The sequence below is a fragment of the Halictus rubicundus genome, unplaced genomic scaffold (genome assembly GCF_050948215.1).
Source record: "Halictus rubicundus isolate RS-2024b unplaced genomic scaffold, iyHalRubi1_principal scaffold0047, whole genome shotgun sequence".
Classification (NCBI taxonomy): domain Eukaryota; kingdom Metazoa; phylum Arthropoda; class Insecta; order Hymenoptera; family Halictidae; genus Halictus; species Halictus rubicundus.
Genome location: NW_027488588.1, coordinates 402,536 through 474,624, shown reverse-complemented (window position 1 = coordinate 474,624; position 72,089 = coordinate 402,536). Strand labels below are relative to the sequence as shown.

The window sequence follows — 72,089 nt, the reverse complement described above, 5'->3', positions numbered from 1 at the left end:
CGCTAATATATTTCGCCATCGTTGTTTCTACTTGCTGTGGACACTGCCGATGCTGTCACTAATTTATTCCTCGTTGGACTCGCCATTTCTCAATTCATCTTAACCATACCGTAAGAGAAAACGATCGACGATGAAGAGACTCGCTCATTTTCCTATTAAAAACTAACGAAATATTCGGTATAATCTGAACTACTCATTTATACTCCATGGGAACGATTGCGTGGGGCCGCGGGCCGCGGTTTTGTAAGAAACACCGTGGCGACCTTGCTCCTATTTCCGATTTCCTTTACAGCAGGAAGGAGCCGTTCTGATGGAGTCGAGCTCCATCAAGGACGACGTGATCTCTTGTGCTTTTTGGAGAGAGAAAACGACGGTCGTTCAGGCTCGGGAATACGATCTCGTCAACACACCGTACAATCTTCTGGTCGCTGCTGGCAAGACTCTCAAAAGTATGCAATTATCCCCTTTCAATATCCATCATCATTCACATTATCATTATTGTTCATCTCAATTGAAATTCTCAGGATTTATTAGCTCATTGGACACCTGAAGACTTTATTCAATTTTTATGCCATACATTCTCAGTATCCACTGAGTGGAGGCTCTATAAAATTGGGACCCTACAAAATTAGGATTTAATGCAATTGGGACCCTATGAAATCGGGACTATATGACTTGCAATGGGAGGATTTGCAATGAGGGTCGGTGCGGTAGGGGGGCCTTGTAATGGGGGCTATGCAATAGCGTGTTTTTGGTAGTCGAATCTTTCTTCGGGGAACAAAAATGTCTGATGCACGTGTGAATGTTTAGGTAACGGGGTTGGTTTCCATGACACGGCGTTCGACGCGACCGGCGGTGCAAAATGGTTATCGGACGTGGGTGGTTACGCAACGGCGAGCAACGTGTTGATTCGTGTGCACGGCGCGCTGATGCTGGCTTCTTGGATCGGCACGGCGTCGATCGGGATCCTGCTGGCCAGATACTACAGGCAGGCGTGGGTTGGCTCGCAGTTGTGCGGAAAGGACCATTGGTTCGCCGTAAGTATCCAATTTTTCCTCTGACCGGGATCAGACGGGTTCAGGGAACGGGTCCAGACGGTTCCGGCGACCGTGGATCTGGATAAGGGTCTATTCATATTTTCCGGAGACGAACGCTAGTACCGATACTACCATGTTTTCTATATTCATACGCACCCGAACCGTAGCAAGGCCACTTGAGAGAAACATGAGATGCACGCGTCAAACGCTAAGAGCCGCACACGGCGGGTGTTTGTTACCTAACACCCGAACAGTTTACACCCCCCTCTACACCACCGGGAATGCCAATGCATCCGCTGAGAGGTGGGCACCCGGTGACAATACTTTGGGTATTCGATCTCCGTCGATGCTGTCCGGCCGTCGAGTGCCACGATAGCATCCGAACAGTATCGATTTTCGAAGTCGAGAAGAGAATATTGTTTGCAATGTTGCAACGTTAACCCTTTCGCTTCGGCAGTCCAGTCCGCCGAAGAACCGTCACCGAACGGAAGCATGCGCCAGAAATGTGCACAGTGCGCGTGATTTTTGTATATACGTTCTTCTAAGTCTTAAATAATTACTATACTTAATAAAACAATTATTGACTCGGAACGTAATTTTATTATTTTATTTCACGTTTGTAATGAGAAAATAAACAATGAACGCGAAGGTTATAATATTGTTACGAGTATCGATATGTTTCGATATCGAGACATTGCGCCGAATGGTCTTCGTTGCCGCGTCGTCTTAGTGACGACGATACAACGGAGACATGACAGAGTCGGTTGACGAACGTCACTGAGGGAAGTCGCAAAGCTAAGTACTCCTCCTCTATCTAATAAAGGTCTCTTTGGTATTTCACTCGTTTTATTCTTTAAAGATGCCCCGAACCCGTAACACTGGTGTCAAAAGTGGGATTTCTCTGGCGGCGAGTTGTGAGGGAACCGGCAACGTCCGGAGCCGACAGATTTTGAATTCGGAGGCTTGCATGGAGGAGCGGTTTGCTGCCTTGGAACGGCAGGTCGAACGACTGGCGGGGCGCTCTGAGGAGAGATTGGCGGAATATCAGGCCAGATTTGATCAATTTATAAATTCTTTCGAGACTTTTACTTCTCACTTTTCTGGTCAGCGTGTTTCAAATAATGGAAATAGTGATGTTCGCGTGGATGACAGTGTAGCGGATTGTGGGACCGGTAATGTTTATAGTATGTCCTCTGTCCCCTATCGCGCTAAACCCGCGAAATTCAATGGGTCGTGTTCGTGGACACAGTACTTCACACAATTTGAGAGTTTGGCTAAGGTCAATAATTGGAACGAACGAACAAAAGAAATAGCTTTGTTGGATTCGCTCGAAGGGGAAGCTCTCTCGGTACTGACATGCGTGGAAGAATCGAAACGGACCGATTTCCACGCGTTGGTTGCTGGTCTGAATGCTCGTTACGGCACTGAACACTTGGCCCAGTTAAATCGTTACAAATTTCATAATTATAAACAAGGGGCAGGAGAGTCTCTTCAAGCTATGGCAGAACAGATCTGCCTCCTTTCTCGCTCGGTCTTCGCAGATTTGTCTCTCGATTGTCAGGATAAACAGGCGCGAGAAAAATTTGTCGAAGCAATAAGAGATAATAATTTGAGGAAGGACGTCACCCTCGCTTCGATTAATGCCACTTCGTTGGGGGCGGTGCTGGATGTAGCGTTGAGAACAGAAGCTCTGTATCATTCCATTTATGATAGAAATCGATTTGAAACTGTTAGTTCGAGTAATCGTCGTGTTGAGCCTTTTACTAAGACACAGTCTGGCTTTCAGTCTCGGCGCCAGGAATTTCGGAATGGCCACAATAATGGTCCTCAGAACTACATTGTGGATCGCAAAAATAACGGGATCGTTTGTTGGAACTGCGGAAAGCCAGGACATCTATCTTATAATTGTTCCGATGCTAACTTAGTTTCAAATTCTGGAAGTCAACGGTTTCAAAATTTGCAGAGCAAAAAATTTAAAGAGGATAGAATTCCTTTTTCGGGAAACGAAAGGGGGCCTGCGTAAAGGGGATTGCGGAGACCCCGATTATCGCACATAAAGGAAATCCCCCGTTCTTGGTCAATTCTAACGGTATCTGCTTAGAAGGTTTTTTTAACGAGGTTGCACAGAAGTTTTTGATAGATACCGGGTCGGCGGTTTCGCTTGTGAGAGGTACGTCACAGAGTGACACGAAAGGATCTGACATGAACTTGATGTCAGTTACGGGGGAATCTGTCCGAGTTTTCGGCGTCAAAGAAGCTCAAATCAGGATCGGAAAATTTAATACTAAACATGTATTCTATGTTGTTGATGTTTCGGACGATTGTATTTTAGGCCTGGATTTCTTGACGAAACATAATTGTTCGTTAGATTTGAAGCAGAATTGTTTTTCTGTTGATGGAGGAGAGAACGTTGATTTTGTGGGCTGTAGTTTTAGAAGTCCGAAAGAAACAAGTATAGCCGTAGTCGATTCTGCGATTGCTAATGAATCCGTAGTTCCTTCATTGAGTACGTTGAGCAACGAATGTAGCGCTGTCAGAGAGGACAGAGGGATGAATGAGAAGGCTGAAGTGGCCAAGGTCGATGTCGTGGAAGTAAGGGACGATTATGTTGAGTTTTCGCAACCTGACGGATCAACTTCGGCCGGTAGAGGAGAACAGTCCGATTTGCCTGGATATTTAAAATCGATATTTGAGGACAATTCAGTGAATTTGAATGAGAAAAATAGGCAGAAGTTTAGAGAATTTTTGATTTGTTTCCAACATGTGTTCGCCAAAGATGTGGGATTTTCCAAATCTTTTGTTGCTCCCATTATTCTGGCTATCAACTCGACTTTTGATCCGTTAGTGCGCAGATTTAGTTTTCTAAGTTGTTCCTTCAATTGTATCACTTTTAAATTACTCAGGTCCACTTCACTCATCGGCACGCACAAAGTTTGTAATGTCTCGCTAATTGTCAGTCGCTAAATCACTAATACAGTCGCTAAATCACTAATACAGTCACTAAGTCACTAATACAGTCGCTATGTGTTAACGCTAATATCACTGACTCTTTCAATCCCGGCTGAGCCCCCAATTGTAGGAATCTTGGGAAATGGGGAGATTAATCTCTTTGAAACACGTTGCTGAATATTAATATATTTAGAATAAATAACACTGACACGACTAACGCTGTTTCTCGCAAGGCAGTCGCAACTCTACTCTCCCCGCTCTTCCCGAACATCCACGCTTTATAGTCTTTCACCCCCTTGCATTCATCTCGCTTGCACTCTGTTTCTTGCATCCATCGCTTTCATTCTTAGAAATACACAAACTCTCCTATCACTTAGACCTAAACACTTTTCGTTCACGCCTCTTCAGTCACTCGAGTTTTCCAAACATACCGGCGCCGGACCGTCGCAACATGATCCGGTCGCCCGCACGCACGCACGCACAATGAACCATTCATCCCACAAAGATAGAACTCAGATAGGCAGCTGTAAGGTCGTTAAACACAGAATTGACACTGGAGAACATCCTCCGATTAAGCAGGCTCCTCGCAGGGTTCCTGTTAACCGGAAGGATGAAGTTCGTCAATTGATTGCGGAAATGGAGAGCCAAGGAGTTATTGAAAGGTCTTATAGTGCTTGGACTTCTCCAGTAGTGCTTGTTAAAAAAAAAAAGATGGGTCGACGAGATTTTGTGTGGATTATCGTCAACTCAATAATATCACAAAGAAGGATTCTTATCCATTACCTCGTATCGACGACACCTTGGATGCTGTCGCGGGGTCGTCTTGGTTTACAACTTTAGATTTGCAAAGCGGTTATTGGCAGATAGAGGTTGAAGAGAGGGACCGTGAGAAAACGGCTTTCTCAGTCGGCGAGGGTTTATGGCAATTTAAGGTCATGCCGTTTGGTTTATGCAATGCTCCGGCTACATTTGAGAGACTGATGGATAGTATTTTGGTAGGGTTAACTTGGAAGAAATGCCTCGTTTATTTGGATGACATCATTATATTTGGCAGAACTTTTGAAGAAGAATTAGAAAATTTGCGGTTAGTATTTACCAGGTTACAGAAAGCGAAGAAGAAGTAAAATATTTGGGGCATATTATCTCGAGAGACGGTATTAAGACGAATCCAGATAAGACTGCTTCTATCGAAGGTTGGCCTAGGCCAGAGAATAAGTCTGGTGTTAAGAGCTTTTTAGGCTTGTGTACTTATTTTTCACGGTTCGTGGAAAATTTTACTACAATTGCGAGGCCTCTCTTTGATCTGACCGAGAATAAGGATTTTTTTTTGGTCATCTGATTGCGAGGAAGCGTTCGTGAAACTGAAATGTTGTTTAGTTTCGGCCCCAATTCTGGCATTTCCATTACCACAAGAGCCGTTTATTTTAGATACCGACGCTTCTAATGTAGGTATAGGGGCAGTTTTGTCTCAGATCCAGGATGGTGGTGAAAGGGTGATTGCTTATTTTAATAAATCTCTGAGCAAGGAGGAAAGGAATTACTGCATTACTAGAAGGGAATTATTGGCAATGACTAAGGGCATGGAACACTTCCATCATTATTTGTATGGGAGAAAATTTAGGGTACGAACGGATCACGCAGCGTTGATTTGGTTGTTATCGTTTAAGAAGGGGTCCAGAGGGTCAAATGGCCAGATGGATCGAGCGTCTTCAGCAATATGATTTTGAGATTGTACATCGGAGTGGAAGGGTACATTCTAATGCTGATGCATTGTCTAGGAGGCCTTGTTCGGAAGAGGATTGCAAGCGTTGTTCTGGTTTGGAAAAGAAAGAGGCGAGTCTACGGAACGAAAAGATTCCTGTTTTTCGTACAGAATGTGATTTGTTTGATGAACAAGATTGGTTCGGTTCCCAGCAGAACGACCCCAATTTAGAATTGATTTTAAGAAGTAAGAGTAGTGGACAGAGGCCTTCTAAGGAAACCTTATCATCTTTTACGCCAGAAGCTAAATTTTATTTTCTTATTTGGGATTGTATTCACATTAAAGACGGCCTGTTATTCAAAAGGTGTGAATCTGCGGGTGGTCGTAAGATCATTTGGCAGTTAATCGTTCCAGAAAGTAAACGGGAGATGATTCTTCGAGAGGCCCATGATTCAGTCTCCGGTGGTCATTTTGGAGTGAATAAGACATTGAGTAGAATCAGGAAAAGGTTTGACTGGTATAACTGTATTAGGGATGTTGAGAAATGGTGTCGCTGTTGCGATGTTTGTGTATCGAGGAAAGGTCCACGTGATCTTGGTAAAGGGTTACTACAGATTTATAATGTGGGCTTTCCTTTCGAACGAGTGGCCATGGATATATTAGGCCCCCTTCCTAAATCTACTGCCGGGAACCGCTTTATGTTAGTTGTTTCTGATTACTTTACACGTTGGCCAGAAGTGGTATGTTTGCCCAACTTTCAGTCAAAGACGGTTGCTGAGGCCTTTATTACACATGTTGTGAGTCGTCATGGTGTCCCTCGAGAAGTCCATTCTGACCAGGGACGTTCTTTCGAGTCGAATGTTTTTAAAGAAATATTAGCATTACTAGGTATCAAAAAAAAAAAAAAACGAGGACGACCCCACTACATCCTCAGTCGGATGGCTTAGTAGAAAGGTTGAATAGAACAATTCTTCAATATCTTTCAATGTTCGTTTCCGATCATCAGAGAGACTGGGATGAGTTAGTTCCTTTGTTCCTTTTAGCATATAGATCAGCAGAACACGAGACATTGAAACTGTTTCCTTCTATGGTGTTGTATGATCGAGAAATTTTATTACCCTTGGATTTGATTAGAGGAAGTCCTTTAGAAGGGACTTACGGTCTAGATGAGTTCTCAACTGTGGCGGACCCCTTGGAGAAGGGTTGATCGGACCCAGGTAGGAGCGTCGTCCGCGGGCTGGGACCTTGGACGCACTTGGTCGCCAGGCCCAAGCTTTTCCCGAGCGCACACTTAGTCGCCGGAAGTCTGTTCCTACCTGGGGTGCACATTTGGCGACCAGGTTCGGGGTTTTTCCTTGGCGTGCACATTTGGCCGCCAACCCTTGACTTTCGCCAGGACACGGATGTTCGGTGCAAGGACACGAACTTTCTCCAAGGGGCACGTACAGGAAGCGACATCCCCACTCCAGAAGTTTCCTTGTTCGAAGGAAATTCCTGGAGGCACGGGGAATAGATATAAGCGCGGATTCTGACGGATGACAGAGGTCAGTGAGTCGTTGTCAGTTGTCGTCCGTTGTTTGTAGTCATCCGTCCGAGTATTAACACGTTCCGTAGCGTTGACATTTTGTCGCGTCGTTAGTTCGTTGTTTTATTTGTTCCTTGTTACGTTGTTGAGTTTTTGTTGTTTTATTAATAAATGGTTATTGTTGTATTGGGTGAATCTTTACTTAATACCCAAACTACCACACATACCAAACAACTAATCTTAAAGATAAGATGGATTCTGTTCATAAATTTGTCCGCGCACAGTTAGAGATCTCTTCACAAAAATGAAACGTCATCGTGACTCCAGAATTGTAGAAAGATCTTTCCGAGAAGGGGAATCGGTCTGGCTTTATCAGCCTCATAGGGTTAAAGGTAGATGTCCTAAATTACAGCCCAGTTGGGAAGGTCCTTACGTTGTTGTTAAAAAATTGAGTGAGGTAGTATATAGAATTCGCAAGAATCCTAAGAGTGGGGTACAAAGTGGTGCATGTCGACCGCTTGGCTAAGTACCACGAGAGGTGATATTACTGGTTTACGTAAGATTCTGGGTTGACTGTGTTGCTTAAATCACTTTTTTTTTTTGAAAAAATTGTATTGTTTGCTCTGGACTTTTGGGAAGATTGTGATATGATTGTGGTCGAGAGAAAGAACAGTTAACTAGAAAGGATTACAGGTAGTCAGGATTCCCCGCTTCATTCGTACGCCAAGGTTTAGGGGTACCGTGGAGTTAGGTGAAAATTACTCCCCGCATCCTATCTGGGGTCATTGATGCTCCAGAGACGGAACGGCAGATGGGAGGAAGATCAGGGCAGTTTTTGTCTACGGTTCTTGCATGTCGAGACCGATATTAGCAGACGCCTTGATCGAAGTGTACCGTGAGTGGTACGATGCATGACTCGAACGAGAGAGCGAGTGTACGTTCGGTTATGGACATTGTTTATAATTTCGAATAATTTCGAATAGTTTCAACTTCGATTTGGGTTATTCGACTCCGCGTATGCACACAATGGCCACCTTGACGGAAGTAGGGGACAGACGAATTTTGATAGTTAAGGGGAGATAGTCTCGAGTGATGATGCGGAGCTAAGTCTGGAATTGCCATATCGTGTCTTTTCAATATAACCTACGTTACAGTGGTACTCGTGACATTCGACCCCGAAATTTTGTTGGAATCGACAACTTCAAAGGAAGGGGAAGGAGGACACCTGATACCCAGGATAAGAAGATACCTACTGTTAAACTGTTCTTTTAATGTTCTGTTAATGTTATTCTGCTTGGTGGGCCGCTAATTTCCCCAGGTTTTTAAACCGTGGTTTTCCCTGGGGCAAGAAGGGCTTGCTTGTGACGTCCTTTTTGGGCAAATGCCAAATTAGTCGTGGTGCTGACGGGTCCACGGTTTTCGTTTCTTTGTGTTTATTCCCGCGGTACCATTGGCCTTGTTGATTGAGAGAGTTGAAGATGCCCCGAACCCGTAACAATGTTTCGCTTGCGATTCGTACGCTCGATCCAAATTTTCCCCCACCCAGTGGCGCAAGGTCGATAAACGCGCAATTCTACTTTTCCAGTCTTCCGTACCGGAAATTCCTACCTCGAGCGCCGGTTCCCCGTCTGCTCGTCGGCATGCCCGCGGTCTCGGTTCTCGTCCGAAGTTTAAAAATGCGGGCGAGGATTGGAGTGCAGTATGGTACGCGGTATTATAGGCGAATCGGAAACTCGGTAGATTTACGTCCCAATCGCGATGGTCGCGGCCGATATACAAACACGATCATTGTTTTTAGTACGCGATTTACCCGTTCGACGGGATTAGCCTGAGGGTGGTACGGGAGCATGGTCGTGATCGCGATTCCGTACGTTCTCGCGAGCTCGTGTATCGCTTTGTTAACGAATTCGGTCCCGTTATTGGTGAGAATTACTTCGGGAGTACCCCAACGCGAGAATATTTGGTTCCCGAGGGCCTCCGAAATTTTGACCCCGGTGGCTCGCTGGAGGGGACAACATTCGACCCATTTAGTAAATAAATCCTGAACGACCAGGAGGTATGAAAATCCGGCGCGACTCGGAGCAAGCGGGCCCATGAGATCGGCGGCATTGACCACCCACGGGGGGGCTTCGTCACGACGTCGTCCCATCAGCCCGGAGGGGAGTTTTTCTTCCACCTTCGTCAGCTGACACGTGTGACAACGTCGCACGTATTCCACCACGGTTCGGAACATGCCCGGCCAGAAATATCGGGTCGCGACTCGGTGGTAAGCTTTCTCCACCCCTAAGTGGCTCGCTTGCTCCTCGTCGTAAGCCTCTCGCAAAATTTCGGTAACGCAATCTCCGGGTATTACGAGTTTCCACTCGTCCAGATCGCTTCCAAGCATCTCAGTTATTAATGGATCGGTTCTGCGATAGTAGAGTTGCCCCTCGCGGATCGACCAACCCAAGTGCCCTTTCGGGTTTCCCTCGACCGTACGGAATTTTTCCTCGCACCACCCCAATTTAGTCGCGCTGACGATCGTCAACTCCCCTTCCCCCTCAACGGTAGTCTCGTACATTCGCGAGAGCGCATCCGGTACGTGGTTCAACGCGCTTTGTTGGTACGCGATCGCGAAAGCATACTCCAATAACTGTAATGCTCATCTCGCTGGTCTCCCGGAGGGATTTTTCAGTGTACGCAGCCAACGTAAACTATGGTGATCGGTAATTACCATGAAGCGGTAACCCTCCAAATACGGCCGGAACTTTTGCACGGCCCAGACTATCGTGAGGCATTCCAGTTCTGTCGCGGAATATTTTCGCTCGGCCTTGGTTAACGCGCGACTCGCAAATGCGATTACCACATACCGTTCCACCCCCTGGATTTCTTGCGCCAGGACGGCTCCCAGTCCTACAACGCTCGCATCGGTCTGGAGGACAAACGGTATATCGAAGTGGGGGCACGCGAGGGTAGGGGCGGTCACGATAAGTTCTCGAATTTGCTCGAAGGCGGATTGCTGGCCGTCTCCCCATTTCCACGCCTGTCCTTTCCGTAGGAAGATGTTCAGCGGTTCCGCGACTGTAGCGAAATCCGGGATGAATCTCCGATACCACGAAGCCATACCAAGAAATCGCCGCAGTTGTCTCGCCGCAAATCGTCTTATATTCCGCTGAACAGGAAAGGACAGAACAGGCGCGACTTTTTCGACATCGACTTTCAACCCCTCCCTGCTCTCCACGAACCCCAGATACCGCACCTCCTCCCGACAGAATTCGCATTTCCCTTTAAGTCGCTTAAAAATCTTCACGAGCCACGCGACATGGTCGTCGAAAGTCGTGGTGTCGTCGAAATACGCAAAAGCATAATACGATAATGTCATCTAAATACGCAAAAGCATTCGGCACCATTTCCGGACCGATGAGCCGATGTAATAATCTTTGAAAGGTCGCAGGGTCTCCGGTGAGCCCGTACGGCATACGCTTAAATTTGTAAGCTAAGATTTAATCCGCCACTGTATATATTGTTTATGTAAATACTCATATGTTCATGTTATTGATAAAACGAACGTCGAAAAACGAAAAACGAACGAGACGATAAAAGGACGAGCAGTCTCGTCAGGTCCGATACCGGAGAAAGACGTGTTGTTAATAAATGATTTTATGCTTCCCGTCTGTTTAAATTCCTTACAAATTTAAAGGATTAGTGCTCGATGCTCAATGCGATAAATCCGTTGTGTACGCAGCCCTTAGGATTCGAAAGGAAGCGACAGGCGGTACGCCGGCGTCTTGTACGTGCGTTCACAACTGAATTAGCTGGATCATTGTCTGAATGGGGAAAAAAGAGACAGGGAAATATCAAGTGAATGCAAATACGGTAAAAATCGGCGCGTCATCCGGTTGACAATCGTTGATGTCTCCAAGGATATCTGCCTCTGTTACCTCCGCCGAGAGAAAGTTTATCTGTCAGGTAGATTTTCAACAGAAAGAAAATACGTATAATATAGAAAAAATTGAATGAGGCACATTCTGAATCTAGTAAGAACAAAATAATGGAATGAAAAAGATTTAATGTCAGTTCTTCGGTATTATATGCCACGTTCTATGGAGAAGCTGGTATCGCTGGTTGCATCCAACGCCGAAATCAAGTTTCTGGGTCCGCGAGCGGGGAGCCACTTGCCGTTGGATCAGCACGGAACCTTTATAACGCGGAAGGCCAAGCGTCCTGACCGACAACTTTCTCCCATTGAGAAGTCTGCCATACACGGCTAAAGAATCTATCGATAGTCGTGCCTCGGTTCTCGTTACGTCGAATTCCCCGTTCTGCTCTTCTTAATTAGTGTTCCTCCAATTAAGGGCATTGTCTCGGGCTCGCTCGGAAGCAACGCGTCCTCGAAATTAGCGGATGCGGCCTAGGTTTATCTACGAATCAAGCTCGATCGACTTTCGCATAGACCGAGGATTCCGTTTGCCCCTCGCGCCGCTCCCCAGTGCTTGATTCGCAATTAATTCATACGTTACAACAACCCGGCTGCTATCTTATTTCACAAAACCCGAAGATTACCACACGCTGGCAGGACACCGGTCGTCGGGGCCGACTTCAGAGAGAACTTCTCCGCGGTTCCCAGAAGATAAACTCCGCATTTAGTTGACCCGTTTCCTCGGAGACCACCTTTTCAATGAATAATTTAATTCGATCGTAATTAATGCAATTTATTTCGCCGGGATAGTAGTCATTTAATTAGACCACCTTCGCCGATAACTCGTCTTCCTCTTTCCTGTCTTTCTCCACCGGCACGGCTGCGATTCGTCTGGCTCCAGTCTGGAAGCTAGATTATGATCTCGACACTATGAGGAGATCCTAAAACCTCCTGCTGCATTCGTAGAGCGCGCTCGAAGATCGGTAAAACTCGATTAGCGGCTTTTTAACGAGACGCCGCTTCCAGTCACTCGCATAAATCCGTGATACCCTTTGTTTCTTTAGTAATATGTTCACCAATTTATAGATATAAATGCTAGTCGAAACAGTCAATGATGAACAGAGACAGAAATGAATAGTTGAGAATTTCAGTAAAATTAAAACTCTCCGCGTAATAACTCATTCATTCGAACGCTCAATTATTTTCTCGAAGAAGTGGATCTTCAAAACAGCGAAAAGCTTCAGGTTTCTTGTTAGCAATGTCGGCGATCATTGGGACCACCTGGTCTGGCAATTTTTTTGCACAGATAGCGATCCGTGGAGTCTAATTACTCCCGATAATTGGCGCTATTATCGCCATCCCCGGATCACTGTGCAACGAAGATGAGAATACGGTGGGAAAAAAGCGCAAGGAATCGATCGATCAAAGATGCAATTAGCTGTGCCACCATCCGAACCAGTTTTGTTCTTCCTCCGCGCTCCTCTTCTGTATGCGTCTAATTAAGGCTAATTACGGTAGCCGCCTCTTTGACGACTTCATTCGCCCCTGAGAATGTTTGTAATTTTCCGAGTTACGCTTATAACACGGAAAGAAGCGATCGGGATGATTGGGACTGGAGGACCGAAAAATGTTTGGTACCGTTACAAGTTTCACCTGGTCCGATCGATAAACCGCACTTTTTGTCGGGAACTGCTTAATCTCGAACATCAACGACTGCCAATCGAACCCCTGCCACAGCGGCACCTGCATCGACGGAGAAAACAGCTTCAGTTGCAACTGCTTTCCAGGATTCACCGGGAAACTCTGTCAAATACAGATTGTCAACCTCTGTCAAATGAGATTTTGTTAATATTTCGTTTCTCAACTTTCAACGTGATTTAAACGGAGTAACTGGATCATAAAGGAATATGTATATTATATTGAAACATATATAGATTCCACTGACACCAACGAGTGTTAAGAACATTAAGGATTCTTTTAATGGAAGGGATTTAAAACGATAAAATTTCGAAAAAAACGAAGCTTTGAAATTTAAAAATGGTAGTCGTAATTGTATTTTTTATCGTAACGATAAATGGAGATATGTACGTATATTAAGTGAACCTAAAACAGTGTATAAACGGAAATTAAATTTAACCCTTAGCACTCGAGCGGCGACTCTGAGGCGCCATTAAAAGTATCGTTTACAGTATTAAATTTGTTTGTATATTATAAAATGAAAAAGAAAAATCATAATTTCAAAGTCCTACTGAAAAAGAAAAATTTCAGTTCCACTGGGTGTATTGGTCCGACGGCTCTTGTGTACATAGAATGGAAATATTCCAAGTCAGAAAAAATGTTTGATTTTCGAGTTAAAATGGCTTCGAGTGCAAAGGGTTAAAACTATTACAGTGACGAGCAAAAGTGTAAACACACTTCGTTAGTTTTACATAAAACGTGATAATACAACCTATTTTTCAATTGAATGATAAGGCTTAGGTAATAATAATTATATGGTGAATGTGATAAACAAAACATAACAGTTTGTGTTAGATAATATTAACAATATATATATATATAAAACGGAAGCATATATATACATGTCTGCATCGGAAGTATTTGCTACCGGAGAGGGCTATTCCTTTCGTGCATAATAAAACACTGACGAATTTGACTCTGGAGAGCAACTCGCGACAGTTTTACTCTCAAATGCACACACAGTCTTAGAGTGTACTGTACGTTAAAAATGTTGTCATTTGAAATAAAAAAAATGTTTTCTTCACCATTTATTTTGCAATTGTTTTAGACAAATGCAATGTTTTCGTGGCAGGAACATTTTTCAAAATTTGAAGAATACGAGGACCTTTTTCAAAACATCGGACAGTTTAAAATTGACGAAATGAAAGTTATTGAAATGAACGCTGCACCATGATATGCAGCCTCCGACGGGTGGCGGTAGAAACTGCGGCCGAACGAGGTAACATAAGTGCAGCATTCACTTCAAATAATTTGAATTCTTAAAAAAAGAATTGCCAAGGAGACACTTTGGGCTATATCGTCCTTTTTTCAGAATCAAATCCTCAATTTTTAAGAATATTCCTGCCATGAAAACATCGCATTTGTTTAAAACAGTTGCAAAATAAATGGTGAAAGAAACATTTTTTTCAAATGACAACATTTTTAGTACACACTCTTATGTTATCACTAGACTGCGGATGTTTATGCAATTTCCAATTTTTGCAGACAAATTTCCAGAAAATGAAATGAAATAAAAAACTAATTTTTATGGGAACAGCCTCTGTAAATCCAAAACAAATGAAAATCATGCTAAATTCTATCGAATTTTATTTTATAGCATTTTTTAAATATTTTCATAAGCCATAAATGCATAAAGATCCGCAGTCTAGTTATCACTATGCGGTCCTAAAAACTTATTTTTATAGGTTTGTTAGTTCTAGTCATATAATTTAATGAAAAAAGAGTGACACTTTCTTTTACTTGTCTGTAAAATCAACGAAATCTACAATATAAATTACTAAAAACTACACAGTTCATAGATACTAAACATAGTTCATAGATTACTAAAAACTACAACATATTCAAACTTGAAAAAAATGCATATGTATATTTAATGATGCATAGATATATTTATACAAAATATACATTTTCTGCATTTGTCGATAGGAACAAATATCCATGTGCCATAAATGCATACAGATGAAGATTATTTCATGTGTTGCAAACGTGTCTATGTTGAAAATTTCTTTTGATTTGTCAAAATGTGTGTTAACAGGCAGACGCGTATCGCTGAAAATGTCCAACAGCATGCGTTTCACGAGGGAGAATAAGTCTCTGTCGTTGCAACAACGAGCGTTTTACGAGAAGAATGGATATTTGGTGTTTCCCCGTCTTGTGCCGCAAGAGATCCTGGATAAATGTCACAAAAGGCAAGCTAATGATTAATATCTGTCCAATGAGTATCGGGACTGAAGCCATAAAAAAAATTATTGAAGATATATTTACATTGGGTTGATAATCTTCAAAATATGGCCCTGCTGCATCAATACAGAGTTACCAGCGGGTTTCCACAGCTTCCCGTTGGCAGGAAAAAATCAATCCCCATACTTATTGACCCTGTATGCCCGTATTTGAGCCCCAGATTTCAGTTATTGTGTTACAGTAGTCTGCCCGTAACTTTCGTATCGTCGGGTCTATCGAGCGACAGTTCTAGTAGAGATGCTACATTCTTTGTAGTGTGCCGAACGTAGAGAAGGAGAGCGATTAAAAGAGAAGGAGGGACTGCCGTTCGACGATTCGACTCTCCGCGTCTCTCTCTTTTCCATTCGCCGACATCTTCCGCGCCTGAAACATTGATCGCCTATTACACGAGTAATTAGAATCGTACTTGTATCGTGTTTGGTGTCATGTGAAATAGAAAAACAAGGCGAATACGATGGTAAAAGTTTGATAAAAGAAATTACAAAATTAGAAAAATTATTATCTTTTGCCTTGCTTGCATTAGTGTGAGTCTCGCCGATATTCGACCCTTTGCTGCACCGTAGAGCGTGTTTACCGCTTGACTAAATGCTTCCAAGGGGATCAGTGGTGCAGATAAAATTTGGACAGTTACGGTAGAGACCTTTGCAACAGTTACGGTGATAATACAGTGAATTCTCGATATAAGTCCCTTACGCGATTCTGGCGAGGGACATTTAGACGAAATCTGTGGTTCTTGCCGAATGTTGCATTTGCATCACACAGTGTACGCCGGAATCATAAATGATCCTACACATTGAATGTCCCAAACACGGGACATATAGACGGATAGGGACAAGAAAGCAAAGAAAATCTCTCTCTCTCTCTCTCTCCGATACAATGTTGCATGTAGAAAAGAACAGCGAAGCTCGAGAGCCGCCGCGCCGCTCCCGAAGAGTGTAACATAACACGGTCGGGTATATCGGTGTGAGACCAGAAGACCACTACTAATCCAATTACACAACTTCTTTATTTTTCATTATTTTTTCATGAAACTTTCGCCAACATATCCGTGACATTTTTCTAATTAAAATTAAACCAAATATGATATAATTCCGATGATATTTACTTGTGTAATGAACAATTAAAGTCACCTTCTATTACAATTATATTAACAAAAATTAGTGTAAACATGATCCGAATAATATCGTGTTTGGTATCATTTTAATCAGAAAAATTCCACAAATATATTCGTGAAAGTATCATAAAAAGATAATTAATAATAAAAAGAGTGCAAGTTTTGATTTAAAGGCTTGAGTTCACGCCAGTCTTTTATCTTTCCCGAACGCTTCGACTCTCCGCATCAATTCACAAGTAAATATTATCGGAATTATATCATATTTGGTATCATTTTCATTCGAAAACTGCCACGAATATGTTGGTGGAAGTCCCATGAAAAAATAATGAAGAATAAAGAAGTTTTGGGTACCCACCGTGGTGTGGGTAGTTCAGGGACCTTTAAACGTTGAGCTTATGGGATTTATATCAGGAATTCACTGTACAGTAGTCGCGTTCAGTTTAACACATTCGACGCGCAACTGATTTTAATATGCTTTCTTTTTTTTTGTTTGATTTTGATATGGAGTTAAAAGAAGTTTAAGAAATTTCATATTTGCAATTATGTTGCGTAGGATCGAGGAAGATGCTGAGCAAGAAAGCGTCAATTAAATATCGATCGCGGAAGTCGTGTCTCGTGGTGTTCATTGGCAATTATTTTTCCAGATTCGACGATATCGTATCTGGCAAAGCTCCGCGCGTTGGTATAACCGTGATGCACGATGTGAAGGACAGAAAATCGGTGAACAAATTGCAGGACATTGCCGAGGACGAAGTTTTCCGCGAGTACATCGTGCATAATAGTGTCCTCGATATTGTCGAAGCCATTACAGGGCCGAACATCATGGCTATGCACTCTATGCTGATCGCTAAGCCACCAGACGTCGGATTCGGGACTTCCAAGTAATGTTGATACACTTCTTTTCGTTACCATACACATTGTTCAAAATTGTTAATTCTCCAAACCTCGGAGAACGTACAATTTTCAAGGCTCTAAATTCAGAAATAAATATATAATTATTATTCAGTTGAAAGAAATATATAAAATACATGTTACGACAAGGGGACAATGTTTATTTAACCTAAAAAAAAAAGACGACGTGATACCCCTAATAAGAACCGAATGTTTGCTGATTTCAGACACCCACCGCACCAGGATTTGTACTACTTCCCTTTCCGGCCAGCCGACCTGATAGTTGCTTCATGGACTGCTATGGAACCTTGTGACTATCGATCATTTGCACAAACATGACTATCCACCGGAATCCGGACCGAGATCCATCAACAAATTCTATCGTGGGATCCTGGTATCAATTTGATCACGTTCGGCCATTCAAAATACAAGGGAAATTATTCTTCCTTGTTTTTTTCATCTATTTCTCTTCTTTTTTTTTTTAAAGGACCTACCTGAGTCGACAGAGTGTCTCAACCTTGAAATGGAACCAGGTGATACAGTCTTCTTCCATCCCCTACTGATTCACGGATCTGGCGTGAACACGTCCAAGAGAACACGAAGAGCCATCTCTTGCCATTACGCAGCAGCAGAGTGTCATTACATCAACGTAAGTGGTAAATTAGGGGAAACATTTGTTGTAGGAAATTTGAAAATTGTTATTTTAAATACCATATTATCTCGTGCGGTCAAATTGACCGGCCACAATAGGTTTAGTGTTAAAATCATAGTATACGGCATAATATTGTAATGTATTGCATAGTATTGTAGTAAAAACAAACCACAAAATGTCCTACATTCCCATGAATCTCTAGAACGTTCTAATCTGAAACAAGTTTCGTTCTAGAATGAAACAAAAGAATGTTGTGTCCTTTTAATTTCGTTACGCCTGTTACGCGAGTGCATCGAAGGAGACGTTTCTACATGGGCAAGCTTATATTCAGGTAAATCATATACATACATATATATTATTTTATATTGCATGCGCTTAGTAAATATCGCATTTACTATTATAGAAAGCTAGTGTTCCGTAATCTGCTTATTTTCTCTCTAATCACTTTGCTATCCTATTTCTCGCATACAATGAAGCGGAATGAACGGAAAACTCACTATAAAAAGTGTGCCTATCCCTTTTGTGGTTTAACAAACCGTACTACAACGAACAATATTTCTTTTCATTCATTTCCAACGAGAGATAGTGATAGGTGCATAACGTGGCTGATTAACTGTGGCGTAGATGATTGGGTGGAAATGTCTGATAAAAAATTACAAAATCAATGTGTGTGCAGTCAACATTTTTCTAATCATTCTTTTTACGCGTCGGGTAGACTGCGCAAAGATGCCGTACCGGAAATTTTTCATTCGTCCGATATGAATAATAATAGTTTTAGTACTGAGTCAGACACTATGTCTATACCGGATGACATGTCATCAATACAAAGTTGTAATGGTTTGGAACAGCAGCTAATGGAAACCCAGGTGCAATTAGAGCAAGAGAAGAAAAAATATAAGGCTCTTCGCTTGGAATTGCGGGCAAAGTGTAAGGCAATAAATCGGTTGCAAGATAAGCTTTCTTCAGGCAATATCGATGATACATGTTTGAAGAACGCAATTTCTAAAAGAATTTCCGGGTACTTATTGACATTTGTCATCCTCATATTGTTTAAACTCAAATCGTGGCGAATTTTTTCGAAAAAGGAGCAACAATTATGCATTACAATGCACTACACTTCTCCCGTTTTGTACCATAAAATGCGTGAAATTTTTGGTTTTCATTTGCCAAGTCCATCCACAATTAGTCGATGGTTCGGGAAAATCGACATTTGGCCAGGAATTTGTCCAAATTTATTTAACGCGATAAAATTAAAATCTTCTTACATGGAAATTGCAGATCGTAATTCCACCCTTGTATTTGATGAAATGGCCATCAAAAAGTGTCTCGATTTCCACCCAAAACGGCAGGTCATTGAAGGTTTCGAAGAATTAGGATTTTTGGGTAGAAATGTAGCTGTGGGTACACAGGTTCTTGTATTTATGATACGCGGGCTGTTCACTAATTGGAAACAACCTTTGGCTTTCTTTGTATCAAAAACTGGTGTTAAAAAACATGATTTATCAATTATTTTAGATGAAATATTAGATGCATTGCATGAGACAGGTTTGAAAGTCAGAGCAGTTGTTTCCGATCAGGGAAGTAGTTATCAAAGCGTAGCAGATGAACGTGTTTCTGTTGAAAAGCCATTTTTTATAAGAAATGGTCAAAAAATTTATTACATTTTTGATTATTTATTTATTTATTCAAGAGCATTAGGAATAATTTATCAAATTATGATTTTTCTATTAATGACTGTATAGTTTCGTGGCGCGATGTAGTACTTCTCTGGAATTTGGAGAAAGATAAAAGTACGCGAGCAGCTTACAAATTATCCGATAAACATTTTTTTCCAAATTCTTTTGATAAAATGAAGTGTAAGCTTGCTCTTCAAGTTTTTAGCAAAAGAGTGTCAGCTGCTATGTTTACCGCTTCACTCACTGGTAGCATTAATACAAATACTGTACAACACACAGCTAGTTTCTTTGAAACGCTTAATGATTTGTTTGGTAATTTAAACAGTCGATCTACCAGTGATCCAAATCCCAAGAAGCGTGCTATTTCGTGTTTTAATAACATTGATCAACATTTAATTGCGCATGTTACCAACATGAGCAATTGGTTTGTACTTTCTTCTAACGGTCGTAAAACACATCCATGTCTTTTGGGATTACGGCAACCTATAAATGCCACCTTGCAGTTGTGGAACGATTTAAAAGAAGAAGGCAGTATGTTCCTTATAACATCACGCTTAAACAGCGATTGCATTGAAAATTTTTTTCCGTTCTTCGAATGCACGGTGGCATCTATGATCGCAATCCTTCGGTAAAAGCGGTGCGTCTTGCAATTCAAAAAAATATATTATTGAATTTGAATCGTAGTATACATAGTGGTAACTGCATGCCTGATGACGATGCACCGTTAATGCCGGGGGATATGATAGCACAATGTGAATCAGCCACGTTGGAATCAGATGCTTCATTGTCTGCTATCCAAGAGAACACAGATGATGATAGTTTTGATGACAATATTGAAATCGATAATATTGAAGAACTGTCAACATCGGTGTGCTAGCTAGAATCGTGTGCGATTGAATACTTTGCAGGGTATATCGCTAAAAAATGTATTGAAAAATCGGGATGTCGTAGGTGTTACGATATGATTTTGGAGAATAATGCAACGTTCACACGAGACGAGCAACTACTGTTATCCTTTAGAGCATATATTGTACACGATAACATTGAATTTGGGCATCTTTGTGTCCCGAGTGTACATTTTCGGCCATTTTTAAAATTATAAATAAAACTTTTGACATGGTTTACCCATCCATACGCAGCGAGGCATTCATATTAGATAAACTATCGATATATTCGATAATTTCACGTTCTGTGGAACAGAAATATCCAAACTGCTTTAACCAAGACGAATGCGCTGAACATAAGAAAGACATTGTACATTTTACATTAACAGTAAAAATTCATAAGGATACAGTGTGGCTCGGCAAGAAATGTAGATGTATAAAAAATTCCGCGAAAACATTTTCCAAATTATCGCATTTCAGACATGTTTAAATTTTTTCATTTTTATCGATAATCCTGTTGGTATTTCAATATACTTTTTAAGTGTGTCTATAATAAATTCATTAAAATCAGTTATTAATCATATTTTCGGAATTTCATGCATAGAGATTTGCGTATACGTCGTGTATATGAAATTCTGGAAACTAGGTTAATAAACATTTTGTAAATGATTTTTTTATAGAAGCAATTAAGAAATATATACAGCTGCATTGTAATATTTGGAATACATTTGTAGTTGCTTTGGCTCGAGGAATATGGTGATTGTAGTAGTTTTGTTTTGTATGTTTTATTATCATGCAAAGACTTTGTATTATATTCTTAACGATTTTTTTGCTTGATTTATTCTTTTTTTCACGATTCGCAGTACACTGAATGTTCTTTTACTTAATAAAATGTGTAAATATATAACTTCGTATATTTTATTGTGGTGTATACGTTTGTACACGTATGCTGATGTTGGTAAACATTTAATGTACTCTGGGATGGATAAGACCTTCTTTCACGCCTTCACGTGGCCCATCCTGTTAATTTTATTACTTTGACCACTGCATGTACTACATCACTGCATTGGGAAGTAATAGAAGAACTAAGATGAAAGAGTGGCATGCTATTACAATTGCATTATACGTATAATGGTATATCTGGTTTTAATAGTAACGTGGCTTGATTTTTAAAGCCCAATAACTAGTAGAATTTGTTACATATGTAAAAGTATGTTTTTATGTCTAATTGTAATGTATTCTTTCTAGGAGATCATCTGCGCATATACATATATAATGTACATGTACGTATATGTAGGGAGCATCAAGAAGCACAAATTCATCCACATGCGGAGGAATTCGTATTAAAAACATTATTATGTATTTTTGCTAGTATTTAAATATATCATTATTAATGTTACTTTTTTGGTAAATATTCCGCGTAATTATGTATATTTATTTACACTTTATTCCTACACACTTCCTTAACTTCCTTTTCATTCTATTTATGGCGTGTTTGGACTCATTTTTACCAGAAAAATATTTACAATTTATTGTTCATATTTTCATAACATGACAATAAATTATTACAAAAATTAGATTTTTATTAGTAAGCAATGCTTATGAGCTTGCATTGTTGTGTCCGGTAGCTGCTTGCCTGACTGACAATGAGCCACTGAAATTCTCAAGACCACGATCGGAAGACGAAAGGCAACATTGTAACACATTGCCTATTAATAATGAACAACCAGAACTCAACTGTCTTATTATTAAAAATATCGTAATGAAAATATTATGAGCCGATTGGAGATGTTTTTCTGATAAAAACGAATCTAAATTCGCTATAAATCGGAGAATAACGAAGACTAAATTAATATTGAAAACTCTTATGGAAAACGGTTTCCGGTCTCCGCCGACTCGTAACGTCGTCTGAGCTGCCTGCTCGACTATTCGACGCGTTCCACCGATTAGCGCAATCGATTCCCGGTTCGGCGAAGCGCACATTTTGCTACAACTTTTAAACTAAAAGAAAATATCAATGCGAAATTAGGACTAATTCTTTTTAAAAATCGGGTTTAATGGTGTATACAGAAATAAGTTCTATATTTTTTAAGTAATTTTTTTTTGTCCATTTTTAAGATATAGCCAGATAAGATGATGAAAAGTGCTCCCAAACCAAATTTATTTTTAGTCGCACCATGCTCAACAAAAAATTATAAAAAAATTCATCAATATTCTACCTAATATCATACACGACTAAGATTTTTTTCATAATTTTTGGTTGCAAAATCTGTTAGACACACTGTGTATGTAGTGTAGGGCACGGACGTAACGGGTTTGACACGGAATCCTTGGGGAACTGAAAACTGTTTGTTTTGGTGTGCTCCGTGTACGTTCTGCCGTTGGAGACGTTTTGAATTCGACGAAACGGACAAATTCGGTAGCCGTACCGGTGACGTGTGACGTCATTTCGCCGGCGACGCGTGTGCTCGCGCGTTACCGCGAAGACGAGTCGTGTATTAGACGTAGATCGAACCGCACGCGTTAGGCCAAGCGAGGCGCATAACTTAGCTTTCGGTCATTTTCGATTCCGTGCATTCTGTCTCGTTTCTCCGTCACTCTCGATTCCGATAGAGATTTTCGTAACACTTGCGGTGCGTTATTTGAGACTGCGTAACCACCGCGTGCGTGTACCGCTTTGTTATCGCGAAGGCGAAAACCTCCCGTGCGTTCTTTGTATCGTTTTTTATTGAGAATATATTTAGACTGCTCAATCGAGCTATTTAATACAAATCTCAACTTTCTTCAACAAATACCGTCTATTCTACCGATTCTCCCACTAAGGAAGGAATTCCTAGAGCATCTCTCGACCACCTTGCGAATTAATGAAATTCAGTTGATATCCCTAGATTTCGCGTGAGGCTCCAGGTTGAACAAAATCGATTTTTAAACAAATCCGAAAGCATAAAATTGACGATTTTATATCGAAGTTTTCAGTTGACCACGTTTATGTTATTATGTTATTTGTGTCTCATCGTGATTATTAATATGAATTTTTTTCGAAAAAACGATTTTGCAAACCAAAAATTATGAAAAAAATCTCAGTCGTGTATGATATTAGATAGAATATTCATGAATTTTTTCGTAATTTTTTGTTGAGCATGGTGCGACTAAAAATTAATTTGGTTTGGAGGCACTTTTGACCATCTTATCCGGCTTTATCTTAAAAATCAACAAAAAAAATTATTTCAGAAATATAGAACATATTTCAGTATACGACATCAAACCCGATTTAAAAAAAATTTCTAGTCCAAATATCGCATTGATATCTTTTTTAGTTTTAAATTTGTAGCAAAATGTGCGTCTCGCCGAACCGGGAATCGATTGCGGTTCAGGCGCTCGATATTTTGGTAATGTGACGACGATACGTCTGACAATGAGTGGGGCCAAGCCGGCGAAAGGGTTTGCCCCCACCCCCGCCACGTGGGACGGCGCGCCGCGCCGCGGCGTCCCATGATTCTGGCATCACGACTGGACGAGTCTGATCGAGCTCGATGAATGCAGTTGTGTTCGCACGTGTCGTACTACATATTGCGTTCGTCGTTTATTTTCTCACTACAAACGTGAAAGAAAATAACACAACTACATTCTGAGTCACATAGATTGACATCTCGCAAAAAACGATGAACTACATAATTATTGATTAATTAATTCTTAACTCTTTCGAATTTCATAATTAATATTAATTGATATTTTACATGATTCTTTAAAGCTAAAATTTATGTTGTTTAAATGAAATATACATGAAAATATATAGTAAATTTCAATTTAATTTCTTTTTCAAATTCAGTTACAAAATATATTCAAAATGGATGCGCATCAATAGTGTTAAAAAATTATAGAAATACGAATAATAATTATACGTATGGAGAAATGTATAAATAAAATGTATAAAATAAATGTATGAAAATTGTATTTCTATAATTTGAAAATGTGGTATCTTTATTTATTTAATGTTTGTAGCATGTATAGAAAATTCGAGACGGAAAAGTAAAACAAAACGCGGAACGACAAGCTTCTAGAAGTTTCGCGAAGGGAGTTTGTTGGCAATCACGCGGGGAAGCGACGCGAGGGGAGCGCTCGAAAAGTCGAATCACGCTTAACGACCGGGTGTTGATTTCACGTTCGCGGATAGCAACGAATTTATATAAATAGAGGGATCACGGAGGGACTCGGCCTATTTGCTATTCCGAGAGAGAGGACGAGGTAAGGACCACGGCCGCTCTTGGTTAGCATTAGCACCCCGGCAGGAGAGTACGGCGATAATACCTGGACGCCTGTCGGGAGAACGGGAGAGGACGGGAGTCTGTTCCTGGTCGCTCGTTCGACATGGAGAGTACGGCGATAATACCTGGACGCCTGTCGAACGAGAGAGAACGGGTCAACTCCTGGCCGCCCAGGGCTCGGCAGGAGAGTACGGCGACAATACCTGGACGCCTGCCGAGAGGGAACGGAAGAGTGTTCCTGGCCGCTCGTCTCGACAAGGAGAGTACGGCGATAATACCTGGACGCCTTGTCGAGCGAGAGAGGACAGAGCATCTTCGGATCGGTTGCGAAAATACCACGGAACCTAGCTAGAGTATACGTGTGATGAGAGAAAGTTTGCATGATTGTGATTTATAATGCGAGCAATTGAATGAATTTATACATATACCTCACTTTCCTGTACCCCTGTTCCTAACCCAAAAATAAATTCTTTTATCCAGCATATCCTGATTAAATCCTTACTCATGGCTACATGTTATATTTGTAATAATTAATATTATATTTTTTATGACATCAAATAAAAAAATATAATTTGAACATATAGTCATCGCTTACATAACCACCGACGAGATATATATAACAGTATATAACAGAGAGGATAGGAGAGTGCTCACGCCCGGGTTTTCGGCGTTCCCGATATAGTGCTGACATCTGCTCAGCCTTAGCATGGCACAGAACCGTGTCGTCTTTCCTAGAACAGAACCGTGTCGTCTTTTAGCATGACACAGAACCGTGTCGTCTTTCCTGGAACAGAACCGTGTCGTCTTTCCTGGAAGAGAATCGTGTCGTCTTTTAGCATAAAACCGAACGCACATTATTTTTTTAACCAGGATTAGAACGTACAGCTTAATTGTTTTATATGAAATATCTAACTAACATGTAAATCTTGTGTACAAAATCTCTAATTAATATAAATTAAGAATAATATTAATTGTAATGATACGTATTTTATTTTCTTCCAATTTTGTAGTTGCAAACTCTAGTTGTAAAAAATGGAAAACCCGGAAAAATTGGAACAAATACAGATTTCATATCGAAGTTTAAAAGCGACCACCCTGAAAATTAATTTAATAATGAGCTATTGTCATCAACACTATCTTAAATTTCTTCATATATTTAGCTACTGTTATTATTAATTAAAAAAATTTTCTTTCATGAATAAATATTTTTTCCACCTCAGCACCATAAGATTTTTACTAGATGACTTTAAAAACACATTAGAACTATTTTTCAATAATTTCACTCGAAAACATTCTAGTTTGCTCTTTATTTCACCGTTCTTCTAATTTTTTATGGGCTGCATTGCACTCTTTTACAACTCAATACCATGGTACCATCCATATTCAAGGAAGAACAATTTTTTGCGACGATCATTGAAAAAACAAAAGTGTTTCCTTCATTTCAGTCCTTTAGTGCGTTGGTGACGGTTGGTAGCGCCCAGCACACCTACCTGTGTTCTGTATCACATCTGGAGTTTTATGGTACGCTAACTCGCAAGCCAGACCATACAAGCGAATGCATCCACAACTTCCAGAGACCTGCCTCCAAAACTAATTAAAGGAAGGCTAGACATGCAGTGTGTACTAAACTCCTCAAAAGAGGCGGATTCCAGTCGCTCGTGTTATAAACCTCATTCGATACTTCATCGAAAGGGTGATCTTACATATTTCTGTAACAGTTCCAAGTGCATGCACTTTGTTCATGATACACTCTTTGTAATTATTAAATTCAATTAAATATTAAGTAAATCTTTCACGGTGCTAACGGCCCTCGCAGAGATGGGCATTATTTGGGATAAAAAATTATTTAAATAAAAATTCGAATAAAAAATACTTTATCTTTATTTGTTATTTGAAGGTTCGAATAAAAAAAGCATCTTTATTGGACGAGTGTCGAATAAATAATTTTATTAGATGAGAATTTATCCGACGAATAAAAATACTTTTTTATATTCGAAGCTTCAAATTAAATTTTCATTTTTATCTGTACTGTTATTCGGAGGCTACGACTATAATTCTTCCGAATTTCGAATAATTTTCGTCAGCTTGAATAAGCGGCTTCGAGCCCCGTCGGCCCAGGCCCAGAAGCTCGTGCCACCTCGGTCGCCCAGCGGTGCAATAAACGACAGCCGCGCGATCCGAGGCGAGAGCAGGTATATCGGTGTGAAACTACTACTAATCAAATTACAAAACTTCTTTATTTTTCATTATTTTTTTATAGCACTTCCATCAACCTATTTGTGGAGTTTTTCTGATTAAAATGACACTAAACACGATATAATTTGATCTGTATTGCTATTCAAACGCTTCGAATAATTTTCTTCGAATAATCTTTGCCAGCTATAAGCTGTTAAAATTTTTGTACAATTTGATTGTGTGGAGTTATACGTGTAGACAAAAGTATTTACTTTGATTGTAATTTCACTTACTTTAAAAATTAGCTTCTCTTATTTAAATTGAAATGTAGGGAATTTATATTATATTTTTCTAGAATTGTCTAGACATCATGATTGCCCATGCTCAGACATCGTGTCTGGATCTGTTTTACGATCGAGTGAGACACTGTCATTTTTTAGTTATTTATTGGCATGCTTGGCCCTAAGAATTCGTTACGGGCTTGGGTACGGGTCTAGAAGCGGGAAGACAGACCAGCCGTACTCCACTCAATGACAATTCACACATTGCAGGCAGACACTCAGGAGAAAGGCGATACAAGTTTCGGGGAAAGATCCTTGAACAAGGGATCTTTGTGCAGTATCCTGCGAGGCTTACGTGAGAAAATGAATTCACGGAGTCAGTAGGCGTTGCACAATTTACGTAAGGTTAATGATAGTTCAGTAAGTTAAATAACACGATATTAAGCAAGCCATATAGAAGTTAATAATAACATCACTCTCCAAAAAATTATTATAATTTACCATATTTATATAAGTAAGTTCATTCGAAACAAATTCGTCAAAATGCCGGAAATATTGTCGTTTAAGTTTTTCACGTGAAACGTGCATTATTTCAAATATTAATACAAGTAAAGGTTACGCACATACTTGCCGAATATACCTAATGTAGTTATTAAAAAAATCAAATATATTAAAAATCACGTTATAAGTTACAAATGAAATACTATTATCACCATTATCTATTTCAAAAAGAACGCAGAGTTGAAACTTGGGTATTGCGATAACTCGCTCGCCCGAACTTGCCCGATTCTTTTCGAACGCGCTCGATGAAGTCGGGTCATGGGCCGTCCGAAAGGCTCGGACCGCTCGACGTGTCCCGATTCGAGTGCCCGATTCACGAGCCGGCCCGCACATCCCTACTGTGTCACATCTGGAGTTTTATGGCATGCTAACAATCGACATTGAGTTGCAAATCAGACCGTACAAGCAAACGCATTCGCAGCTTCCAGAGGCCTGATTCCAAGGCTAAAAGGAGAGGCCACGACCTTCGGGTCACCGATTCTGTTGAAATTTTGCACACTTATAGATCTCGTTCTCCTGTTCACGAATATATACCATTATAGGGGCAGATACTCAATAGTTTTCGAGATATTGACGATTAAAGTTTCATTATTTCTTATATAATGCCGTATTTTTCCTAGATTGCAAGAATCGGTGTGGCAAGACGGTAGCGTACCAAGTTTTCAGCCGAACGACCAGGGTTCAAATCTTGCCGACTAATGCATTTTTTTTATTATGTTTTATCATTGCTACTTATATTATTAATTTCAATCGATTAAATTTCACGCATAAAATTGCATTTTGAATTATAAATAACATGTATTTATTTACTAACAACAGAATTATTTACTATTATTATATATTATTATTTATATATCAAATATATATATTAAATTTTAAGAAGTCTTTATAAATATCCTGTGTTCATTTTCCGGTTTCCGAACAAGTTACTGTTACGTTTGTGTGATGTGACATAAGTTCATCTACCTTTACTTGAACCAGTGCGGTCTTTTCTCCCTTTTATGTTATCGTAATTTCGAACGTTGATTGATAGTGACGTCCTGTCTGATCCATGTTAATTATATAATTTAAATGGAATATATTTTACTACTTTCCGATAATTTTCGGCGGCCTGCTATGTTTTATCAAAATGAAATCGGTACTTATCATTATATTGAAATTTAATCGATTTAAATTGATAATATAAATATACAATGATAAAACATAATAAAATTTTTAAAAAATGCGTTAGTCGTCAGGATTTGAACACTGGAACATATTTACTATATCTGTATTTCTATCGATATCTGCATTCCTATGTAATAAATGATTTTTTGCTTTTCCATCAATGATATTATTTCTTAACTTATTCAGTGATATTACTTATTAGAAGATCAATGATATTACTTCTTAACTTACACCGGATTATATCCCGCTTTGTATTAAACAATTTTTGGATATTATTCCGAAAGGCACCGATGGCCGATCGAGATGAAACTTGGTGGGTATGTAAAACTCAACATTCTGAACAACTTTTTCCTATACATGTAACCGCGGCTCGGCCATAGTTTCGGAGATATTCTTATACGTGCACGTCCGAGGCGTGCGTATCACATTTCTAGCGGAAAAAACATAAACAGATCATTGTGTCGATTCCGTCCCATCAACGGCCTAACCCCAACAAACTTGAATTATACCTCCGGCTGTACTTCCGAAAAGCACCGGGGAAACACAATACGCACGCCTCGGACGTACACGTATAGGCAAAATTCAATGTAGTAGTAGCTGCAGTTTTCCGCGAATATCTCCGAAACTATGGCTGAGCCGCGGTTACATGTATAGGAAAAAGTTATTCAGAATGTTGAGTTTTACATACTCACCAAGTTTCATCTCGATCGGCCACAGGTGCCTTTTGGAAGGACAGCCCACCTGTTATCTAAACATTCTTTTAAAGTCCTTTTTTACAGTCGCAGAGGAAGAAACGCTCTGTATTTTGGAATTCAAGTAATTGTAGACACTTGTATGATTCTGTTATATATACTACTTTGACAAAATTAGAAAATAAAAATTATGTGGCGTGTGTAATACCGTACAAAGCAGTTTCAGATGAATGATAATGTGTTCAGGAACTGTTACGGCAATATGTAAGATCACCCTGTCGATGAAGTATCGAATGCGGTTTATGACACGAGCGACTGGAATCCACCTCTTTTGAGGAGTTTCGTGCACACTGCATGTTTAGCCTTCCTTTAATTAGGTTTGGAGGCAGGTCTCTGGAAGTTGTGGATGCATTCGCTTGTACGGTCTGGCTTGCGACTCAATAGCGATTGTTAGCGTACCATAAAACTCCAGAGGGGACACAGAACACAGGTAGGTGTTCTGGGCGCTAAGTCACAAACGCACTAAAGTACTGCATTGTGGAAAATATTTTGTTTCTTCAATGATGGTCGCAAAAAATTGTTCTTCCTTGAATATGGATGGTACTATGGTATCGAGTTGTAAATGAGTGTTAAACAGAGCTGCAATGCAGCCCATAAAAAATTAGTAGAACGGTGAAATAAAGAGTAAACTAGAATGTTTTCGACTAAAATTATTCAAAAATAGTTCTAATATGTTTTTAAAGTCATCTAGTAAAAATCTTATGGTGCTGAGGTGGAAAAAATATTTATTCATGAAAGAACATTTTTTTCAATTAATAATAACAGTAGCTAAATATATGAAAAAATTTAAGATAGTGTTGATGACAATAGCTCATTATTAAATTAATTTTCAGGGTGGTCGCTTTTAAACTTCGATATGAAATCTGTATTTGTTCGAATTTTTCCGGGTTTTCCATTTTTTACAACTAGAGTTTGCAACTAAAAATTGGAAAGAAATAAAATACGTATCATTACAATTAATATTATTCTTAATTTATATTAATTAGAGATTTTGTACCCAAGATTTACATGTTAGTTACATATTTCATATACAACAATTAAGCTGTACGTTCTAATCCTGGTTAAAAAAATAATGTGCGTTCGGTTTTATGCTAAAAGACGACACGGTTATGTTCCAGGAAAGACGACACGGTTCTGTTCCAGGAAAGACGACACGGTTCTGTGTCATGCTAAAAGACGACACGGTTCTGTTCCAGGAAAGACGACACGGTTCTGTGCCATGCTAAAGCGGCGATGTCACGAAAGTGGGAACGCCGAAACCCCGGGCCTGAGCACTCTCCTATCCTCTCTGTATATAAAGACTGCCAGCCTTACGGGAGAATGTGTCGGTCGAAAAATGCGGTGTTTTCTACCGCCCTCTAGGATAGATTTTGGCTGGAGTAAGAAACAGAAGGTCAACGACGGTATTTCGCCGGTGCAGAAGACCACTAAGGAAATTCTCGTCGTTGAGAAGGTGAATCATCACGGACCCATATCGATTATCAAATGTTACATTCTCCGACCAGAGTTGGCCAAAATATTTATCTAAATAAAAATTTCGAATAACGAATAAAAGATAAACAAATTTTTATTTCCTTATTCGAAGGTTCGAATAAAAAAAGTATCTTTATTCGACGAGTATCGAATAAATAATTTTATTCGACGAAAATTTATCCGACGAAAAAAGATAATTTTTTTTATTCGAAGTGGATTTATTCGAACTTCGAATAATTTTTTCATCTTTTATCTGTATTTTCTATTCGAATGCTTCCAATAAATCTTCGAATTACTTTTACCGAGCACCGAGATTCAAAGACCCAGCGACGACAAACGACATACAATGTAAGCGGATGGAGAATCGCGCACGAATGAAAGTTTAAACTTTTAGATTTATCAATATATGCTCATAAAATTGTGACGAGCGAATGGATGGAATTTTTCTGATGAAAATGTGGTCAAATTCGAGTGTAATCGAACAAGTTTCATTGATACGTAATGCTACGATACAAATTATAATTTCATTAAAGACAGTCCAAATGGTGTCATGTTTGGACTCATTTCGATCGGGATAAGCTCTAAAACTCATTCGTATTAACAATATTGCTCTGATTAAAAACATAAAAGCATAAATTGCTAATAATGCTCGATCCTCCATCCGTTTACATTGTATGTCGTCTGTCGTCGCTGGGTCTTTGAAGCTCGGAGCTCGGCAAAAGTTATTCGAAGCTTTATTCGAAGCCTTCGAATAAAAGATACAGATAAAAGATGAAAAAATTATTCGAAGTTCGAATAAATCCGCTTCGAATAAAAAGAATTATCTTTTTTCGTCGGATAAAATTATTTATTCGATACTCGTCGAATAAAGATACTTTTTTTATTCGAACCTTCGAGTAACGAATAAAAATTTTTTTATCTTTTATTGGTTATTCGAAATTTTTATTTAGATAAATATTTTGCCCAACTCTGCCATAAGAAACCTATGGCACACCAAAATGACTAGTATTCAAATGGAGAGAATATCCGTCTCCGATATAATGTTGCACGGAGAAGCGGACAGCGAAACTCGAGAACCATCGTCGGCGAGGAGTGAGCCACACATTGTCGGCTATATCGGTGTGAGACCAGAACACCACACTAATCCAATTACAAAACTTCTTTATTTTTCGTTATTTTTTTTTTAACTTTTACCAACATATTCGTGGCATTTTTCTGATTAAAATGAAACCAAATATGATATCATTCCAATGATATTTACTTGTGTAATGAACGATTGAAGTTTCGGACGCGAAGAAGGACCGCGTATGGGAAAGAAAGAGCCGCGGAGAGTCGAAGCGTTCGGAAAAGATGAAAGACTGGCGTGAGCTCGGGCCTTTAAATAAAAAAATAAACTTTTTCATTATTAATTATTTTTCTATCGGACTTTCACCAACATACTCGTGGCATTTTTCTAAGGAAAACGGTAACAAATATGACAAAATTCCGATGATATTTACTTGTGTAATGAACGACGGAAGTTTCGGACGCAAAGAAGGACAGCACATGAAATAAAAGAGACGCGGCGAGTCCTCCCCCCAAACAGATGATGTGGTTACTAATGTATATGTATTGACAATTACTCACAGAAAATTAAATTTAACAATACAATTAATGATTATACATAAAGTTTATTGTTTATAAAATATAAAAAATATAAAATGTAAAGAAACAATTCTGTAAGGTATAAAAAATAGCAAACAATACAATTATAATTAAAACTTAAAATGTCTTAGAAACTTTTCAAAACTTTTATCTCTACCTCTATGTTAGTGATACACAAACTGAAAATTTCATCGAAATCGGTTGACGAAGAAAAAAACAACGTGCATTGCAAAATATAAGAATCTGTGTATCTGTGTGTTTGTACAAATAGCAATAATACTGCCACCAAATAGCTTTATATGGATAAGAGCCGTCGAAAATTAGTTTCATTACATAACACTTTTATTTCGTTACTACCTCTACTTGAATAATTGCAGTCCAGCATTAGAAGTGGTATTATCGGTTAAATAAGTAAAAAAATTAATTTTCTGCTTTTTACTACGGATCACAATAAGAACGATTGAATTTTGTCATTACTTGAATATTGTATTTATTCTTTTTTTTATTCTAGAACTAAGTATTACAGAATATATTTTGTTGAATAATCATTATTTTATAAATATCGCAAGAAGTTCCAAATTAATTAATTACACCTATAAATTATCGATTATAAAATAATGATTACACTGGTGAACAATATGGAAAATAAGAAGGCAATAAGAGTGTAATGAAATTATACAATAAAAGATAATTAATTTCGTTTATTTATTGTCTCTGTCACTGGCGTTTTTTCCGTAATTCACGAGCAAATGTTCTATTTAGGTAGCGAGCGCGGCATGTTTAGCGATGTTGGTATTTGAGATCAATGATAGTTCCACATTCTTAGTTCCACAACCGACGAGAGTATCTCGACATTGGGGCCGTTACCGACCATTCCCAGTACCCACCTGGGACCCATTTTGAGACTCGCAGTTTAACACAGGGGCTGGCAGTCTTTATATATATCTCGTCGGTGCCCCAACGTCGAGATACTCTCGTCAGTTGTGGAACTAAGAACGTGGAACTATCACTGATCCACCGACGAGATATATATAAAGACTGCCAGCCTTACGGGAGAATGTGTCGCTCGAAAAACACGGTGTTTTCTACCGCCCTCTAGGATAGATTTTGGCTGGAGTAAGAAACAGAAGGTCAACGACGGTATCTCGTCGGTGCAGAAGACCACGAAGGAAATTCTCGTCTGTGAGAAGATGAATCATCACGGAACCATATCGATTATCAAATGTTACATTCTCCGCCAAACGTATTCAAATTATACAGATATTTTTTTTTTAGTGTTGCTTTTTAAGATTTAAAATATTAAAAGTAAAACTAATATCAAAGACGAAAAATTCGTACAAATATTTTACGTAAGAAATGATTAAAGCACAGACGAGGTATAAGGATAGACCTATCATCTTATGGGACTTCGTGTCCGATGTTCTGAAATATCGACCGTTCAAAAAATCAGAGGTTTTGGTATGCCCTCTACGATTTAGAGCGGTGAGTTTAGGAATTATATTGAATCACAGGTATCGAAGGCGTAGTTGCCAAACCACATCGGAGAATATTCGTCGCATAGTTGCCAATTTACTGTTACTGCCGTGTAATGCACAGCGCGTATTTCGGCTATTTTCCAAGTTACAGTCGGAATTCTGGAAAAGTAAACGAAACGAGATATTACATGATTAATTCAACCTGAATATTTCATCTCTGTTTAAGTACAATGCTTTCTGTTTCTATACCCATTTTAAAGCTAAATAAATGCTTTTTCAATTTATATAAATAAACATTTATTTATTGATAGTAAACATAATAATAATTGTTGTTAAAAATTGAAATACCTATTTAGCGCTATTTTTATCTTGAAATTGATATATATGAACTGTTGTTGGCTCCTTTGAACGTTCTTTTTATCCAATACAATTTTCAAAAGAACGGAAAAATATTCAAAAGATTGTCAACAAAAATTTTAATGACAGCTGTTATGCGAGGTTCCATATTCGTTACAAGTTGCAGCGTGTCTGTTATTATATGTTAACATTACATATACAATTATTAGTTCTTTTTTCCAAATATTTTCATAAGTTGTGCAAGAACTTATTAATTATAAACAATAAATCTGTATAGAATTCTGTTTATTGCTGATCTGACTTATCGTTTAATCGTAAAAGCATACAGGAGTTCAGATTTAGTTGATCTCTTACCATTATTGTTATCAGTTTTGAAGTAATTGTTTATCAATTGTAACAATATCGATAATAATTATCGATAATAACAGACATGCCGCAACTTGTAACGAATATAGAACCTCGCATAACAACTGTCATTAAAATATTTTTTGACAATCTTTTGAATATTTTTCCGTCCTCTTTGAAAATTGTATTTGATAACAAATGGTTCAAAGAAGCCAACAACAGTTTATATGAATCAATTTCAAGATATAAATAGCGCTAAATAGGTATTTAAATTTTCAACAACAATTATTATTTTGTTTACTATCAATAAATAAAAGTTTATTTATATAAATTGAAAAAGCATTTATTCTGCTTAAAATGAGTATAGAAACAGAAAGCATTGTATTTAAACAGAGATAAAATATTCTGTTTGAAGTAATAGCTAATTCCACAAAATAATACAGTGATTATTAATAATCACATTTTTATTAATTGTTTGCAATTAAAAGATCAGTACCTAATATGAAACACAGGATGTAATAAATAGTACCATTTTATGTATTTAATATATTTATTAAAAAGTAATATACAATACATATAGGATTCAGAAAGTAGAGACAGTCTCAAGAAAAGAAATGGTATATTGATACATATTATATGTGTATATCGACCTGTTCGTTCTCACTAAACACTACCACTGGGTTATGTATCGTTTATTGCTTTATTAGTAGCTAAGGAAGGTGGTGCAGGTACCAGCGTGACGCGGTGCTAATTACCGCGGCGCACAGTGGTCTGAAAAGGCCGAAAACGGGTAAAACCCTAGGAAAGCTCTATTTCGAAAAAATTTTCGATAGAAAGTCTTTTTAATTGTTCTTGGGCACGATAGAAATAAATAAATAAATTAAAAAATAAATAATACATTAATAATAAATAATAAATAATACATTTTACACATAGATTGAATATAAAATAAATTTTAAATGAAATATAATTCAATTTAAATTAAAAATAATAAAAAATAATTCCTCTCCATAAAAAAATACTACTTAATTTAAATAATAATAATTTTATGTAATTTAAAATAAAATGAAATGAGAAGAATACGCTTATGTACAAGATTCAATGAAAATTTATGATATAGAGGTAACGGTTATTTACATTTTAATTAAGCTTATTATTTACACGAAAAAGGTATACTTTTTTTTCTTTAAGTAAGAGGAGGAAAATGACTTACGCACATCCCAGAATGGGGTAGTGTGGGGCTCAGGTAACAGATTTTTGGCGTACCTAGACCCACTAAAAACCTGACCTCACCCGGGACACCACGTTTTTCACCGACATTTCATGAGATAAAACGCGAAGCTGCAGGTTGCCGCAGTATAATTTTGGATTTATTATTTACTTAGACATCTACAAACGTGTTTTTAGCATGCGCACGTTGGCACACGTTGGCGCAAGAGAGATATCACTTTTTAAACTTCATTAACACTCTTTTCCACGTTTAATGGCATTACATGTAAAACTACTCGAAGAAATTAAAAATAAATAGTTTCCACGATTGTTTCCGAGTCTTAGTACTCGGAGTAAGCCAGGAAAAAAAAATATTTTTCGTATTTCTATTTTTACAGGCGCATACGGTTTCTTCAAACGTGCGCTTGAGTTCATTCTGAAACCTAGGTATGCTTAGCATGGCCGAATTTAATTCATTTTTATGGAATTACCGAATTTGATTCACCCTTGAAACGTTTTAATTTAATCCCCTACTAGTAAAAAATATAACAAATTTCATTTTATAAGACACTTGAAAATATGGAGTTTTAGCCGCTCTCAGACCACTGTGCGACGGGGTAAGGGTACCGACTTTTATAGCCAATTCGCCTGTGAAATTCCGCAATCGTTGGGCCTTCGGTCAAAATATACCTGCAGCCTTTTTAAACTGTGAATCCTCGAAGCTGGAGTTTCCCTCGTCGTTTATGGTAGCTCTGAAAAGAGATGATTTCGAAAGAAGAGCTGTCCGCAAAGATTATTCTACATAATTCTGGCAATAATGATACTCAAGGATAAAATGAGAAAAACATAAATGTTCTTTGCACCAAGAACATTTAAGTACAACTACATTTGAGCAATGGAAACACGTTAGACCATCTAATCTTGTAAAGCAGAACTCTACGGGATTTTCAAATTCTCCTGGCCGCTCTTCTATATATCCACTGCGGAACCAAGCATATTGAAACAGCCGTTTATAACGCGCAGCGGATAATTGGTTGTGGATTAATGAGTGTAGTTTAATAATATTATCTCTTGCGTGTAGATTGATATCAATATTTAATAATATTGCAAGATCGGAAGATCGGCCCTCTGGCAGGGCGTTACGTATGATCTCGTCGTTATATCCATTCCATGAATCAAGAAGTAAAACAGAATTTTCTGGAGCAGATGGGAGAAATACTTCAGTCAACCACGTTCTAATTAATTATTTCATTAGTTTACCCGATGTGGAAGCTTCAATGTGGACATTAGGTGCCGTGAATACACTTCTTCGTACACGAGGTCCTAACTGCCCTTTGACTTCTTTCAAAACAATATACAATGGCGATAGCCGTTGATTCATAAGCACATACATAGAACGGTCAGTTCGGACAAAAGGTTGACTTCTCTCTTCAAATAAATTTGTTTACAAACGAAATACTGCGAAATTCTTAGATAAATCTAATGAACACTTGTGCAAAGTATTCTACATTAATCTTGATTGTTTGTAGGGAGGGGCATCTTTCAATTTCTTCGAGATAGAAATAACATCTGTGCGTCTAGTAGTGTTGGTGTCCGAAATTCAATTTATGAATATGTGGCTCAGACATGTAATTTTGAAAATTTTGATAGACGTCAGAAGATTTTGTTAGAAAAATAATTAAACAATTTTCTATCAATTTAGTAAAAAAATGGAAGAACAACGAACGCGATGTTGATAGATTTCTTTTAAAATGTCCCGATTGGTTTGAACAACCACTGTTTGAATTTGAAGGACGCAGTGAAGGTGGACGACCAAAAAAAGGGTTTTCTGAGGCAAGTGACATGATAAATCGCAGGCAAATAGAAAGCCTGTTGACGCAGTACACCCCGGAAGAGTTGGAGTACATAGCACGAGTTGCACACAGAGCATCGGGGAATGAATTTATATCCATGGTATTATGTATTGGTAACTGTACACAAAGTGCTCATACAAGGTGCTGATGTGGTAGAAAGCATCCTATTATCCATCGGAAATCTTTCAGAAGATACCCAGGAAGCAACGCATAAGGAATTATGTACGATAATTTCGCGAGTACCACACTCGGAAAATTTCTCGACGGGCCACCAACCAAGATCTCAGTGACCCAATCGAAGCCATCTGGGGATGTTTTAAACATTTCGGATAATCTGGCAGAATAATGTTTCCAACAAAAGTTAATCGATACTCAGTTATCTATAAATCCCAATAGACAAAAATTTTTTTGATAAAAAATTATGGTCATCTTAATTTTTTAAGTAAATATAAAACTAAGTATTTTTTATTACATATTGTTGTAGCTGATGTAAAGACGAATCTTTTATTTATTGTAAACAAATATAGTAATAATTGGTGTTCAAATTTCAAAATTACAAAAGGTTATTTATATATAACCAAGTTACGTTCAAAGCTTGGCTTTCTAGTTTTTAGTAAGTTATTAAAACATTTGTCTTGTAATGTTCATGAAAATTTTCATAAAAACCATTTAAAAAATATTTATATAATAATTACTGTTCAAAGCAATGTAGTTAATTAATAATAGGAACAAAATGATATCATCCTCTAACAATAACAATACAGTTCTGAACAATTAATTTATTCGCGTATACGTTACATTTATAAAGTACATATTAATATTTGGCTGTTTACAACATTTCGAATTTTGCAGTTAAACATATTCTTTATTGTACGTACAGTTTCATTAATTTGTTATTTATACCCAACATAAAGTTTAACTAATCATAACCGAAATTAGTATTTGAAATCGTTAAGGGCCAGTTTTCCCAGGTGGCCTTGAACAGTCGATAGTACCGCTATAACGGCCACTAGAAGAAGCTAAATAGTAACATTTTCGTCCAGTATGGGGAGCTGGGTGCACTTTCCACATTCAGTGTCGAGTGGCATTTTCCGAGTATCCTCTCTGATTCGGTCGCATGATCTCTGACAATAGAGGCGATCTGAGCATGCGTGGTCGACATCATAAACGACGGCGCTGCCGTAGCTTCGTTCGAACAACCGTGTCGCGGCACACTCACACACCACCAAGTCGGCGTGTACGTGTACCGATGAGACTAGCAAGGGTCCGGGATGCCGCGAATCATTCCTCGATAATGCAAAGATGGGGCTTATCAGTAGTCAAAAGCGCTAGATAAAAGATAAATCTAGAGCGCTCGCCATCAAACAGGTCCGACTCTTGCATTTTCGAGCAATATTTTGCATTATTCGGTCGCATGGTGCCTGCCGTAGCTTCGTTCGAACAGCTGTGCCTCGGCACACTCACACACCGCCAGGTCGGCGCGTACGTGTACCTACGAGAATAGCTAGGGTCCAGGATGCCGCGAATCAATCCTCGATAATGCAAAATGGCAGAGTTGGGCAAAATATTTATCTAAATAAAAATTTCGAATAACTAGTAAAAGATAAAAGATAATTTTTATTCCTTATTCGAAGGTTCAAGTAAAGAAAGTATCTTTATTTGATGTGTATCGAATAATTTTATTCGACGAGAATTTATCCGACGAAAAAAGATAATTTTTTTTATTCGAAGCGGATTTATTCAAACTTCGAATAATTTTTTCATCTTTTATCTTTATTTTCTATTCGAAGGCTTCTAATAAATCTTCGAATTATTTTTACCGAGCGCCGAGCTTCAAAGACCCAGCGACGACAGACGACATACAATGTAAGCGGATGGAGAATCGCGCAAGTATGAAAGTTTAAACTTTTAGATTTTTCAATATATCCTCATGAAATTGTGACGAGCGAATGGAGGGGATTTTCCTGATGAAAATAAGTTCAAATTCGAGTGTAATCGAACAAGTTTCATTGATACGTAATGTTACGATAAAAATTACAATCTCATTAAAGACAGTCCAAATGATGTCGTGTTTGGACTCATTTTCATCGGGATAAGCTCTACAATTCATTCGTATAAACAATATTGTTCTGATTAAAAATGTAAAAACATAAATTGCCAATAATGCTCGATTCTCCATCTGCTTACATTGTAGGCCGTAGGTCGGTCGCTGGTCTTTGAAGTCCGGAGCTCGTAGAGTCGCGAGATATCGGTGTGAAACAACTACCAATACAATTGCAAAACTTGTTTATTTTTCATTATTTTTTTATGGGACTTGCGCCAACAAATTCGTGGCATTCTTCTGATTAAAATGACACTAAACGCGGTACAAATTGGACTGTGTTTAATATTTTTAATTGTAGATATATTCGAAGGCTTCGAATAAATCTTCGGCTAACTTTTGCCAGCTCGACGAATAAACCGGTCGGACCGGAGGACCGAGAGCGCCGAACGTCGAAGACCCAGCCACTGCCAAACAGCCTACAATGTAAGCAGATGGAGAATCGAGCATTATTGGCAATTTATGCTTTTACATTTTTAATCAGAACAATATTGTTTATACGAATGAGTTGTAGAGCTTGTTCCGATCAAAATGAGTGCAAACACGACATCATTTGGACTGTCTTTAATTAGATTGTAATTTTTATTGTAACATTACGTATCAGTGAAACTTGTTCGATTACACTCGAATTTGACCTTATTTTCATCAGGAACATCCCCTCCATTCGCTCGTCACAATTTCATGAGGATATATTGAAAAATCTAAAAGTTTAAACTTTCATATGTGCGCGATTCTCCATCCGCTTACATTGTATGTCGTCTGTCGTCGCTGGGTCTTTGAAGCTCCGCGCTCGGTAAAAGTAATTTGAAGATTTATTAGAAGCCTTCGAATAGAAAATACAGATAAAAGATGAAAAAATTATTCGAAGTTTGAATAAATCCGCTTCGAATAAAAAAAATTATCTTTTTTCGTCGAATAAAATTATTCGATACACATCAAATAAAGATACTTTCTTTACTGGAACTTTCGAATAAGGAATAAAAATTTTTTTATCTTTTACTAGTTATTCGAAATTTTTATTTAGATAAATATTTTGCCCAACTCTGCCATTTTGCATTATCGAGCAATGAATCGCGGCATCCCGGACCCTTGTGATTCTCGTAGGTACACGTACACGCCGACCTGGCGGTGTGTGAGTGTGCCGAGGCACGGCTGTTCGAACGAAGCTACGGCAGGCACCATGCGACCGAATAATGCAAAATGTTGCTCGAAAATGCAAGAGTCGAACCTGTTTGATGGCGAGCGCTCTAGATTTATCTTTTATCTAGCGCTTTTGACTACTGATAAGCCCCATCTTTGCATTATCGAGGAATGATTTGCGGCATCCCGGACCCTTGCTATTCTCATCGGTACACGTACACGTCGACCTGGCGGTGTGTGAGTGTGCCGAGGCACTGCTGTTCGAACGAAGCTACGGCAGCGCCGTTGTTTACGTTGTCGGCCACGCGTGCTCAGATCGCCTCTCTGACAGGCATCATGCGACCGAATAATGCAAAATGTTGCTCGAAAATGCAAGAGTCGGACCTGTTTGATGGCGAGCGCTCTAGATTTATCTTTTATCTAGCGGTTTTGACTACTGATAAGCCCCATCTTTGCATTATCGAGCAATGATTCGCGGCATCCCGGACCCTTGTGATTCTCGTAGGTACACGTACACGCCGACCTAGCGGTGTGTGAGTGTGCCGAGGCACGACTGTTCGAACGAAGCTACGGTAGGCACCATGCGACCGAATAATGCAAAATGTTGCTCGAAAATGCAAGAGTCGAACCTGTTTGATGGCGAGCGCTCTAGATTTATCTTTTATCTAGCGGTTTTGACTACTGATAAGCCCCATCTTTGCATTATCGAGAAATGATTCGCGGCATCCCGGACCCTTGCTATTCTCATCGGTACACGTACACGCCGACCTAGCGGTGTGTGAGTGTGCCGAGGCACGGCTGTTCGAACGAAGCTACGGCAGGCACCATGCGACCGAATAATGCAAAATGTTGCTCGAAAATGCAAGAGTCGAACCTGTTTGATGGCGAGCGCTCTAGATTTATCTTTTATCTAGCGCTTTTGACTACTGATAAGCCCCATCTTTGCATTATCGAGGAATGATTTGCGGCATCCCGGACCCTTGCTATTCTCATCGGTACACGTACACGTCGACCTGGCGGTGTGTGAGTGTGCCGAGGCACTGCTGTTCGAACGAAGCTACGGCAGCGCCGTTGTTTACGTTGTCGGCCACGCGTGCTCAGATCGCCTCTCTGACAGGCATCATGCGACCGAATAATGCAAAATGTTGCTCGAAAATGCAAGAGTCGGACCTGTTTGATGGCGAGCGCTCTAGATTTATCTTTTATCTAGCGGTTTTGACTACTGATAAGCCCCATCTTTGCATTATCGAGCAATGATTCGCGGCATCCCGGACCCTTGTGATTCTCGTAGGTACACGTACACGCCGACCTAGCGGTGTGTGAGTGTGCCGAGGCACGACTGTTCGAACGAAGCTACGGTAGGCACCATGCGACCGAATAATGCAAAATGTTGCTCGAAAATGCAAGAGTCGAACCTGTTTGATGGCGAGCGCTCTAGATTTATCTTTTATCTAGCGGTTTTGACTACTGATAAGCCCCATCTTTGCATTATCGAGAAATGATTCGCGGCATCCCGGACCCTTGCTATTCTCATCGGTACACGTACACGCCGACCTAGCGGTGTGTGAGTGTGCCGAGGCACGGCTGTTCGAACGAAGCTACGGCAGGCACCATGCGACCGAGTAATGCAAAATGTTGCTCGAAAATGCAAGAGTCGGACCTGTTTGATGGCGAGCGCTCTAGATTTAACTTTTATCTAGCGCTTTTGACTACTGATAAGCCCCATCTTTGCATTATCGAGGAATGATTCGCGGCATCCCGGACACTTGCTATTCTCATCGGTACACGTACACGTCGACCTGGCGGTGTGTGAGTGTGCCGCACGACTCTCATTCGAGCATAGTGACTGCTGACGACGACAATGATCGGAAAGAGAATACAGCGCTCGTAGCGAAAAATGCCGGAACTATATTTGAGCAAAATAATAGCTGTGGGATGGTTTTTCGGGGGCGGCAAATCCTTTGTTTAATACGTAATTATACAATATAATAGGCGTTGCATTGACATTGTATATGTCACCGCTAGAGCGCTCGCCGTCAACATTCTCAATAAGAACCCGGTTATTTAAGAAAATGTGTCCTTATATCTACATTCTGCCGAATATTGCAAATTACGCCTAGAAAACGCAAAAGTAGGACCTGTTCGTTCGCGAGCGCTCTAGATTTATCTTTTATCTAACGCTTTTCACCCCTGGAAAGCCCCATCTTTGCATTATCGAACAATGATTTGCCGCCTCCCGAACCCTTGCAATCTTTTTCGTTCTTGCGGATCTAGCGTTGTGTGGGGCATACCATGGCACACGCACACGGCACGTACACGGCACACACACTGTCATTTGAGCTTCTCCTAGCGGCCGTTTGTAGCGTGAAGATCGCTAGGAAGCTTCTCCTAGTTCCTGTTTGGAGCGTGGCGACTCAAGGCCACGTAGGAAAACTGGCCCTTAAAGCGTTTTAGAAAACAATATTCTATTGTATTCGCGAGATTGCAGTGACTATATATATAGCTATTTTTAATTTTAATTCCTACCACTAACGACGCTGTCAGCAGATTTTAGTTCCAGTTGGTAATACAGGATGTGACACGAAAATGGTAATGGGGTTACGTGACCCCAAAAACGTTGGACACGAAAATGCATTGGATGATAGGTCTATCCTTATACCTCGTCTGTGCCCGTAGTACGGCGTGTATAACAAGGAAAAATATTGTTGGTGCGATTGTCTTTGTTATACGTATAATCATTATATACGTAAATGAAGCTACCGACCGACTTTCCGGGAATTTTTTCCATTTTTAAAACAGCACGTAACTGTCAAAGTAACACAATATAACTTATACAAACCACTATTTATAAGTGAATTGAATATTGAGCAAACGAACATGTATGAAGTTACGAACAGAAGTACCTGAAACAAACGAAAGTTAACGGCAAAACAAATGCCTGCAGAGACCGCGTGTAAAGTTAGAATCCGTTTATTTATTTATTTATTACTTACTTCATTCATATATATTTTTTTATTCCGAAGTCTTTCACGTGCACGAAAATAGAACATTTTCATCTAAATAATATATACAATTTTGCACTAATAAAGAGTAAATGATAGTAAAGATCTATTACACGACAATTGGTCATTTACGTTCTACATTTCAAACATAAGAGAGCATATAATAACAGTAAACGAATAAGACTTGTACATTCTGTATGTATCTTTCATGTTTTCACAGATGCAGCATTCAATCAGATTTGAATACATTTAAAATCCACAATATATAAATACATATAACAAATACACATATAAATACATATAAAAAGTTTCACAGAAAAATTAGTCAGTAATCAAATGAGAATAAAATGTAAATTGAAAAAACTAATGAAAAATTTTCTATCCAGTAGAAAATCGAGATCACTATATATGAATATATGTATTTTTTTAAAATACTGGAGTTGTTCAGTTCAGTAAGTATTAGCTCAGAAGCTATGAATTTTGTTTTAAATGCCTATATACTCAAAATAGTGTGCCGTGTAGTGAAATTATGATATAATGATATCACAAAAGCTAGGATAAGTTGCATTTAACAGCACACTTTAAAATGACATGCAACATACAGTATTCTAGAATGATTGAAATATTATAGATAAATTGATGGAAAATATGACGATGAAAATTTTCTTCTCAATTCACGGAGGCGGAGAATTTTATTTTCAGTATCTCAATATCAGGTTCTCAAATCCTTGGGAGTCCTCAGAGAATTTTATTTGGCACAGATTGCATCGTCTGTAAAATATAATTAAAGAAATCACAAAGTATCATGTTCATTGCTTTTGAACTAACTATTTACAGACAGAATTTACATATCTCAAATATTTTAGTCAGATTTTAGCATCCAATTGATATATATTCGGACTCCACCATAAATGTACAGAGTATACCGCTTGAAATTAGATTGATATTCTTAAATACCTTCCAAATTACATATATATTCATTACACAATGAAGCATTATGTACAGATGTCGAATGTTTTCAAATGCTGCTATTAGATCAAATATTGTTACCTTTTTGTACTTAAATCTTGGAGTAATTTTTTACCTGCAACATTAAACAATGCAAGTTAAAAGTTCAAGAAACCATAGATTTAGAAAATAAAATCATGTAAACACGTGTTATTTTATTACACTGTGATAGGTGGTGTTATGCCATATTACTTATTAACTGATAGATCCGTATAGATAAGTATAAATAATAGACTTATGAGAGCAAAAATGATAAATATTGATAAAAATATATTCACAAAATGCTTAGCAGCAATACAAAGTATGCTAATAAATGGAATAGTGTTAGAGATAGATATACAAAATAGATATACGCATTGGCAAATAATGAAGATGTTTAATCACTAATAAATTCAAATTGAGCGTCACCATGTTTTATTCTTGATTTTCGTTTCGTACTGTCTTGAAGAATCGCCTATTAAATTGTCTCCCACATGTTGCCGATATATATGTATGGCTTGGACTAGACCGAACCAGTGCTTTTCTCGTAAACAGTAAGTATTCCACAAAAGTGGCGGAAGAAATACTGCACCACATCTTAGTGGCAACATGATGACCTAAAACAATTTAGCAAGAATTAATATACGTAGCTATTATTTTATGTATATCAATAAAGTTCAATATAACAATATAATTATTTTACAATATATAACAAATACACAGGACGAAAAGTGATTATGTGTCTATAAAAAAGCAAGTACTGTTTTAAAACAAATTGCATAAAGCACGATCATATCCGTAACGTATAAAATTAAGTCATAATGCTTTTTATCTGAGAATATAATACTTTTCAAGATCACAAGTTACATGTTACTCACTGTCAACACATTTGCTTGCATTAATCAGGATGTGACCGTGTTCAAATGAAAATAGTTCAGCTAATATTTCTGCTTCGTACACCACATGTAAAAGATAAATTTGAAAAATCACAAAGTATCGTATTCATTCCTTACAAAAATGATTATATTTTATAGGCAGAATATACTTATCTAAATTATCATTTTTACACAGAATTATTCAGGAGCCATAAAAGTAATTCTACACATCTGTATAATTTTGCAGTTCTTCGCTCATCGTTGTGACTATCGTCGTTTCAAATATAGAGACTGAAAGTTTAATGTTACACATTCTCCAATAAAGTTGTTTCTTCACGTAATAAATGCGTTAAAACATATTGAAGTAATTGGTTATTCTTATTACGCAGTATACAGGTCACAAACAATGTAATATACTACTTGAAAAGCTGAATACCATTTATCTGTATAATGTGCTATCTTTTTGTCGCGGAGTGTAGGTCTTGGTATTTTAACTGGCAAGTTTTAATAACTAGTTTCCATATATTCTTCATTTTAACCTACACCTGTCAAACTTTTTCCTATCTCCTGTAATACTTGCATGATTCTTCTTGTGGCATTTAAATAATTACTACCAGGCATCCTTCACTCAGATAAAATATTACAATTTCACAGTGACAGCATCTATACTTGGAATGCAACAAAATACTTTTGCTTCATGAAATAAATTATTTGTTAACAAATTATTTGCTTCATGAAACAAGCAATTCATACCTTCGTTTCCTTTTACTGGGATAACTGTAGCTACTTAGATCAATCAAAGACTGAGGGAACAGAAAACGCACAAGGATTTGCAACGATAGTACCTATACTTTAAGCGCAAAAAACTACTTATCAAATAATGGGAAACACAATCTGTTTTTCATTGTGGATTTTACTTACTCTTTTATTGATGAATCTCTGTTGAATGCTCCTCTTCTTGTTGTAAACAAATAAATACCACTTAGTAAAGATAGCGCTATGTAGGTACCATGTCATGTCGTACTGCTGAAAACTATAATGGTTCTATTGCGTGCATACACGTATTACAAGGCAAAATTACTGTGTCTTGTGCATTATTTCATCCTTCATCCAATATCTGGTGGAATTTTCTTCCACTGTCTTAATAATTAGCGTCCAGCTATTCCTCACTCTAACCTATATCTGTCAAACGATATTTTATACAATTGTTTCTTATTTGCACAAAATTAATATTTATGTAAATTTGTATTATGATATTCACAGTCAAACACCATTTTTTATATTTTTTTTATACAACGGCATGGAAGATTTCTTATTAGTTATTCTCTTTTGTAAAAACACGTTATACTTTCACACACAAGAAACACATAAAAAACCACATCAAAATTTAAATTCAGATCCAAATTGAATAGATTCCAAATCATATTTAACCATATATTTCACAGTACAATATCACCATATGTAGACTTCGAAAAGCAATGATTATGAAATTCGCGGCGTCCAACGATTATAAAATTTCCGGCGTCCAAACGTCACGAATCCAACCGCCACGGCGTCCAAACGGGACGAGTTCAATCGGCACGACGTCCAAACGGCACGAGTCGAATCGGCACGGAGTCCAAAAGGAACGCGTCCAATCGGGACAGTCCAATCGGGACGTGTCCAATCGGTCGGAGTCCAACTGGGCATCACTCGTCACTATACGAACCGCGAGCGGCGAATATAAAAGATCAATTAAATGTCTAGCACCATTACCGATATAGTATTTAAGTTTATTCCATACTCTATATTATACATATTCATAAGGCGCTATATATATATATATATATATGTGTATATTAGTGTAAAAACCTGGTAACGTATAACACATGTAAATAGGATAATGTAGATTAAGCATCGACGTACATAGTTCACATCGCGTACACATTGTATTCATAGACAGGGACTCCAGTTGAACATAATCGTTCAAGGGGGGCGGCATGTTGCAGATCGCAACAACGAGGAACGGCGCGTGTCGAAACGCCCGTACAGCGGCGTAGGCCGCGCGATTTACAACCCGACACCAGACGCAGAAACCCTACGGACTGGTACCGAACTTTCATAATTTACAGCTTTTTAGGGCCACCGAGACCCTACCATAAAACAGCCGGACACCACGTGCGACAGGACAGAAACAGCGACGAACGCCACCATAAATTTAGACATCGACAAGACGAGACAAGCTTCCTGACAGCTTCCCCCTCCGATTTCCAAACTTCCCAAGACACACCCACGACCAATTAAAAAACGCAACATTCCACCATCTACATCGACAACCGACCAATGACGACACAACCGAGGTGACGTTAGACGAAACGTAACGAGACACAGGCAGATCCTCTTAAAAAACTCGAACAGAACACTAAAATCGCTACCTACAAATCGCCAAACATCGCAACACCCAACCACGTCGAAGTCACTCAATACAACACATTACGGAATTTCGCAACGCACTCTGTATATATTGAAGTTAAATAAATTGTGATTAGTGTACATAGTACCTCGTGTATGCCAGTCAATCGAACAAGGTGTTCAGTGACTAATACTCAGTGAGAGAAGGCGCAGTCTTCAAATTCCTGCTGCCTTCGTAGACATTCATTAAATGAGGAATTACGTGTGTCGATAGACGAATCGGTTATAATGTCGGGAATAACTACCGAAAAAGTAAAAACGATAGGAACAGTCGTGATTAAACTGCGAAATAGACCGGTGAAATTTCACGTAGTAGGAAAAGCTTTTCCACTACAATGCGACGGTATACTAGGTAGGGAATACCTCCGTAAAGAACAAGCAGAAATTTCATTTACAAATAATACTATAGTAACAATGAGCGACCCAATTAGACCAATTCCGTTTGTAGACGGAAAAGTATTAAAAAATCCGGAACGCAGGAATTTAAAGCCGCGAATATTGACAATAAAGGCTAGAAGTCGACAAGCGATTGCAATAGATGTAGTAAATGAAAATTTAGAGGAAGGATACTTACCGAGATTGCAATGTAAAGATGGTTTATATATTGGCGAAGCAGCCGTATCGGTTAACGATTGCGGCGTGTGCCATGTCCTAGCTATAAATTCTCTTGATGAAGATGTGCGAATAGAGATTCCACCTCAGGAATTGATTCCTTTTGAATTGCATAATTTTCCTGAAGAACAGGAATACTTCGACACAGACTCAGATATAGAAATGCCAGAAACCACTGACAGAGTCACGGAAATAGTGAATAGATTACATTTAGACCATCTAAGCGTAGAGGAAAAAGATCATGTAATTGATATCGTTGAAGAATTTCCCAATATTTTCCACCTACCTACTGACAAATTGCCTGTTACTTCTTACATTAAACACCACATACACACAACAGATGACATTCCTATTAACACCAGACAATATAGATTTCCAATAGTTCATAAACAGGAAATAGACAGACAAATTGCAAAAAGACTAGAAGACGGAATTATTAAGCCATCTAAGTCACCATATAACTCTCCACTGTGGATAGTTCCGAAAAAACCCGATTCTAAAGGCAATCCAAGATGGAGGATGGTGGTAGATTTTAGGAAATTAAACGAGAAAACGATAGGAGACGCTTATCCGTTACCTAATATTTCTGAGATTCTGGACCATTTGGGTCAAGCCCAATATTTTTCAACCTTTGATTTAGCCAGTGGTTTCCAGCAGATAGAAATGAGTGAAAAAGATAGGCCAAAAACGGCCTTTACCACACCTAATGGGCATTACGAGTTTGTGCGAATGCCCGAAGGCTTGAAAAATGCACCAGCAACCTTTCAAAGGTTGATGGATCAATTGCTGAGAGGTTTACAAGGAATCGAAGTATTTGTATATCTAGATGATATAGTCGTGTATGCAAAGAATCTAAAAGAACATGAGAAGAAAGTAAGGCGTTTATTTTCGCGATTGGCAGATGCAAACTTAACACTACAGCCAGATAAATGCGAATTTTTGAAAACAGAAGTAGGTTATCTCGGACACATCATTAGTAGAAAAGGGCTGAAGCCAGATCCAAAAAAGATAGTAGCCGTCAAACATTTTCCGCGTCCCAAAAACCCGAAAAATATTAAACAATTTTTGGGATTAGCTGGTTATTACCGTAGATTCATTAAAGATTTTGCAGCAAAGGCTAAGCCGTTAACAGAACTATTAAAGAAAAATGCGAAATTCGTTTGGGGCAAACCTCAGAAAGAAAGTTTTATGAAATTACGCAAAGCTTTATGCCAGAATCCAATTTTGCAATATCCAGATTTTCAGAAACCATTCACATTGACAACTGACGCTTCGGATACAGCCATAGGCGCGGTCCTTAGCCAGGAAGTTAATGGGAATGATTTGCCAGTAGCATATTTATCACGGACATTAACAAAACCGGAACAAAATTATTTTACTACAGAGAAAGAATGTCTAGCTGTGTTATACGCAATTATTCATTTTAGACCTTATTTATATGGACGGAAGTTCACATTAATTAGCGATCACGAGCCATTACGATGGATAGATTCTATAAAGGACCCAGGACAGAGATTGGTTCGTTGGAGACTGAAATTGAGGGATTATGAATATGATTTTGTTCATAAAGCAGGGAAATTAAACACCAATGCTGATGCATTGTCCCGAAATCCAGTAATAGTCGATGAATTGATCTCATCTGACGATTTTTCATTGTCGTCATCGTCAGATATCGACGATGAAGAGCCGTCACCTAAACGGGTATTTCCTTTAGCAGAGTCAACATCGGAAATAGGAAAACGAGGCCGTGGTAGACCGAAAGGCTCTAAAACAACTAGAGTTAGGTTTAGAACTCCCGATCCAGAGTCTATAGCAACGAGAACTAGATCTAAAATAGTAGAAAATGCACAACAACAAATTGACTCTGACAGTACTGATACGGACATACATAGTGACACTACAGATGACGAACAGACAGACACACCGATACTTCGACGACGTAGAAGTGTCTTGCCGAGTCTGGAGCCTAATTCAAAGCAATTGTGGGTTAACCCTAAGGCTTCAGGCACGGACGACACCTCGTTGAGCGACGAGTCGGAATCAGAAACAGACAATAGTATTTCAATAGATTTGCCAGAGATACTAGACAGTGACGACACGGATGATACTTTCTTAACATCAAATCAGACACAACAGACACTTACAGACTATTCATCAGAAGACACAACTATTCTTGAACAAACACATAATCACACACAGTCAGACAGTGATGACATAGACAATCAGAGTTTATACCATAGATTAGGAAACCTAATACACGGACCGAACTCTAAGGAGGGAGGTACGCGTATGCGCAAACACATACATCAAACACAGGGCACATGTTCATCTAACATCCAAATAAAAGAAACAATAGTACCAGAACCAACCTTACACCAATTTAATAGTAAGAACGTTAGCAACACTAGAGAAAACTTGACATACAGACCAGGAAATTATGTGCATTTTATTTCAACAGATTGTAAACTAGCTACACCATTAAACAGACTACTGTTAGATTTAGGAATACTAAATACAGAGTCCCTCAAAAACAATAGACTAAAAATAGGTCAAATTCTGGTTACCAAAAAGGGTAAACACATGATATTCAGCGTAGTAATTAAAAAGAACTATTTTGATGAACCAACAATAGAAAACTTGGAGATAGCATTGGAAAACTTGAGACGTAAACTGACACAGTTAAATTTAAATTCATTCCGGATATCGCAAACGGATGAGATGCTAGGGAAAGTACCACAAAACAAGTTAAAGCGAATACTAGCAGATATTTTAGACGGAAGCGAAATAACAGCAACCTTTTGTCAAGGAAACATCCAAATACCACCTAGGGAATATAGGAAGCAAATAATTACAGAAATGCATTCGAGCCTAATAGGAGGACACAAGGGTGTCACTAAAACATACAATAGAATTAGGGAGAGATTTTATTGGCCTATTATGCGCGAAGAAATAAAACGATTTATTCGTTCGTGCGACAGTTGCCAAAGCAAAAAGTTGGTACGTTCCAAAACACGCGAACCCATGTTAATAACGGATACTTCCGCAGAACCTTTTGAGAGGGTAGCGTTCGATACAGTAGGACCATTACCGACAACTCCCAACGGAAATAGGCATATATTAACGATGCAAGACAATTTAACAAAATACTGCATAGCAGTTCCCGTTCCTGACATAAGGGCCGAGACAATCGCGCACGCTTTAACGACCCATTTGATATTACAATATGGTACTCCTCAGGCAATATTAACGGACAGAGGTACTAGTTTTCTAAACAAGGTTATTCAAAAATTGACGAAGGTTTTCAAAATCCGACACTTTATGACATCTGGTTATAGACCACAAACGAATGGAGCACTAGAGAGAAGCCATATAGTGAATATATCAGCCATTATGTAGATAGATATGTGACGATTGGGATAGGCTAGTACCGTTCGCAATGTTTTCGTATAATACTTCGGTACATGAGACGACCAACTTCACACCTTATGAATTGGTGTTTGGAAAGGTTGCTCGTTGTCCGAGTTCGTTCCCAGAGGACGAAAGACTACCTACATATAATACTTATCTTTCTGATCTAATTGTTCGACTAAACGAGATGCATACATTAGCCGCAAGGAATCAGAATAAAGCTAAAGAAAGATCTAAAGGCTATTATGATAAAAAGGCGCGAGCGTTCCGCGGGAAAATAGGGGACATGGTACGCGTCATAATTGAACCGCGAGCTGGAAAGTTTAGTAGCCGTTATCATGGACCATACAAAATTGTTGGAATTTTGGCAAAGAACAATGTTATTTTAGAAGATGATAACGGAAAACAATTCACCAAACATGTAGATAAATTGAAATTATAAATCTTGTTAACGCTGGAAGAGAGAGTCACGTCAATGCTCAAAGATTCACTGTCATTCATTTTGCAAATTTTAACGAATTAGACGCATCGACGCAGTCAGCGCTTGTGCAACGATGGGCCCGACTGGCGAATTGCGCAAGCTATTTAAGTAAAAATTAATAAACTATTGTAAATAAGTTACAGAACAACTTAGGCTAAGCTACATCCTCGGATGGGTACGAACAATTGTAAGGTTAACCAAACCAGTGATTCCACCCTTCACTGTGGTGGCGGCGGAGCGGGCGAAGCTATACCACATCGCCCGCTCCTTCCGCCGCCCGCCGGGGGTGGAACTCACGCGCGAGGAGGAGTTGGAGCTCGAGGGCCAGAATCGCCAGGCCCGGACGGAAAGTCTTTCGGAATGGAGGGCGCTGCTAACGCCCTCCACACGTCCGATTGTCCGGGCCCTCCTGACCATATTTTATATATGGTGCAGGAGGCGGGGAAGGTTGACCTTCCGCCTCACGCAGGTGCTCTCCGGCCACGGTTGCTTCGGAGAGTACCTGCACAGAATGGGACGGGAGCCGACTGCGCAGTGCCACCACTGCGGCGAAGATGTAGACACGGCGCGGCATACCCTGGAGGAGTGCCCTGCTTGGGCCGGGCCGCCCTGTTATGCCCCCACCATTGGGGGCGGTGTACTTGGGGGCCCGAAACATCGTAAGTACCCTTCACTCTTGCTACGCCTGTCTCTTGCAGGAAATCTCTTATTCTTTTTTTCGTGTCACTAATTTTAACGCGGCTTTTCTATGAAATCAAATATTTTGATCGAAAGCATCTTCATATTTTAAATTGGTTTTTGTACAATTTGCTTTGGTTTAATACAAGTTTCCTATTTATTTGCAAATCTGTTTTCACGCGGTATGTATATTCTGCGTACATGGTTCCTTTTTTTACACAAGTTTTGTATTTTTATTCCATTCTGTTTCCTTATTTTGCACGGTCTTTTTATACGGTACGTATCCACCGTGTAAAATGACACCGACGTGTATCTGATTTTGTAACCTTCACTGAGCATACAGTGAAGCGCAAAACTAGAAGTAGAATAAAAATAAAGATATTTGTGCAGAAACAGGAACAATGCACGCAGAATAAACTGTGTGCAAACAGATGTACAGAAAAGTAGGAAAGTTGTGTCAAACCAAGGCAAACTCTACAAAAACCAATTTAAAATATAAAAATTCATTCAATCAAAATATTTCATTTAGCAAACATATTTCAAGATATAGATATGTAGAGTTTTGTAGAGTCTGCTACAATAATTTTTGTAATTTTTTTCAGATGCCAACCGTAGCGACACAAACGGAAAGGAGGCTGACGTCGCGCCGCTCGCCGGCATATTCGCGCCGGAGCTCGCGATCGCCGAGACGCGGGTCGCGATCGCGATGCTCGCGGAACGAGTCGCGTTCTCCGAGACGCAGGTCGCGATCGCGATGCTCGCGGCCCGAGTCGCGATCGCCGAGACGCGGGTCGCGATCGCGATGCTCGCGGAACGAGTCGCGTTCTCCGAGACGCAGGTCGCGATCGCGATGCTCGCGGCCCGAGTCGCGATCGCCGAGACGCGGGTCGCGATCGCGATGCTCGCGGAACGAGTCGCGTTCTCCGAGACGCAGGTCGCGATCGCGATGCTCGCGGCCCGAGTCGCGATCGCCGAGACGCGGGTCGCGATCGCGATGCTCGCGGAACGAGTCGCGTTCTCCGAGACGCAGGTCGCGATCGCGATGCTCGCGGCCCGAGTCGCGATCGCCGAGACGCGGGTCGCGATCGCGATGCTCGCGGAACGAGTCGCGTTCTCCGAGACGCAGGTCGCGATCGCGATGCTCGCGGCGCGGATCGCGGTCGCGGTCGCCGACATGGCGGTCGCACGCGTCTCGAAACCAATCTTCGGACGAGAGTCTTTTTTTCGCAAAGAAGGTACGTACAATAGTTTTGTGATTAGATCAAATGACTTGAATGTTATTGAGAAGTTAGAAGGATTAGTTTCTTAGACGAGGTGTAACAAATTTTTGAAAAAAGTTTCAATTGGTCGGAATCGCAAAAGAAATAGTAAAAGTTGGTTTTTTTTAGCTTTTTTATCTGAGCCTGTATGGAAAATTTAAAAAATGTGTTTGATTTTCTTGAATAAATTATATCCATGCTGAATATTTCATCTATATTGGTTAATTCGTTTACGAGTTATAAACGATTAAAAGTGCGGCCGAAAATCGTGAAAAATGGCAATTTTTCCACTTGCGTTTATAACTCGTAAACGAATTAACCAATATCGGTGAAATTTCCAGCATGGATATAATTTATTCGACCGAATCAAATACATTCTTTAAATTTTCAATACAGGCTCAGATAAAAAAGCTGAAAAAAAACAACTTTTACTATGTCTTTTGCGATTCCGACCAATTCAAATTTTTTTCAAAAATTTTTTACACCTCGTCTAATAAACTGTTACGTATGGAGACGTTTCTCCACGTTTATTTCGATTAGAAGTTCTAATCTCTTTTTCTGAGAACGAAAAGCGTCCCAACAGGCCCCTTGTTTAATAACGAGATAGAGGAAGAACAAACACAGGCCTCGCATGCAGATGTCAAACCCTCTGCGTCGATCTTCTAAGGAGCAGGACCTACCCCCACCCTTCAGCAAGAGAGATAAGAGCATCCAGCCCTATATAAGCAGAACACCGATCCCTAGCAGCACATAGTCTCAGAACCAATGAGCCAGAACGCATCCACGCAAACTGAACCATCGGAAGGACGATCTAGTATCGCGATTCAGACGGGACAAAGCGGGTGCTGGGAAAAACCCAATAGAACGGGAAAAATCCTCACTGCTCGACCTTACCAACCTGCAAAGGGAGGCAGAATCGTGAAGGGTCGGAGCACTTCAACAAGGAAAGTTAAGGAAACTACAGCTCACACCCAAACCGACCAACGGAAGCGACCGTACCACAGCATCGAACTATTCGAAGTCACCGACCGAAACATCCGAGACTGGACCCCGGGAGAACCATGCCGGAAAAAGGGAGCAGCCTAAAACTCATCGGTTCCCGTAAGGTGGAAGCTTCTTTCCGCTGCATCGTCCGTGAGGTCGAAGACCAGACAACCGTCTGGATCACAGCGGAGGAACACCCAGAGGAAGTGGTGGACTTCTTCAGGGCCTTTGCCAACCACATGGCACAACGGCACCACCTATGCATACCGGTGCTGGCAGCGATCAAGCCGGGTCTACTCGTGGCCGTGCGGGATGGTCCCGTCTGGCCGAGGGGCGAAGTGAGGGAGGTCGACGAACGAGCCGTCTCCATCTTTTTGGGCGACCGTGGTACCATCACGGTTCGGGAGATCACCCAACTCTGGATTCTCCCGCCACGTTTCCGGACCTTGCCCTGGCAGGCAGTAAGAATGGTGCTGAGGGGCGTCCGCCCCCGTAACAACAGAGCCATCCACCGGATCAGCACCATCTCCAGGCTGGTAATGAGGGACCGAATAAAAATACTATTATTTATATGTTGTGTTGTCTCCTATTGTATTTACACGAACTTATACGAACATTGTAACCATAGGATTATAAATTAACCATGGAGCCACAACCAGGGTGCAGCTCAGGGGAAACAGGAAATGGAAGGAGATTGTTAATACTGAGACTGGCCAATTATACAAAGAAGGAGGATTTATTGAAAGTTTTCCGACCGCATGGAGCGGAACACGTGGTTGTCCTGAGGAAACCTACGGGAAATCAGGCATTCGTCACATTTGAGAAACCGGAGCAAGCCAGGAAACTGGTGGGACAAAATTTTGTAGTCCACAAAAGAAAGCTAAGGATCCGACCTGCAGACCCGTGGCACGAGGCCAAACTTATAGCGCCGCGACCATCGGTTGATCCACCCCTGCCACCCCTGCCTCCTCTGCTGCCCCAGCCCCCACTGCCACCCCTGCCGCCACTTCCTCCTCGTCTCATCGATTTGATTTGTTTTTGTATTTCCTGCAGCTGTAACGTTAAAAACAAACATTATTAAACGGACAATTTTTTAAATGTTCTCATTCATATACAGTAACGAGCAAAACTGAGTCTACACTATTTGAAGCAACATAACTTTTTAAAAATTAGATCAAATGACTCTTATGTTATTGAGAAGTTAGAAGGATTAGTTTTGTTACGAGCCAGGGCTGCGAGCAACGCGAGAGGCCGGCGAGGGGTTGTTACCCCAGGAATATGGTTTCAATTTGTTAGTTAAGTACGCGGACGCACCCAATGCGAGATCGGGGAGCCGCTAGGATAGTTGACGTCGAGGACGCACCTGATGCGAAATCAGGGAACCTCTGGGAGGTTGGAGTCAAACGCAGACGCACCCGATGCGAAACCGAGGAGCTACTAGGAGGATGAAACTTCGTGAACGCACCCAATGCGGAATCGGGGAGTCACTAGGAGAGACACGCGGCGAACCCGATTTAAAGGAAGGTGGATAACTCACAGACGCACCTGATGCGAGACCAGGGAGCTGCTACGATACGGAAGAACCCAATGCGAAATCAGGGTTCCGCTAGGATGGTATAATTTTCGTGGACGCACCCAATGCGAAACCGGGGAGCCACTAGGTTGGAGAAATCTTCGTTGAATTGAATCTAAGATTAGTAAGCCTCGTAACTTATATATAATTTAATGGATACAATCCGAGCGGTAAGATTGTATCATGTGGGAACGTTCAATTATTAGATTAGGATATCAGGCAATAATTAAAGGTTGTAGATTACGCGAGTTAACAAACAAGACAAATATATTCTGATTTGGAATAGTTACAAGTGTGATTGTTTGTGTCGCGAGTGGATGTAGTAAGTGTACAATTAGAGAAATTGTTACCTAATGATGCACGGTGTTGACGCACTGGCAATGCGGGGTTAGATAGCGATTGTTGAATGCCAAATAGAATATATACCGAACTAACGGAATCTATAAGGTTACGTTTGATTCGAAAGGGACTTTAACCCGATCTCACTAGACTTGACGCGACGTGACTGCACGAGTACTGAACCGCGTCTGAATCTTGACTGAACCGCTTCTCGACTAACCAAAGAGGATGAAAATGCATGGGTTTATATACCCTAAAAATGAGAGGGGAATGTATCTGTTTTATTTTACGGTCGCATACTCGTATTTGTCGTTTCTAGTGAGTTTAAGGTTTGCAGCTGGATCTTTTGTTTATAGGGGTAAAACGAAGGGTTAGCCAGGATGTTTCCTATCAAAGACTATCTTGACAATACATTCCAGAAGGGGATGTTTTGAAGATTTCCATATTAGGAAATCGTACGGTGCTGTTACTGAATCATGCTTCGTGCCAGCTGCGTCCAGCCGGAGTACAATTATTAAACAAGGGGCCTGTTGGGACGCTTTTCGTTCTCAGAAAAAGAGATTAGAACTTCTAATCGAAATAAACGTGGAGAAACGTCTCCATACGTAACATCTCCCCCCTTAAATGAAACATCGCGGTTCGCGTGATGCTTTCGATCTGAGAAAGAAAAACGTCCTGAGAGCTATGGTAAAGAAAAATGCCGGGTGTAGTGTAGTGTAGTGTAGTATGTAGTGTACTTATATTTATATGTGGTCTTCTACTGTTGGAGGTGTCGTTCAGGGTTGGTTGTGGTCTCGACTGCGTAGCCCATTTGAATCCAGTGTTCCGCAACATCCAGTGGGGGTTGATCCGGTAGACGGTCCAACAGGAGGTGACCCTCGGCGTGGCCACTACTAGTGACGGTCACTCCGCTAGCGTAGCCTCTTCGGTCCCTCATTACCAGCCTGGAGATGGTGCTGATCCGGTGGATGGCTCTGTTGTTACGGGGGCGGACGCCCCTCAGCACCATTCTTACTGCCTGCCAGGGCAAGGTCCGGAAACGTGGCGGGAGAATCCAGAGTTGGGTGATCTCCCGAACCGTGATGGTACCACGGTCGCCCAAAAAGATGGAGACGGCTCGTTCGTCGACCTCCCTCACTTCGCCCCTCGGCCAGACGGGACCATCCCGCACGGCCACGAGTAGACCCGGCTTGATCGCTGCCAGCACCGGTATGCATAGGTGGTGCCGTTGTGCCATGTGGTTGGCAAAGGCCCTGAAGAAGTCCACCACTTCCTCTGGGTGTTCCTCCGCTGTGATCCAGACGGTTGTCTGGTCTTCGACCTCACGGACGATGCAGCGGAAAGAAGCTTCCACCTTACGGGAACCAATGAGTTTTAGGCTGCTCCCTTTTTCCGGCATGGTTCTCCCGGGGTCCAGTCTCGGATGTTTCGGTCGGTGACTTCGAATAGTTCGATGCTGTGGTACGGTCGCTTCCGTTGGTCGGTTTGGGTGTGAGCTGTAGTTTCCTTAACTTTCCTTGTTGAAGTGCTCCGACCCTTCACGATTCTGCCTCCCTTTGCAGGTTGGTAAGGTCGAGCAGTGAGGATTTTTCCCGTTCTATTGGGTTTTTCCCAGCACCCGCTTTGTCCCGTCTGAATCGCGATACTAGATCGTCCTTCCGATGGTTCAGTTTGCGTGGATGCGTTCTGGCTCATTGGTTCTGAGACTATGTGCTGCTAGGGATCGGTGTTCTGCTTATATAGGGCTGGATGCTCTTATCTCTCTTGCTGAAGGGTGGGGGTAGGTCCTGCTCCTTAGAAGATCGACGCAGAGGGTTTGACATCTGCATGCGAGGCCTGTGTTTGTTCTTCCTCTATCTCGTTATTAAACAAGGGGCCTGTTGGGACGCTTTTCGTTCTCAGAAAAAGAGATTAGAACTTCTAATCGAAATAAACGTGGAGAAACGTCTCCATACGTAACAGTTTATTAGACGAGGTGTAAAAAATTTTTGAAAAAAATTTGAATTGGTCGGAATCGCAAAAGACATAGTAAAAGTTGTTTTTTTTCAGCTTTTTTATCTGAGCCTGTATTGAAAATTTAAAGAATGTATTTGATTCGGTCGAATAAATTATATCCATGCTGGAAATTTCACCGATATTGGTTAATTCGTTTACGAGTTATAAACGCAAGTGGAAAAATTGCCATTTTTCACGATTTTCGGCCGCACTTTTAATCGTTTATAACTCGTAAACGAATTAACCAATATAGATGAAATATTCAGCATGGATATAATTTATTCAAGAAAATCAAACACATTTTTTAAATTTTCCATACAGGCTCAGATAAAAAAGCTAAAAAAAACCAACTTTTACTATTTCTTTTGCGATTCCGACCAATTGAAACTTTTTTCAAAAATTTGTTACACCTCGTCTAAGAAACTAATCCTTCTAACTTCTCAATAACATTCAAGTCATTTGATCTAATCACAAAACTATTGTACGTACCTTCTTTGCGAAAAAAAGACTCTCGTCCGAAGATTGGTTTCGAGACGCGTGCGACCGCCATGTCGGCGACCGCGACCGCGATCCGCGCCGCGAGCATCGCGATCGCGACCTGCGTCTCGGAGAACGCGACTCGTTCCGCGAGCATCGCGATCGCGACCCGCGTCTCGGCGATCGCGACTCGGGCCGCGAGCATCGCGATCGCGACCTGCGTCTCGGAGAACGCGACTCGTTCCGCGAGCATCGCGATCGCGACCCGCGTCTCGGCGATCGCGACTCGGGCCGCGAGCATCGCGATCGCGACCTGCGTCTCGGAGAACGCGACTCGTTCCGCGAGCATCGCGATCGCGACCCGCGTCTCGGCGATCGCGAGCTCCGGCGCGAATATGCCGGCGAGCGGCGCGACGTCAGCCTCCTTTCCGTTTGTGTCGCTACGGTTGGCATCTGAAAAAAATTACAAAAATTATTGTAGCAGACTCTACAAAACTCTACATATCTATATCTTGAAATATGTTTGCTAAATGAAATATTTTGATTGAATGAATTTTTATATTTTAAATTGGTTTTTGTAGAGTTTGCCTTGGTTTGACACAACTTTCCTACTTTTCTGTACATCTGTTTGCACACAGTTTATTCTGCGTGCATTGTTCCTGTTTCTGCACAAATATCTTTATTTTTATTCTACTTCTAGTTTTGCGCTTCACTGTATGCTCAGTGAAGGTTACAAAATCAGATACACGTCGGTGTCATTTTACACGGTGGATACGTACCGTATAAAAAGACCGTGCAAAATAAGGAAACAGAATGGAATAAAAATACAAAACTTGTGTAAAAAAAGGAACCATGTACGCAGAATATACATACCGCGTGAAAACAGATTTGCAAATAAATAGGAAACTTGTATTAAACCAAAGCAAATTGTACAAAAACCAATTTAAAATATGAAGATGCTTTCGATCAAAATATTTGATTTCATAGAAAAGCCGCGTTAAAATTAGTGACACGAAAAAAAGAATAAGAGATTTCCTGCAAGAGACAGGCGTAGCAAGAGTGAAGGGTACTTACGATGTTTCCAGCTGGACGACAACTTTCTTTCTGACGATCGCACCCTTGCCAGGTCCTATCGGCAAGGCCCAGGGCGCCTCTTGCATTCATTTGTCTTTGAGTGGGGGGTGAGAGTGACAGAGCGGTGGTGACAGTGAGAGAGAAAGGGAGAGGAAGCGGGGGTGAGAAAGAAAGAGAGAGAAAGCGGGAGTGAGAGCGAGAGAGAAAAAGAGAGAAAGCGGGGGTGAGAGCGAGAGAGAAAAAGAAAGAGAAATACTTCAATCATATGTTTGCACTATCTTTTGCTCTCTCACCGATTTGTAACCGATGTGTGACAGAATTTGTTGACCAGTTCACCGTCGCGCGCTTTACAGTACGAAAGTACGAAGCGATTCGTTATTACAACGCGGTTTGTTAATAATTTTGTAAAGTGTAAAGTGTAATTGCGTGAATATAGTGTAAAGTGTAAAGTGTAAATGTGAATATAGTGTAAAGTGTAAAGTGTAAATGTGAATATAGTGTAAAGTGTCATTGTGTGGGTGTTACAATCATGGAAGGAAGAATACAAGGTGATGAAGCGCAAAGCAACGTGGGGCGTAAAAGAAAAAACCATTATACACCATTTGGGACCCGCGCATCTAAAAATAAAAAGTGGCGAGAAAGGTAAGTTACGTTTTATACTATGAATTTGCTGTTAGTAATATTTATTTATGTATGTATGATATATGTCGAATGTAATAGAGAGAAAGACATGGTAACTTGGTAACGTGGTAATATGGTCTCCCAATTATATATATATATATGCAGGGTGTCACAGCTAACTTGACCACCTTGAATATCTCGCTTAGTGTTAGTAATAGAAATAAACGTACTAGGACAATATTAATCTAACCGAAAGGGCAATATAATGATTCGGAAAAAACTTTTTTCGAGGTCATTTTTTCTAGATATCAAGATCATAAATTTTTTTTTAATGGAACTATATATTTTTTTATCGTGGAGGTAAAGACCTCTTCAATGACATATTATACAATGACCTTCGTGTGACCTTGGGTATGAAAAATCCAAACAGCATTATAGGTATTATCAGTGATTAATTTACCATACTAATTGGTTTGATTGAACTACTCGACATCGAAGCTCCTTCGAGAAGGATGACGTTTTTCCGGGTGTCTCTCCGCGTATAAACGGGATGCTTCCGCAGAGTTTCCAGCCTCACCATAAATAAATATATCTGTTTTCTATTGTAAACTGACATCGAACTAACAGTAGTAAACGAAATCAAAAGCTTATCAGCGTTTATAAATTGAAATTATTCATTATTGAGGATAAGAAAAACTTATTCACTAACATTCAATACATTCCATTCATCGGTGCGGTCGGCGCGGCCGGCGCAATAGACGCAGTTATAAATAAATATAAAACCATGGCTGTTGGACAGGGAAAGAGATTTTACTGTACATCATATGTTCCAATATTAGCAATTAAACTATTAGAACAGCCAGAGAATCATTTATTTTCCGTATACAACAATGTATTGCAAACAATGGTCATCATTTCGAACATTTATTGAAATAGAGTAGTTCAATCAAACCAATTAGTGTAGTAAATTATCGCTGATAATACCTGTAATGCTTTTTGGATTTTTCGTACCCAGAGTCATACGAAGGTCATTGTATAATATGTCATTGAAGAGGTCTTCACCCCAACTATTACATCGCCATAAAAAAAATATACAGTTCCTTTTAGAAAAAATTGACGACCTTGATATCTAGAAAAAAATGACCTTGAAAAAAGTTTTTCCGAATCATTATATTGCCCCTTCGGTTAGATTAATATTGCCCTATAACGTTTTTTTCTATGACTAACACTAAGCGAGGATGGTCAAGTTAGCTGGGATACCCTGTATATATTTCTTTCTAAAATTTGATTCATAATACCCGCTGGCGCACAGTGCGGACAAACGGTCTGTTTTTGGGGACTTCTCGTAGTTTGGTTAGTATATATAGAGGAAATTTCTTACAGACAATTATATTTACCAATGTAGTTAATAATTATAACAAAACAAATTCACAATTTTTATGCATAAAAATAATTGTTACATGATTTTTAAATGAATAATAATATGATTTTCCTGCTAATATGCAGTTCTGCCAAAGGAAGTTTTCGTACATCGTCAAATAAACATGTAGTGAGATACATCTACAGTGTTCCCGTGCGGCGCACAGTGGGCAATTTGTTCAAAATCGGATTCAATGTCAAGGAACTTTCGATAGGAACGAGGTAGAGCGATGAAATTTTTTTTTAAAGAAAGCTGCAACTTTGTAGAATATTGGAAAAATAGAGAGATTGTGGTATGAACGTTTTTTAACATCGAGAACATTCGTTAAACGCGCACAAATTCAAGAAAATTTTAGTTTTTCCAATACCACGCGCGGAAAAAAATTTTGTTTAACATGCTACACATCAGTTCCCATAGATTTTTTCACACTGATTTCAAATCTGGTCTCAAAATTTGTCTACGACCTCAGGATTTTGCAAAAAATAGATTTTTGTGACAAAAACTAATGAAGTCATTTTTTCGTTGAAATGATTGGATGGTAATAATCTCCCTATTTTTTCCCATATTCTACAAAGTTGCAGCTTTCATTTAAAAAAAATTTCATCGCTCTACCTCATTCCTATCGAAAGTTCCTTGATTTTGAATCCAATTTTGTTCAAATTGCCCACTGTGCGCCGCAGCGCACAGTGCAGACAAGTGGAGCACATCTCACTAGACGTTTATATCAGGATGTACGAAAAATTCCCTTGGCAAAACTGCATATTAGGAGCATATTAAAACTGCATATAACAATTATTTTTATGCATAAATATTGTGAATTTTTTTTAATTTTTTAATTTTATTGTTAAATTTAATTTTTTGTGACTAATTAACAATACATATACATTCGTAAACACATTTGGATTTGTGTCCAAAATTTTGCCACTTGTTCGCCTTAGTCACAGTGTGGAATTTACTGTTCAAGATTTACTTTTTGAAATTCAATGTTCGTGTATATCACGATATGAAATACATTTCTTTCGCAAAAATGGATATTAGGATGAAAATTGGTAATTTTTCCATTTGAATTATAATTTCGTTGAATTATAATCTTCTACACCATTTTTTACTTTTTGCATATGTATTTTATATTTATCTTTTTGTATTCAATGCATACCAAAATTACCGAAAAGGCAAAAACGCATCACAGGCGTGTCAAAAAGTATTTTTTATAATCATTCATTATAATTATAGATAATTTTTCAATTATCTTAAAATAATTTCCATGCTATATATTACGCCCTTTGTTATTTCGTATTATTTCACATACGTGTTATGCGTTTATAAAAGATAAAGGTATAAACAAAAATATAACAAATATAAAAGATAAGCCAATTAATTTAACCAGTACGTTTTCAAATTGATGAACTTTTGGTCAATTTGTCTAGTCAAATTAATTATCTGCAGCTTTTGGATGTCTGCAGGCAAAGTTTGCAGAAAACGTAAAAAATTAAGTTTTAGTTTTGTTATGATTCAATAAAAGATATACAATACTTACCCAAAAACAGTGTGAATACTCACTATGAAAAACTGAAGCACATTGTTCATATTTTGCATTGACTCGGTTCGATTGTTATAAAGAAAATATCCCATTACGTAGCATTTACAGTGAATTTATATTCTTCCTCCTTGTTAACGTTTATAACCTTGAACGACCTTGAATGACCATGACTATGTCGTTGAAATTGTCTGGAGAAGGGCTACAATCGTAGCAGTTCAAAAATATGTGGTTCCATTAAACAAAAACTGAGATGACATTCATATCTTCTTGACGCCTCCACCAATCAAAAAAATAGTAACATCGAATAATCAGCCGCTCGATACCAAATAATTTTGGCCTGATGCGTTTTTTCCTATCACCAATAGCAACCAAGTTATTCAGGTGGCCGGTTTTAGTGCCTCACCCTGTGTAACAGTACATGCTCGAAACATGTGTTTTCTGATGTCAGTTCGAATTTCAGTTTGGGTTTCTGTTATGGTCGAGTTAGGCGATGTCATTTTGCAGAGCCTCTTCCTGTCTCTTAGGCGAATTTATTACTTTACGACTCGGGTACGGCAAAAAAACCATTCTCACGTCCTTGAGAAAGTCTGCCCGTTCGTACCGTTTCACAATGAAACTTGACGTACCACAGACCCACGCAGGGTGTGTTTGAAAACTGCTTCAATTTCCGGTAAAGTTTGTTTCTTCTACCTTCACTGCATTTCTCCATTCGACTGCTGTATCCTCATTTCTTTCCAAATTTTTAAAAATGTCCCTGCTATGAAAACACTGCAGTTGTTTAAAACAATTACAAAATAAATGTTGAGAAAACATTTTTCTCAAATGACAACATTTTTAGCAGATACTCCTATGTTTTCACTATAAGCTCCTAAAAACTCATTCTCATCGGTTTGTTAATTCTAGTCTTATCATTTAATGAAAAAAGGGTGACACGTTTTTTTACACTTCTGTAAAATGAACAATTTTTAAGATATCGAAAAATCATTGAAGATTCCTTCATAGGTCACTGAAGAATAGAACATAGTCAAATTTGAACAACACCCGCAACATTATTCCAAGAAGTGTCCGGTTTTGCGTGGAATAACCGTATTATTATTATTATCTTCAGTGAGCTGACATGCTTTCTGGTTTACAATAAATACAAATAAGTAAACGTATGTTAATATACAATACGAACGTTTAATACAAAGCAGTAGTAGTTATTGACGAAGGAAACGCTCAGGTATAGGTCCGTGGGGGGTCGCGCGCTTCGTAATGCCCGAAGCAGGATCGCATCTGGAGGTTTATGATACGTAAATCGCTATTTAGAGGGTCAGAGCCGTAGAGGTGCACGTGTCCAAAAAAAAAAAAAACGAACCTTAGGCCTGACTGCAATAATGAGTTAAAAACATCTGGAATACCAGTTGTACCTTTTGCACAAAAATAGCGGGACTCAGGCGTTCGTATCATAAACCTCTCTATTCATCTAAAAATACAAAATAGTATCTTTTCAATAATTTTTAAATAAGAAAAATAATGACACCCTCCCCCGGGGGGCGGGGTTCCCCTTTCAATTACATATGAACTACAGCATATTTCAAATTCATCAAAATCCCTGACATCGAGGCCAAAAAAGTAATCGATTTGACGTAGAATCACCCGTATGAATTATGTAGGCATAGTTGTGCTAATTCAGTTACGTTGTAATTCAATTGCACAATTGAATTACATTATATTTCAATTATATAGTAATTGAACTACGTTGTAACTGAATTACATAATTCAAACCTTTCAATTAATTCAATTACTTACTAATTATTTTAATCAGATGTTAAATTGAAAAATGTGAAACTATTTCTCGTTAAACAAACTATATGTTCAGGCGACGACAATTGAATGCAGCAGCATGCAACAACGAAGCAGGCAATAACAAAATAGAAGTAGATTTCTGTGCGGATAATTATCGTGAAATGCTGCCAGCTACGTCGATGTACAATACGGAAAACATAGAGATAATAGAAGAAATTGTAGAAGAAATTGTAGAAGAATCACACAGTGCCAACACTATACAAGAAGCAGCAAAGAACGAAGAAAAAGATACAGATGTCGAATATGGCACTAATTCCGAATCCTGCTGGATCATAGAGAATGAAGAATCGGATACAGTGGAACCAGCAATATCGCAAGGAATAGACTTTGTTGACTTCAGCTATGTCTTCGATCAAATTTTAAAGCTTGAAGAACATTCACAAATAAATTGCGGCATCAAGCATTTAAAGATAGTTGGATGTCAACAAAACGGACTAGAGAAAATCTATCACGTGCAATGCCAGATGTGCAATCACAAGGAGCGCATACGATGTATTCAAGAAAATAATGACGCCATGGATATCAATCGCAGCGCAGTTTCCGCAACAATACTGACAGGAGGCGGATATAAACAGCTGGAAGAAATGATATGTGGCATGAATATGTCGTGCATGTCTAAGCATTTATACCGAAAATGCCACGACGAAATAATCGATGCCTTCGAAGTGGCTGCACAACGAGAGATGGAAGATGCTGGAAGACAGGAGAGGGAATTAGCCATAGCAAGAGGCGACGTACATCCAGGATGTAATATACCGTTCATTCCGGTAGTTGCAGATGGCAGCTGGATGAAGAGGTCATATCGTGGCGGCGATTATAATTCCCTTTCTGGTGTAGGAGCCATCGTGGGATATTACACGAAGAAGGTTCTGTTAAAAAACGATTGTAATTGAAGGTCACAATTGCACCGGCGCGTGCAATACAGCGCATATGAAGAGCTGTTTTATGGCCTATTGCGACTGCACCGGCGAGTGCAATACAGTGCATATGGAGAGCTGTTCTAATAGATTCATGAGCACAAATATCCGTACGTATATTAATTCTAATTTTTCATTTTGTATTTATCTTACGTTTTATAATTTTAATATAATAATATTTTTGCATGTGTTCAGGAAGAATCTGAAGTAATGACTAGATTGCGGATCATTATGGAAAATGCACCTATACAATCCGCAGTCTAGTAATTACAACCAAGGAGGAGTCAAGTGTTGGGAGGAGGTTTAGTGGGTAGGCCAACAGTACCATATGATGGAGAATCCCACACTCCCGGGGGTTGGAATGGCCCCTGGACATAGTGTATAAAACATTTTACCTCCCTGCACTCAAAACACTAAAAAAAAAAAAAAAAAAAAACATGATGCTGATAATTTTCAATATTTTTAGAGTGTAATATGTTTTGACTTGAGTTTTTGTTATTGTAGACCCCCGTGGGAAGGAAAAGTGACACTTGGGTGTGCCATAAATTAGTTCTCCCTCGCTACTGCCCCGCCGATGACAAAGGGACTGTCCTGCGACCTTGGCCCAGAACTCACACAAAACATCCTTGCTTCGGTCGATTGTACGAGAACTTGTGTGCAGCAAGCTTGTACTTGATAGGATTTGTAATCGTCAATTAAATGTGATGCTAATTATATCATGTTCGGTGTAATTTTTATCAGAAAAGAAAAGAGCTTATTCCGATGAAAATGAGTCCAAACACGACATCATTTGAACTATCTTCAATGAGATTGTAATTTTTATCGTAACATTACGTATCAATGAAAATTGTTCGATTACACTCGAATTTGAACTCATTTTCATCAGGAAACTCCCATCAATTCACTCGTAACAATTTCATGAAGGTATATCGAAAAATCTAAAAGTTTAAACTTTCATTCGTGCGCGATTCTTTATCTGCTTACATTGTATGCCGTTTGTCAGTCGCTGGGTCTTTGAAGTTCGGAGCTCGTCGGACCTCGTCACCGTTTATTCGAGCTGGCAAAAGTTATTCGAAGATTTATTCGAAGCCTTCGAATAAAAGATACAGATCAAAGATGGAAAAATTATTCGAAGTTCGAATAAATCCGCTTCGAATAAAAAAAATTATCTTTATTCGTCGGATAAATTCTCGTCGAATAAAATTATTTGTTCGATTCTCGACGAGTAAAGATTTTTTTATCTTTTATTGGTTATTCGAAATTTTTATTTAGATGAATATTTTACCCAACTCTGCTTTCAAGTGCTAGAGCTCGATCGCGGTCGCTCGTCATAGTATGTCTATCTTGTTCAGTCTCGGGATGGCTCTTCGGTATCCTTGTCGAACCTTTAGAGCTTATCCAGATGGGGCGATTTACGCACGTTTCAAACAAAATAAACAAAAAACCTGACCGCGACATACGCTAAAGAGATAAAAATAAAAAATATTATTAATAAAACAAAAAATCTTACTGCGAAAAGAATTATTGATAATTTATACTTTCTATTTATATTTTATTTTTTATTTTATTTATTATCAATATTTTATTTGATAAATTAGTTTTTTGTTTCTTTTCTTTTTAATTCTTTTCGCAGTCGGGTTTTTTGTTTTTTTATAATATTTCTTATTTTTATCTTTTTAATATCTTTTAATATTTTTAATATTTTAATCTTGACGTGATTGTTTATACCTTTCATTTCCACGTCGAAAAATAATACTCTTCGTATTAAAATTCAAATCTATTATATTCATGTGTTCATATGTGTTTATATATTTGTTAACAATATATAAAAAACGTAATTGTTAAAACTATACTTTTCTTCTGTAAATGTTACATATACATATATTCGTGTTATATTCGTATAGAAAGTTTAAAAAATTCAGAAGATTTTTAAACAAGTCAATATTCAATGATCGTTTAATACAATTATTTACAATTGAAAATTCCATATTTTAAATTAAGAAAGAATAAGTCTCCAAATTTCGACAGATCCGAAAGGAAGAAAAGAACGCTCGAACCAGCTCGAACGCTTTCCATGCGATCATCGACGGTGTTTATATGAATATGATACGGCAACATTGCCCTTTTAAAAGCTGACAACGCAGTAAAATCTAGCTTCCTCGTCACACACCTCTTGTGTTGCAACGTCAATCGAGTTCTCTTTCTGATTCATAATAGAATACGACGATAGCTCCATCTCGTATTCATCAGTCAGCTACACATTTGTAGGTAATAGCATTTCTGTAAAGGAAACTGTACGGCAGATACCGACCACCGAATCTTGAAAAGTCACGTGACTGACCCGGGCCCTTAAGAGAAAGAGTCTGTGATTGGTGAGTGTGTATTCCGTTACCATATTTTGTTGTTATTTATTCAGATACCGATTGTTATTTATTTATATCTTGTTTGTTATCTATTTTTATCCTGCTTGTTATTTTATTATATATGTATCTATATATTTTACACCAAAGGGAATATACTATTGTTAAAGTGCGGTCGTTAATCGGGCTAATTCATTTGTGATATTCTTATGTTGTATTTTATTCAAGTTGTAATATTGTTGATTGTTCGATCGTGGCCTTGCCGTACGCTCGATTGTTTCTCTTTGTTTTGCGTGAATATATACATTTATACATGGTTTGTTAACTATTCGAACCCATAGTCTTTATTTAAGCCTCCTGTTCCTTTAATGCTTTGCTCGTCGGGGAAGCAGTGTTACAGAGGGGTGTAATTCTAAGACGACTAGAGAGTAGGCCTGCAGCCAAGCTCGCATATGCGAGCCGAGCTCGGGTCGAGTCGAGCCGGGACTCGCTTTTCGAGTCGAGTCGAGTACTCGCACGATGCGAGCTGCTCGCACCGATGCGAGCTACTCGCAACGATGCGAACTACTCGCACCGATGCGAGCTACCCGCACCGATGCGAGCTATCCGCACCGATGCGAGCTGCTCGCAACGAAGCGAACGGCTCGAAATAAAATCAGGCGTAAAATGACATGATGCGAGTTACAGCGGGAAGATCAGCACATCGATATTATCAAGCATTTTAGTATATTGACAATGCTAAATGTTTGCGATGTTTTATTATATATTTTGATAGTGAAATGTTGATTCAGAATTTGTATAACCCTTATTGAAAATAATTATGCAATAACAACTATTTCCTAGATTTATGTAAATAACTAGATGTGAAGAACGGTATTTTATATATTCCTTTATATTATACTCCGGTTCAGTGTACAGTCGTAAAAATGTATTGTCGCAAAATTGTTTATAATGTTGAAAATTAACGTTAAACTTCGTTAAATAGTTTTTGAAAGGAATGGATATATAAATATTGTATAATATTGATATATATTTGTACGCATTCGTGCCAATATGTGCCAGTCTACAACCTTTCACACAAGTTGGAAGTTCCAACAGCCTGTCATTCGGTACTGTGCACGTATAGGTGATAAGATTTAAAAGGGCATAGCCGATTAAGATGGTCAAAACAATTGGAACCGCAAAAAGATTCCATTTCAAACAGTATTGATTTCTTGATTTTCTGGAAATGACAGAAGTGGATTTCAAAATTCTTTTCACGGAATCTTACCAATTTTCACAAGCAATTTCATATCTGGCGGAAATCGTGGACGAACACAATAATATAAATATTCATTGCCTAATCAATGTTACTTCAATATTTTTAGAACATTAAAAAAATATTGTTAAAATCACATGAATAAATAATATAAGAAATTGAAAAAATAAAAATGATGTATGGGAAAAAACATTTACCACCGACGGGATAAGAACCCCAGCATATCCGCTCCTTAGTTCGACACGTCTGGCGATGTTACAAAACTTTACGAACATTCTGGTATATATCACACAAAATACAATTTATTCTTTCTCTTAAATCACATTTCTTAGGTCAAACAATTACTTGTTTCAATTTAATAATGCTAAAAATTACTTAATATATATCTGCGATAAAACCAACAAATGTAACTTTCCTCCTAATAGCAAAAACGTCGAAAAAATTTGGTTTTTATTGTTTTTTGGCGATGATGTCTCACAACAAAAAATCTAAAAAAAATTGACGACACTGCCTGTTATAGTACTTTAACAAGGAACTAAACAGTAGAATAGTATGTTTTCACATTTTTGAAGAATCTGCATTTTTCCGATTTTTTGGAGGTTTTTCATTTTTTTACGACCACAGTTTGTAACAAAAAAATCTGAAAAAATTATCAAAAGTCAGCCTTAGAATCCAAAATATGTCACATTTTTTCAGAATTTTAGGAAGCATCAGAGTGCGGAAAATACGCGGAGAAGCGCGAAATCTAATTTACCCTGTAACCAACCTCATGGGCAAGATAGGGGGTTGAAATTTTACTCAGAGGGGTTTTTCTTAGTCAGCTTTC

The 72,089-nt window shown here is 39.1% G+C and overlaps 1 protein-coding gene across 1 annotated transcript; it reads left to right on the top strand.

Moving 5' to 3' along the window:
- The first annotated feature begins 14,887 nt into the window (after window positions 1-14,887).
- Window positions 14,888-35,468, top strand: LOC143363437 (phytanoyl-CoA dioxygenase, peroxisomal-like). The gene is given in 6 exon segments (XM_076804016.1): window positions 14,888-15,037; window positions 16,848-17,084; window positions 17,322-17,405; window positions 17,407-17,488; window positions 17,582-17,863; window positions 35,382-35,468. Coding segments are annotated over 6 exon segments (906 nt in total). The 5' UTR covers window positions 14,888-14,903.
- Window positions 35,469-72,089: the final 36,621 nt, after the last annotated feature.